At 42.6% G+C, this 70,738-nt stretch overlaps 7 protein-coding genes across 8 annotated transcripts; 3 read left to right on the top strand and 4 right to left on the bottom strand.

The window, feature by feature from the left end:
- Positions 1 to 3,376: 3,376 nt before the first annotated feature.
- LOC131288552 (uncharacterized) lies at positions 3,377 to 8,319 on the bottom strand. The gene is made up of 4 exons (XM_058317693.1): positions 8,280 to 8,319; positions 6,095 to 6,407; positions 5,798 to 6,008; positions 3,377 to 5,716 (listed from the first exon to the last, which is right to left on the bottom strand). The coding sequence occupies exons 1-4, from the start codon at positions 8,317 to 8,319 to the stop codon at positions 3,377 to 3,379; spliced, it is 2,904 nt and encodes a 967-aa protein (XP_058173676.1).
- A 20,747-nt stretch (positions 8,320 to 29,066) lies between these two features.
- On the top strand, positions 29,067 to 29,861 carry LOC131287703 (large ribosomal subunit protein bL21m). The gene is made up of 2 exons (XM_058316780.1): positions 29,067 to 29,200; positions 29,261 to 29,861. The coding sequence occupies exons 1-2, from the start codon at positions 29,143 to 29,145 to the stop codon at positions 29,791 to 29,793; spliced, it is 591 nt and encodes a 196-aa protein (XP_058172763.1). The 5' UTR covers positions 29,067 to 29,142; the 3' UTR covers positions 29,794 to 29,861.
- Positions 29,862 to 30,163: 302 nt separating this feature from the next.
- Positions 30,164 to 31,573, top strand: LOC131286128 (POC1 centriolar protein homolog). Its single transcript, XM_058315018.1, has 2 exons — positions 30,164 to 31,093; positions 31,170 to 31,573. The coding sequence occupies exons 1-2, from the start codon at positions 30,227 to 30,229 to the stop codon at positions 31,422 to 31,424; spliced, it is 1,122 nt and encodes a 373-aa protein (XP_058171001.1). The 5' UTR covers positions 30,164 to 30,226; the 3' UTR covers positions 31,425 to 31,573.
- A 526-nt stretch (positions 31,574 to 32,099) lies between these two features.
- LOC131286127 (copper transport protein ATOX1) lies at positions 32,100 to 32,882 on the bottom strand. The gene is made up of 3 exons (XM_058315017.1): positions 32,650 to 32,882; positions 32,364 to 32,442; positions 32,100 to 32,235 (listed from the first exon to the last, which is right to left on the bottom strand). The coding sequence occupies exons 1-3, from the start codon at positions 32,659 to 32,661 to the stop codon at positions 32,102 to 32,104; spliced, it is 225 nt and encodes a 74-aa protein (XP_058171000.1). The 5' UTR covers positions 32,662 to 32,882; the 3' UTR covers positions 32,100 to 32,101.
- A 345-nt stretch (positions 32,883 to 33,227) lies between these two features.
- LOC131289592 (protein DDI1 homolog 2) lies at positions 33,228 to 36,778 on the top strand. Its single transcript, XM_058318883.1, has 3 exons — positions 33,228 to 33,857; positions 34,803 to 35,756; positions 35,845 to 36,778. Exons 1-3 carry the CDS (start codon positions 33,542 to 33,544, stop codon positions 36,165 to 36,167), a joined length of 1,593 nt encoding a protein of 530 aa, XP_058174866.1. The 5' UTR covers positions 33,228 to 33,541; the 3' UTR covers positions 36,168 to 36,778.
- Positions 36,779 to 37,033: 255 nt separating this feature from the next.
- LOC131289591 (uncharacterized) lies at positions 37,034 to 38,804 on the bottom strand. 2 transcript variants are annotated; one of them, XM_058318881.1, is made up of 3 exons: positions 38,608 to 38,804; positions 37,926 to 38,530; positions 37,034 to 37,814 (listed from the first exon to the last, which is right to left on the bottom strand). In XM_058318881.1, the coding sequence occupies exons 1-3, from the start codon at positions 38,750 to 38,752 to the stop codon at positions 37,383 to 37,385; spliced, it is 1,182 nt and encodes a 393-aa protein (XP_058174864.1). In that variant the 5' UTR covers positions 38,753 to 38,804; the 3' UTR covers positions 37,034 to 37,382. The 2 variants fall into 2 exon arrangements, with proteins under 2 accessions (XP_058174864.1, XP_058174865.1); XM_058318882.1 differs by having other exon boundaries at positions 37,034 to 37,808.
- Positions 38,805 to 39,913: 1,109 nt separating this feature from the next.
- On the bottom strand, positions 39,914 to 41,931 carry LOC131286431 (zinc finger protein 771-like). The gene is made up of 4 exons (XM_058315378.1): positions 41,860 to 41,931; positions 40,871 to 41,736; positions 40,436 to 40,795; positions 39,914 to 40,355 (listed from the first exon to the last, which is right to left on the bottom strand). Exons 2-4 carry the CDS (start codon positions 41,706 to 41,708, stop codon positions 39,982 to 39,984), a joined length of 1,572 nt encoding a protein of 523 aa, XP_058171361.1. The 5' UTR covers positions 41,709 to 41,736; positions 41,860 to 41,931; the 3' UTR covers positions 39,914 to 39,981.
- Between the last annotated feature and the right edge of the window lie 28,807 nt (positions 41,932 to 70,738).

The following is a 70,738-nucleotide window of genomic DNA, read 5'->3' as shown; positions in this document are numbered from 1 at the left end:
ACATCGATTTTTGGACGGTGTTGAACGTTCGCCACCGTGCGCCAAGTTGAGTATTATGGAAATAAAAATGTACTAACCTTATCGATCGATGTTCGGTGCGACGACATTGCAAAAATGCAAATCAAACCGCGGTGCGAGATTATCGCACATCCATAGAGAAGGTTTACCATTCGAGAGTGTAGTGAAAGAAAGGCATACTACTAAAATCCGTTGATAGAACTTTGAGTCAAGTTTTGTAATAAAACAGATCAGGCATAATACAAACTGTAACTGTAACTCATTACCTCAAGAGTTTAAACAAATTTGAACGAACAAAAGAAAGAACGAAACTCTTTCAAATTGCTTCTTATACTCGACGGAAAATTTACTAAAAGCTAAAATGTTAAAGTACTTGTATCGCCATTTTGTTTGGTCTTTAGTTTTAGTATTGCGAGTTTTCATACTAAAACCCATAGACAATAGGTTCAGGGCTTATTCTAATCAATATAACTCAATCCTTTAACTCTTAAAGGCACAATATTCCTTCTTAAACAAACATCAGTTTCAGTCTACTAAAATTGAAGTTAAAAAAGTTGAAGTAGATTGCTAATTTTCCAATCTCATATTTTTACGGTTTCCAGCTTTGAAAAATCGAAATTTCAAAATCAACGAACCTTTAAAAGAAGCTTTTCTTGTTGTTCGGTTTCATTAATTGAAAAGATTCTAAATTTGATTAATCGAATTCTAACATTTTATTTAATGAATAAGCCCCTTCGAAGCCTCTGTTTTCTTCCAATTTCAAACGATTAAAAAGCTGCTCGAATGTCTCTTTGACTTGGGACATCATTAAAAATGAATTAGCTGTGGGGTTTACTGTATAACAGAGATTCCCCTATTTCACGTGAACTAAAAGTACAGATTCAAACTCTCTTCTTTTTAAGTTTCTGTTGTTTCTGGGATTTCGTAGAGAAGTTAAGAAATATCAGAAATGTACACCACCTGTGTTAGTAGAATAAGTGTCAACAATAATCCTTTGAACTTTGAAAAAGATTTTTAATGAAGATGATCAAAAACAAACTTAGTAAAACCCTTGTTTCACATGGATAATTAAACTGTTAATCAGGAAAAAATGAACCGTAAAATCCAAATTGCCACCCTCAACGTCGGTTCTCTGTTATTAGTGGGCATATGCAACTCATCGAAGATCGTCGATCAAACCCACCATCTTTAACCTGAAGCGGACAGTCATGCCTGACTCGCACTTCCCGATTGCACACTGTACGTGCTCATAACCGCGGGATGGCGGAAAATCCATCCCATCCATTACTCATCGCAATATGATGATTGCCGGTGACTGTTCACTTATCTGATACAGTGACGATGGAGCCGATGCGTTCGGAAAAGGGGTTATATTTGTTGTACGCTACAAAATCTGAAGAAGGTGTTTATAAATTTTTAATGTAATTTTATTGAAAACAAACTAAGATCAAACGTTTAAAAATACGCCAATCGACTTAAAAATCACTCGCAAAGGTGTATTTTAAATCTAAAAACCCATGTGAAGTTTCAGAGTAAAAAATGATGGACCTCCGTCAGGCAATAAATAACCACATCTCCTCCGTAACCGTCCATTATGTATCCACCGGCGTTCATTTAACCCATTCCGGCGTGTCATCGCAAGCCTTTTTTCCAACTCTTCATCCCACGACCATCGACGACGATGACGAGCATGGATGATCGCTTCCCCAACCGGTCAGCTTCATCTTCTGAGCGACTTCACCGCCACACTGCTTCCGCGTGTCCAGCGCTCTGCCGTTCGGCCCGGTATAGCGGTCGAGAAAAGAAAACAAAATGGCGTCCCGCCAAGGTGGAAGATTGATGGAGCAACGATGGTCTCAGTCGCGCACGCGGCTCATTTCTCCCACCCCACTGTCGTGGGGATCGTGGTTCGGACGGTTCGAGCTATCGAATCAAATCGATGGTGGTGTTCGTCCAGCGAACCCCAGATCTCCCGGAGAAGCTAATTGGAGCCCGAATGGAGAAATCGCAAAAGGCAAGAAATCCAAAACACCTACTTTCTGCCGGTAAGCGTGGTGTAGCGAAGCCAAAGTTGGCCTTCTTTTTCTCGAACGGTGCTCAACAACTTCCCTTTTTCTTCCAACAATGTCGGTTCTCTTCAACAACGCCACTTGTGTGACTCACTCAATCAAACGTCAATTCGTCGATCGCGAGCTGCTGACGTGACAATCACACTTATCGCACCCCTTGACACATTACAGCGAGTAAAACACGGGAAACGATGTGTCGTATGATGCCTGATAATAATGTGATTATACATCATGTAATTTATTCTCAAAAAAATATAAACAAACAGAAGAATTAATTGCAGTCTCATTAGACTTCTCATTAGAACGACAATATCGAACAATCGTAATGCCTCGTTTAATTGGATTTACTCACAATAAAACGATGCTTTTATTCTGTTGTCTTTTCATGTTCCTATACTTATTTAGTAACCGCTTTCCGAAATTGTGAAGTGCAATAACGTTGCATAACATTAGGGATAACATAGACACATGTGAAATAGAGGCAATTTTACCGTTCATATATTATTGAACCCCTCAATGTAGGCAATATATCATGCACCTACCGAACCAGGGATGCACCTACCAAACCTTCACGAGTTGATCGTGATTTTGAATTATATTCCATTTCTTTCCCCTTAAATTGTGAAACTATAGAATGCGCAATATTTCTGCTTGATTAATTGGTTATCATTCCGGTTTTAATTTCGTTACTTCGCTCCCGTACAAGCACACCGAACCGGTGTTATGGTTTGCACGGGCAGGTATCAAAACGGTGTATTACAAAACGGAAACAAAATTCGATGAAATAATGATGAACATAATTGAACTACACTGGAGACGAACAACAGGGTCGTAGAATCGAAACTAAAAACAGCCACACATAACCTCTCAACGACTCACAGTCAAAATGCGTCTAATGCCTAAAACCTAAAGAGTGTGTTGGTTCTTTACTCGTCAATAACAATTTGTTAAATAAATGTTGCCAAATAATCGGTTAAGCGTATATCCGTCGATTGATTGACTAAATTGGGAAAAAATGGGAAAAGACTAGATTTTATTCGCTGGATTGAAGAAAGAAAGCGCCGCACGTTAATAACGATTAATTGGATGCTGCAAGCGTGGCAAAATGGAGAGAGAGTGATTTCAAAAGGTTTTTAAACGTCGTCGATCCCTATGCATGAACCTTGTTTAGCATTCTTACGTCTATCGCAAATCGCATTTTATGATAATCTTTGGCATTAACGAGCACTGCTGTGGTACGAATGAAATAAATTAATTATGGCAGGGCGCAGCAATATCCTTAGTCGGAGTTAGTCGACAACAGGCGATAAACTACCGCTTCGCTTGTGATAGGACGCATCGATCACTAACGTTTCGGAATGGACGTGCTGTGAGGTGGCACTTGCCGTCGATGTACGCCGGCTTCGCCTCAACCGATGGTGCGTCGTTACGATCGGCGGAGTGCTTCGGTGATGGGGCGACTCGCAGATGTCGACCGTTTCCATTTGCATGCTGCTGCGCGTGGATGAAGTGCGCAACAGAGATGATCCCTCGTCCACGCAGTGCACCTGAGGCGGTGTGTCACGTGTCGACGTGACGATCGGTGGCAGTATCATACCGGGCAGTTCCCCATCCTGTAGTGGAGCGTGCTGCTGCTCCTGCTGTAGCTCGCCCGGGAGATAGTCTTTCCAGCTTCGGAAGAGATAGCGGGTAAATTTGCGTAATTGTCGGAATTTACAGTAGGTCGCACCTTCGGCCGATTGTAGCTGCTGCGTCTGGATGAGAAAGCCCTTCTCTTTGAAAGTTTTCTCCAGCGATTCGCGCTGCGTCGCCCGGCGGCTCTTCCGTCGACGCCGCTCGGAGGCCGCAGTGTTCGGGTGCAGTCGAATCGAGGGGCTGCCGGTGGAGGGTGACGGTGACGTCGGATCGCCCGCGAGCGATCCTGCCGGACCTGGCGGTTGCGGTGACGTTGGAAATTCCGGAATTTGCAACAAATCGTTGCTCAGTCCAAGCGACGGTGGTGGCAGATCGCACGAAATGCGCTCACCGGACGCATTAAGGAACGCACCGGTCGTGCTGGTGGCGTTGATGCTGCTCTGCTGAAGGCTTTCTCGTGGGAAGAACTCATAGCCACGCATCGATTTGTCACCCGTGCCAGAGTAGTACCGAAAGTTGCCGCCCGAATCGACGCTCAGTATTTTCTTCTCCTGCAGGCACGGTTTGGCTCCACCGGTGAATTTGAACTTGCAGATGCTCACCTCCGTGGCCGGATTGGAGCTGTTCTCTGCCGGGACCGGTGGTATGAAAATGGCCGATCGCTTACGTTTCTGCGCCGGAGGAGACCGTTGATTGCCGCTGCTTGGGCCGGATTGCTTGTCGTTTTTCATCAACTGCGAAATATGCTTCGGAACCAGCATCGGATGTTGTTGTTCAGCTTTCAACCCACTCGGAGATATCGGTGGAGACGAGGCGGTCGATGAAGGTGCTCCCACACGGCCACTTCGCCCAGGACGAACTTGCTCGTCGGAAGTTTTGCTTGAATCTTCTCCAGATGCCGCTGCTACTGGATAGTACATTGAGATGGGATGGGCAAAGAGACTACTGCTTGCCGGGTTCGTTGACCAGTACATACACCCCGGGGGAGTATCGGCTGTGGACGGAGTCTCTGTTGTGCTTCCCGACGAAGATTGTAACGTCGGGAGAGACAACTTCATATTTGCCGCCAGTGCCTGGTCGGTGCAGATATCCGATGCGGTAATAATTGGTGTTGGGCAGGACGAGGCAAACACCTCGTCCGGATCCTCTTCCGAACTCGAAAGACTAAACGATTCACCTCCGAGAACGCCATTGCTCACACTCCCACCCGAATCGCGCACACACAGATTCAACGGTTCCTCCTTTCGCCGACCTTTGACCGGGCTATCGTCCTTCGGTTCGGATGGTTCCGATTCTCCGCTCGGTTTGCTTTTCCTCTCATCGCACGACGTCAGGCGTCGTTCGAGTAGGCTTGCGACGGATTTGGAGCACCCCTTCGTGATCGCACCCGACTTTTCCGGCCCCAGCTCTCGGTTAGGAGTGCCGGGGAGGATCGTTCCGTAGTTCTTGTAGATCAAATGGCATATATCGGCTTTCTTCGGTTTGCGGCCGCGCCGTGGTTTGGAGTTATCCAACGTAATCTCGCCCATGTACGGCAGATCGGTGTAGTTGACCACACGTTTCGGTGGAGATCCGCTCTGATTGGTGACACCGCTGTCGGCCACACCCGGAGGAGTAGCTTGTGAAGGCGATTGCACCATTTGGGCCGGTTCGTCCTTGAGTGGAGCCAGCGAAACGCCCTCCTTCTGCAGCTCCAGGATCTTCTGCAGCCAGCTGCGCACAGATTCGTTCGCTCGCTCCTCTCGTTCCTGGGCAGCCTGACGCTCCATCATGGCCTTCCTTGTTTGCTGGGCCGTCTGCTGCTTATTCTGTCGGGCCGGACGACTCGATTGACTGTGCTGGGCTGATTCTTTGCGCTGCAGACTGTTCTGCGTTGCCTCATAGTGGTCGAGGTACTCCTGCGGCAGTGCCTGGTGATGGAAGCGCAGCTTGAGCGGTCCCTTTCGGCGCGCCCTAGGTGCCGCCCCACCGTTCGTACGTTTCTGCTGCTGTTGCTGCTGCGGCTGCTGCTGCTGCTGTGGCACCACTCGCTGCCCCCTTTGCTGCGGAGGCTGATGCCCGTTGAGGTGCTGCACGATGGTGGCGTTAGCCTTCGGTGGCGTCGGCAAGGGCGACAGTGTCGTTTCACGTAGCTCCGGTGACAGGACGACGCTCGGGTGACGGTGCTTCGGTGGTGGTGTTGTTGGCGACGGACACATGGACTGGCTGACCGTGGGCACACTAAGTTCATTATCGTGCGGATTGTCGTTGGTACCACCGGAGATCAGCGGATCATCAGAGCTGCGCCTACAAGTAACCAAACAAACCCTCACAATGAACATCTACAAGGAATAAACAACCTATTGATAAACTGTTAATGCGATGATACCTACAGAAATCTACTCCCGATGTTGGTTCCGGTGTGCCAAGGGTAGAGATCACGTTCCGAGTCTTCCAACTTGCTGCCATCCGCCGGCTCCAGAAGGTCCGGTATGTGGGTTAATTTTATTTCATCGATACCACTCACGAGTCCCACACTTCCACTTCCGGACGGATGGAGATGAATAGGCTGGCTTCCAGTGTGGTGATGCTGATCGTGTGACTGCTGTGAATGCGGATGCCCAAGAAGGTCCTTGTCGCCGCTTACAACACCCGAGCCTAGTAGTCCTAGATCATCCTTGGAGAAGTCTTGCATACCTCCTCCAACTATGTAGAAAGGAAAGGAAAGGACGGAGAAGCACTCAATTAACAACTTACACTCCTCCAAAAATAAATCTGAGCATTTTCTTCTTCACAATCGATTTGTTACAGCCCCAACCTCTCCCTCCCGCCTCCCGCCTTGCACCATCTGAAGTTCTTCCTGTCTGCCCATTTTGGAACTGCGAATGGCAAAACGCGCGAACCAACCAACCACCAAGAGTCGGACCAATTCTTACCACATACGAAAATAGGACCGCGGGAGCGCTCGCAATCGGGAAAACGTTTTCTCACGATGCACACACATTTTCCATGCGTTTGCCGCCCGTCTATGGAGCACGCCGGGCTGATTCATCGGGACAAAAATAACTGCACCGCCGAATGAATGCCTGCTGGCCTGCCGGCCGCTGGTGGGAGCACCAAATTCATATTTCCATATCGCGATAAATATCGCCAGCGCTCTCCCGACCGGAGGAACAGTACGGTGTATGGAACAGGGGAGCCGTTTGGAAGTTCTCGACCTAGTTGAACGAACACGTGTTGATTTTGAAGGAAAATCGTTCACACTCTCTTTGGAGTACGGTGTGTTTTCAACGGACACGTTAAATTTCCTATAACTTCATTTCTACAAACAAACCACTAAAACGCTTGCCAGTAAATCCAATATTATATGAACCGATAATTATCCAGATATCTGTTAATTTACAGAAGACCTCTTGATGAAATATAATTGTGAACAATTTACCATCACCAAACACTCAAGCATCTATCCAGTTTGTATATCGTTCGAACCAAGTTAAAATTTGTGAACTCTTCAATTCTTTATTTGGAATGGAAAGGAAATGTGTCTGCTATAGCTTTGTCTAAGGTATTCAGGCAAAATTTTATTTGACCCCTAAATTATTGACACACAAAAGTTCCATAACAAAGGATTAATAATGACAGAGAAAAATTGTCATGTTTATTATCGTGTCCTTTGACTATCATAAAATTTGACCCAATATAGAGATAAATAAGTTTAAAACTTTCGTTACAGTAAAAACTAAAATATTTGGTAGAGTGTGATCTAGCCTGAAGCAATGTTTATAGCTGCACATTTATGTTTTGCACTATTTCAAATCTCACACTGCACTTGCCGAAACATCGGTCCGCCGGTGGCCGTTTTTCGGACCAAGCTCACACAAATTCACCACCACTAACACACCGGCACGGAAGCAGCGGCGCATTGAACAGAGCATTGGCATCTCACGGCAGGTCCGCAAATCTTGGCAACCGTACGCACCACCGAATCGGCTCGGCCAAAACACACCCTCTTCTCCCCTCCCCTGGTGGTCAACTCCCACAGGTTCTTCCCTCGGGCCGCACAGGCACTGGTCTCGGCCTGGGGTCCGGAAATTCTATATTCAGCGATTTTTGTAACGCCCCAAAAAAATGTAGCAACTCGCGGAGTGCTTGCATATATCGCTCGGGCCGAGCATAACGAAGTCCGCGGGACACAATCGGCCAGTGCAGTGGGTTTGGGACGTGACAAGGCGTGTTTTTATGGACGTCCCACCGCCTGGCACTTCCACCACCAGGAACCAAAGCACGCCAGCTTGGAAAACTGAACACAACTCATTATTTTCGGCCACGGGCGGCAGAAGCAGCAGCTCCACATTCGGGTTTTTAATGGCTACCATTTTCCCATGTTCTCGGTGGTTTCAGCATTGGCAGCCTCGTCCCTCCCTGTATACCACACTTCACCCGTGATCGTGAGGCTGGTCAGTCGAGAAGTTTTCGAGTTCGCCTAAAGCGAAAGCTAAATATAGCGAATATGTGGACACGAAGGTAGGCGAAACAAGGGCATGGGTGTGGAAGGCATAGAACCACACCGTTTTTTACCCGAAAACAGCAATTCTGGGAGCATTTCCGAAACGATCATGTAGTGGCCGTGGTTCCGGTGCGGATCATAACACCTTTCTTATTTAATCCTTTTCCACTCTCTTTGTTTCACTCTATTTTTTCTATCTTTCTGATCGTTTTTCGTTTTCATTCACTTTTCCATTTCTTTTTTATTAGACCAAACACACACAAAGGACGTCGATCCTTGATCGTCTTTAAAGAGAAAACTTTTCCATCCAAATATGGCACTGCTTGGGGTTTTCTTTCGCCACGGATTCGGTCGCGTGGCCCGCGGCTCAAACTGACAGTTTCACGCACGACCGCACGAGCGCACAGACGAGCGTCGCACGATAAACGTCTCAAAACGGTCGCGTTCGGAGCATGACTAGATTGAGCTGAAAAATCACCGCCAGACCGCGGCCAGTCCGCCCGGCGATAGGCCGGAAAGGGATCAAAATAATAATAGTATAGAAGATTTGGTACGGCACACACAAGAACCACTTGCACACACACGCACACCTGTAAACCCGGGTGTGATTTGGTCGGGTGGCCGGTTTGGTCCTGTTTATGGGTCGATATGGTCCCAGCATGCGTACGAACACGAACGAATATTTGTTTTCAACACACATAAAAACTAGGGAAAAAAAACATTCACACCAAACACTGCGCAAATCGACCTGCGCACGCCGGTTTTCCCGACCCATTTTCCGACTTCTCGCCCGTTTTGCGCCATCGTTTCGCCGGTTCATTCATTCCACAAACCGAGTGCACCGCACGGCAAGGCCCTTTTCCACCGGGAGGTGCCCTTTTCCAACGGGGCGGGGGTATGAAATTTACACCGGGAAAAACAGACAAACCACCCACCCAAACGGGGACGGTTTTTCCCTTTCGACCTAGTTCTCCGCGTAACTCTCTCACATACACAAACTCTCTCTCTCTCTCCCTATTTCTTGCTACGTTCAACTACGCTACCGCCGTAAAAGGAAATTTTCCGACGGACGGATCGGGCCGTTGATCGGATTTTCCACCGAGTTTCCTTCACTCGCCACTTGAGCCGAGCGTTGGCAACAATGTTGATCGATCCTTTGACCCGACGACGGAGCAACGGGGGACGGAAAATGAGAGTACGACTAGCGAAGACACTTTATCGCTTCCGTGCGAAGGAAAACGGTTACATGAGTTTTCCTTTTAATTTCCCTCCCCTCCCCCCCAACGCACTGACGGTGGCGCCGAAACGGTTGCTTAAGACATGCATTAAGATTTCATCTCTGTTTTGGGTGTGTATAGTGTTTCGGGTTGCGAGTGGTGGATTTTATGTTCTCTCCTTCATGTCGTCTTTACACATCGGAACGCTCGGGTCTTTTCTGTTATGCTCCGTTCACAACGAAAATAAAATTACCTCCACCGGACCGCGAAGGCGATCGGGTCGGCGCCGTATGTGGGCTTTGCTATTTTTACTTATCTGTTTTCCCGATAGAATATGCCTCTTGCGGTTCATATCTGAACCGGCCTTAGGTGCAGATAAATTATGGGCATTCCTAGTAAATACTACCTATTGGTTTTCTTTGGCAACCTTTTAAGCCAGGGCTAATCAGAAATTATGGTCATACCTTCTACTGTCTCCTTTGATGCGCGCTCCTCAGTTTATTTTCATTCGATAAATTAATTAAATAAATTATTAAATAAGACCTTTAAGAAAAGTTTCATTTGCAGTTTAACCAAACTTACTCTAGCTTTTATGATACAATAAATTACTTGACTTTGCCTTCGACATTCGTATTGGTTAAAATTATACTTCTTACAACTCAGCCCTTATTTAGCTCAGCGTCCTTATTTTTACATAAGAACATGATCTTGTTTTTTTTTTAACTTTGTACAGTCAAACGATTTTGTAGACAGAGATTCAAAACAATCAGCAAATAGTTCTACAGAGCTCGTAAATTTCAAACCATACAAAAACATAACCATAAAAGGGTTATTCGATTGTGTGAAAAACCATCCACCAACCCGGGATTCACAGAGAATGTTAAAATAAATCCACTCGTTGAGAGTCAGCAACACTACAACGACATCCGATCTCCGATGCGCACCGGTTTGACCATTTATGGTATTCGTAGGGACGTAAACGAAGATTGTTTTCTCCCCGAGCGTTCGGTTTGCTTTTCCCATACTTCTTGCCCTCGCCCTCGCTGGCGTCTTCACGGAAGCAAATCGATCCGAATGAAGAGCAAGAACCCGCGGCGGCGCTTTCTCTCAACGGAGAACCCGTCCGTCGCCGACACGTCGTGGGGTGTCAATTCTCGCGTACTAAAATTAGTCCATTAGAGAGCATGTTGTGCGAGCACGGGTCGGTTGCCAAAACGGTTGATGGATGTGATTCATCTTGTAAACACAAGCTAGTCCTCCAACCTCCGCCAACGCAGTGTTGTTTCGTGCGTTTTCAGGCGGCAGATAGAGGCCGATGAACGAAGCGATCGCGCCCTGTTGAGCCGTTGGGTAGGGGGCGCTTCGTGGTTTTTGGGGGAGGTTTGGGGCGCGCGGAAGTGCTCGAAGCCTATCACCAAAGGCGAGTTTTCTGACGGATTGACATGTTTTACCATGTTGACAATACCACGGCTGGGAGCTTTTTAGTGTTACGGTAGAAATGAACATAGGACGGTTGTACTTAGCAAATGTTTTGATTTGAAACAAAAAAGTTATACTTTTTTTTGTTGAGAAAATTTGCAAATGCTCACTCAACTAACGAAACATTTCTTTTCCGGTAAATCCACGTTTTGGCTGATGAATAAAGATGAATTGAAAAAGTTATGGGTAAAAGTAACTGTTCTGAAAAGTATTTTGTTAGATTTCTTGAAAAGAACTCAAAGAATTTGTATATTCTGTCTTAGAGTAACTTGGCCAAGTATCATTTATTTAATAAAACAATCGTTTTGAATTTGATATAAATTCAGAAATTGGAACACATCAAACTTAGAAACTAATAAAAGTTATCCCCAAGATACAAAAAGAAGTGTTATACACAATGTGTTATGTACAAAAAGAAATACGGCAACTTTCAAACAAAACTAAAACAACTTCAAATAATTTTCAAAACTTCACAATAAAATCAAAATCAACCACACTTTTATGAAAAAAGATGTATAATTAATTTTGTCATTTTTTAGTACAACCCCTCAAAAAAAACAAAAAAAAATTAGCTTCGATTTATAAAGTGGCTGTTGACTTTGTTTTGTATCGCAATAAAATTAAAATATCACATCAAAAGAGGTTGGCGCCACTCGAAACAATCGACCCCATTGACCCCCTTCTGGGAGTCCAATTGCGCCAACGTTGTAGAAACCTGCGCAAGAATGAGATCAGAAATCTCAATCACACTCAGCCCACCTAATGCACGCCGTGGCGGTACGTGTGTCACCTCTTCCGGCCCCGATGGTGTTGGGTGTCGCTCTTTTTTTTTTCTTTCTTCCATTTGCTGCCATTTTAACTAGCGGTGGTTCGAGATAAACCCTTTTATGACACACTTTTACGACGCTCTCCCACGAGTCCTTGCGCCAACGGCGTGCCAACTATTGGCCCCCTTTGAAGCAACACACCTAAGCGCCACCGCTGAGGACTTGCTGCTCTTCGACAGGTACACAACGGCGGACGCTCGGTCCACGGATCTGCAGGAACGTCCCGGGTTGTGGGAGTTCGCGCCGCTCGAAATCCGGTGTTCCCGAGCAGTAAATGTCACAACAAGTCACAATTTTGGCCGGCCGTGTGAAACACTGACGCCGCCGTTTCCGGCTGTCGCTGTCAATATCGGTCGCACTATTGATGAGCGTTAATAGAGGAGAAAACAAAATATGGGGGAAAATATAGCTCCAACGCTAGGCAGAAAAAAGGAGGCCCGGTAATGAACCCAATCGAGCGGCGTTTCCTCCGCAGGACAAGCCATTCTTTGGCTCTCTTTATGTCCGACGGCCAATAAAACCACACCTTTTGTGGGGTGGGTTTTGGGCAGCGGACCCACGTGTGTCGGTAGGACATGTCCATCGAATCATCCGATCAACAATGATCCGCCTGATCGACAAAACAGCATCTGCTCGCTCCGCGCCGTGTCGTTGCGTCGCGGGATCCATTAAACATCAAACCTCCTCGTTGCTGCCCATAGATAAGCCCAAAGACGATGACGACGTCTGGCCATCAGGTCCGTCGATGGACGAAATAACCGAACCGAACCCCGTCCCGCCGAACAGAAATTTGAAAGTGCTTCAAACGCCTTGTCAGCCACGGTGGGGAAGGCAGGTGAGGCCAATTCAACATCCAAGCCACCCACACACGGCCCGGGACGCGCATAAAAACTGCTCACCTCTCTAATGTTTATTACGACGGTTGTGTGACTGCGCGGCCCGAAAAGGCATTAAATGGTTTCGGCTCTCTATGAATATTGAACGACACTCTTCGCGTGCGCCTTTCGAACAACCGCTCCACCGTAAAACCCGTAGGACGTTCCAAGTGCTGGCGAAGTGAAGTGACAAAAAATTAGGCGACGGCTCCCGCCTCCCCAGCAGCTCGAGCCCGGTCTCCCTCCCCGCCAAACCGGTGGCTTGCAGGTGACTTGGAGTAGTTGTTTATTTTTGTAAGGCGATTCGACCTCATGCTGGCCCACATCCACTTGTTGCGCCCCTGGCGTTGCCGATGACCGATTGTAGAGCACTTGCTGTTGGGGAAGAGTTTGTTTGCAAGTAACACCTACCGACGTACCAGGCGTCTGCTTTTCTGTTCAGTAATGGGTCATCCATTGGTTGCACGCGCATTAGCCCCTAACCCTCTTCCGGAGCGATGAAGATACAACCAGTTGAAAGCCGAGGGTAACAAACGGTTGGCTAAGCGGATAAGCGGTCGAGTCCTGCGCACCCCTTTAGAGACCCGGTTCGGCTTTTGGTTATTGATTTTCGACCGATTTGGGGTGACGGAGGACAGGGAGAAGGAGGGCGGAAAGGTGTTCAAAGTGAGTGCTTCTCCATTCTGATGTTCGTCAATTTTTCAGGCTTAAGCCGATGGTAAAGCCGTGCTCTGGGGCGCAATAATGGACGATTTGTGCGATCAAATGCGCGAGCGCGCACCGGAATCGATTCCGTGTGATTCGACAGCGCCAACTAAACTGTTTTTTGCCTTTTTTTCTCGAGCGGTTTGGAGAGGACGATTCATAAATATGGCTAAACATTTCCATAAGCTTATGGGGGAGAGCAGAGGAGAACTAGTCGCGAATAAGATGTCCGCTGAGGATGTGTAGACATGGAACAAGAAACATCAGAATTAGCATGTTTTTTTTATAATTTATCTACGTTTTTGGCTCATTGATGAATACGGGGTTTTTCGTTTGCTCGTTTTGTAAAATGTTTGCACCGACACCAACACCTCCCTCGCAGAGTTCGAAAAACGAAAGGAAGAGCGACGCCGCCGAACCGACGGCGAACCGATGCAAAATGCCGAATTTGTAAACGATTTTACGATTCAATATTGCCAATCAAACGTAACGTATTTTGGTAGGAAATCCTACACAAGTTATTAAATCGATGACGCATTGCGCAACGCCCCAAAGTGGCAGCGCTAGTTTATCTGTTTTCGAGGTTTCGGTTTTTTTTTTCATTGCAAAATCCATTGATAGTTTGGAAATAGTTTACAGAATAAATTTATTCCAACCCAGTATCCGTTTATGGTGGAGAAGAAATATTCGCCCGTGGCATAGTCGAAGCTTTTAACATATTGATGAAATCACTTTCTACGCTTCGTGTGGAGAAAAACGAGCAAGGAACGAAAGGTGGAAAAAGGTGTGTTTTAGGAAAAAGATTTTTAACATAATCACAAACTACTAGCATATAAAATATAAAAACTTCTTGTTCAGTGAATTGCTATTTAAAGTTTCGAAAATAAATTAACATTGTTAGGATCAACACTATGGAAAATCACATAAATCAAATAACTTAGCAGAAGAAAAGACTTAGGCACAAGCGAAAAGCAATCACAGAGGATACATTTTGATTTTGTATTGGAACATGAACATGTAGGTGTTGTAGGAGGTTGGAGTTTTGTTAAAAGCAGAGATTGAGAAACTTACCAACTCCAGTTAGCATGAATTATTTATCATTTTGTTGCATATGATAATGATTTGAGAATGGCAGAATTTTCTTAAGACATTTATGAGCAATATCAAAGTGAGCCTTCACGAAAAAGATCAGTCAACTCTCTTTTCCTTGTGCACAGTGGTTAGCACAATTTTCAACAGTAAGAAATCGTGAAACCACTCTCGGGAGTGCAGCCGGAATCTCCCTTATCCTACATATGGAGGGAAGTTACCACTTTGAACGATTGGAAAATAAGCAAACCTTATCCATGAAACAGTTGGTCGCGTCGAACAAATCATCAATGGATGAATTTGAGGCGCCTTCCACGTGATTGCTCAATAACGACTGATGCACCTCCTACAGAACGGTCATCTTCAAATTTTCACTTTTATGCGCGCGTAGCTCAAAGCTATGTTCTCTCATTCGTTTTTAAAATTTACATTTACTTTTGCTACACAAAAATTTGATCATCATCATCTGTGAAATCTACAACAAACATTAAATGTTGACAATACACAACTACAAAACATTTCACATTCTACTTCTACTTTTACTGTTCTACTTAACAACCTGCTTAACGTACATGACACACAAGCGCTTGGACTCGCGATCGTTTGCAGCCTCGACAATTTCTTCTCGCATGCTGTTATACCATTGTATCCCTTTAGTAAACAACGATTTTTTTAGCAAATATTATCGAAAAGTTTGACTTTCTAGGATCATGAGCCCCTCGAGTGTTGTACCGGTGAACGTCAGAATCCCAAACTACTTTTCCTGACCTCAAAAAAGTGTGCACTAAATATAATCCCGTCGTCCAGAATAACTCCACGATATTTATCCCGGGAGACTCGGACAATTGGCCCCGTGTTAATAGATATGGAAAGGTGGCCGACGCACTCCCTCCTCGACATTACCGTATAGTGTGTTTTACTAATGTTTAATGCGAGTTCCTTGTATTTCAACCAATCATCCAGAGCCACCAAGTCTGTATTTAAAAGAGATTCTGCCTGTTTCACGTCCTTTCGCGATATTAATATTACTGTGTCATCAGCAAACAGATTTATCTCGCAGTGACGTAAGATCTGTTTTATGTCATTAATGTACATGATGCACAAACACTAGCTTGTGAAACCCCAAGGATGTTTTCAGTAGGATCTGAGATAGATTTTTTTTAAATTGTCCTCTTCTACCTGATACCGACTGCTCCCAGGCGAGCAGGTCGTTCTGGTTCTGATATTGCACCAATTGGTCCTTGATAACAACCTGCAGGAAGTTCTTGACAGTGTGAATGAGACTTGTTGATGGGGCAAAATTCTTCCGCTTTGATAGCTGCAGTCAACTTGCAATATTCATCAAAATCAGTTACAAACTTGTTATCGTATTGATCAAGTTGTTTGTGATTCGATGGGTAAACACAATAAACACATTATGTGCAGCATTTTATCAAGCTTATGTAATATTACACACACATAATTATCAAAACAAGTGAAGGTAAACTAGGAACATTTCATAGCAAGACCCCATTTATCACACTATCATTTGTACTAACCTTGACGGCTGCCATGATTGTCATTTGAAATTAGAAATCCAAATCAAGTTTCAGCTCGCTGCTGAATTACGATTCCAGAGCAGGAATGCACCAGCACGATGACTCGATGGCGTGTATATCCGCCCTGTCACCACTAGTTTCGCAGATCACATAACATCCGAGGTCGGTGTTGCTCCGGTTTGAATCATATCAACAGCCGGTCCACAGCTGACTCACACCCTCACGTATTTCATCGGCTTCCGCTATGCGGAAACGTTTCGTTTTCTTCGCGTTTGCCTTCCTCAACGCACAGACACTTGGAACACTTGTCACCACCGTCGGATTCTGTATCATCCACTTAAATACGATCATTCACAAATAAAATTCTCCATCCAGTGGCGCACAAAGTTTTCATCATACCACCAACGTTAGCACTTTTCATTCACTTCGCGGCAAATACCCGGGATGGAAATATGCTGATGAAGCTTGTACATTAAGCAGTCGTTCCCGCCGTATGCGATGAAGGCGGTTCTTGAACGAAATTAAAAGTCGTTTAGCTCCATTAGATCACCATCGACTCATCGAGAGTTGCTGTGCCACCGCCGGACAATTGTCAGCCTATTGATGATAATTAATTTAAATTTAAATTTGTATTCTTTTCCGGATGAGCACCGTTGTTCATCTGTACGTAATCACTCGCTAACCAGTTCGATAGGTCAGGATCGGGTACAAGTCGTCGACCGCGGAATGAATCATCACTTGCACAGATAACGAATGGAACACGATGACAACGACACGGAGAGTAGTATCACGTAAGCGGCACAGCACTTATCAACGGCCGTCGTCCGGTAGTGACCTGCAGCAACCTGCGAGAGATTAGCTGGCCGTTCGTCGACAAGTCCAACACACGACCGTTCGCGAGCAGCGCTTCTAAACAAATGAAGATATTACCAGTTCCGCCCAGCGCTCGAAGTTGCCAAGGCTTCGTTCAGTGCTTGTTGCCGCGCAGCACGATCACTCTCGCGACCGCACGGAGATCGAACATCGAAGCCACTCGACACACGCTTCCAGAACACACAAAACGACCGCACGAAGCTGGTATACATACACACGGTTGGCGCTCGATGACAACCACTACTGGTACGACCGGTCCACAACGTCCCCGGGAACGCTGCTAGACGGTCCGGTCGAAAGGTTGCGTTGGCGGTAAAATTACCCTCAAGCGCGTTCCGCAAGGCAACCCTGCGTGCGGGGCTCCAACCGAACGAGTCCGAACTGAATCCACAAACTCGAGATCTCGAGTGTCGCGTATTATGTCCATTTTCATCGGTACTTTTTACCCATTATTTGTAGCCCTCTCCCCAACCTTCCGGCGGGTTGTGTGTGCGCACGCAGGAGGCCACCTCCTCAGGGAGTCTGGCAGACCGTTGGATACCGGGACTTCTGCGTGCCTCCTACAGGTACTACAGAACAGCCTCCGTGGTGGGTTAAGATAACTCTCGCACAAAGCCACAGTTACACCACTGCGAAACGCTATGGACATTAAAGGAGTCACGCTCAAATCAAACCAAACAAATCCTCCAGCGTTGGAATCAATATTTGTACTCGAGCTTCTTAGGTGAGCTTCGCAGAAGGAGGGTGTCGTGTTGTCACACGATTTTTGTACCTATTTTAGGAAGACCCTATTGTTTGCCTTTCAGCCAGGTCACGTTGTATAATGAGCATCGTTTAAAGTGGAGTAACCAACGGCAACGTCTATCATTGTCCGGAGAGCTTTCGTTTCAAAGAGCCAACGAAAAACACGAAAGCGCATCCGGTTGGCCTGGTAGGGCACAAAATGATCTCATATCGCTAAATAGTGAGATTTTTCAAGAGGTTGTAGCGTGCATTACACTGGAGTGTTGTCCACTTGTTTCGGTGAGCCAATCCTCTTTAATTGTTATTTCGAATGTTACAGCCCCCAAAAGCACGGCTGACTCACTGCCTGGTTTAACGATCCCAAAACGGACGCAGAATGGTATTTAATAAAAAAAGGAAAACAGACAAGCGTAGGATAAGTTCGTGGATGTAAGTCCACCGTGTCCCACTTCTAACCACCGGTCAAGTGATTTCTGCTGTATCGCTGACGAAGACGTATAGGGCGACTTTTATGGTGCATGTTTTACCTCCAAAAAGGAAGCGCGACTATCACAAATATTATCGGATTAATATCTCCAATCGATCATTCGCAGCAAATGGTTCAGTTTAACCGAATCCACGGCTGGGCGAAACAAACCAACCGGTGGGAAGAAGAATGAGGCGCGTTTAAAAGCGACTTAAGGATGGGACCCATCTAGTCGTCCGTAAGCCTTCTGCAAGCAAATACCACACTTGATGCGATTTTCGGCGACACACTTTTCCTAGCAGGTCTGCGCGGTTTTACCTTAACAAAAAAACAAGTCAACCAACCTGTTCGCTCGGGTCCAATTCCGCAGTGACAAAACCGTCCTGACCATGTGCGACTCCTCCGCAGAACGACCAACGACAACGACGCCTAACGCGGGGCCTCACTGTGGTGTTGGCGCACCGTATCCGTTACGATTTAGTTTACTAGATAATTAATTACTTGACGGTGACAATTGCCACGCACGGTGCCCGCGGTGCCATCAAATCCGACAGGTGAAACCAACGGCCACAGATCCCAGATGAGTCGAGAGCGCCCGCCTGCCGATCGCCACCTCAAACGATGGGATCCGTGGGTTTTTTTTTCTCCCGATTATGACGATGAATCTCACGGCGCGATTAGGTGGACCTCAATCCCACCGGTCGTCGCCTGCTGAGCGAAATGATCTGATTATACGCAGTATAAGGCTTAACGATGGCCATCGACGAGCGCCTGGAGATGGGAGAAATGTCGTGCCTGTCCAGCGTCGGGCTATACGGGAACCCCCCAGCAATAGCCCCGGAAATGTACCATAAATGGTAATCGGAACCACTCCGAGGGTTCATCGGCTGCGGACCCGGTCAATCGGAAGAGGTCAAATGCAGAACCACTTCACAACCAACACTCCTGGCTGGCCTTGGCTGAAGCCACTCGGCGTCGTAAACTGCGTCGCCGTTGACAAACGCACCGATTTCTTTTTGGACCCACCAGAGGGGTCGTCATTTAAGGTGATAATGGATGCGGTATAGTGCGCGGATACCGTACACAGCCGCGCTTTGTTGACCCGTGCCCGATTGTATGTTTTGTGTACTGCTTCGCCCGCCAACACTTCCGAAAGGTGCGTTTGTTTGCTCGTTCTGTAAAAATGGCCATGTACGATCCTTATGGTGCGTGGACTGTAAAGACGTACGCTGCATGGACGGGCAGATGAGTGTAATATTTTATAGCTCAATCACCAGCAATGGACGTGTATGTTAAGGTACGTCTTGTAAGGATGATGAGATTTTAAACCATAGTAATTTGATGTGGTATATGCCGAAGTTAACAAAACTTCGATATTGGAGAGCTTGGTTAGGATACCATGAAGAAGGTGAAGCTCTTGGATGTTCGATCGAAATAAAATACTACTAATTTAAATTCTGAACACGATTGACAACAAACGTTTTAAGATATCCCTAAATCAGCCTATAGTCCCCATCGTGTTCGACACTAATAGCGTTTAGTATGGAACAATCTGAGACCGATTGTCGAACGCACTGTTTGATGACAGTAAAACGCCTCGCATCATCCATAAACCGTGGCTCACGGTGGATTGGACTTGCAGCCCTTCAAGAGACTTTACCTCCCTATAGTGACGCCTCCGACAAGCTCTTCCTCCCCCTTTGCCACGTCCCGAATCAACCCGCTGATCCGAGCTCCCCATCATCGATATCTTAGCGCCCACTCGTAGACAGACTGGCTGCTTCAACGATGCCGTCCCGTACCTCACGCGAAACCACGTCCACGCTCCTTCCGCCCCGCCGAAGCAACCACCAGCCCACACCACCACGGTGATTGGAATGAATGAGTTGTATCCCCGCGCGCTGGTACCGTTTCGTTTCGCTCATTTTCGATATACCTGTACACGCGAGATGGGCTTTCAGTTTGCTCCTACTTCTCTCTTTTGATGGCATATATGGAAATAACGAGTCTATACAAACAAAACTACACAACTGGGCGGATGAAGAGAGCACACCACCTTCCCTCGGGTCTTGTGGATAGCATTTTACCTACCCTTCCCCGGGGGGGTGGTTTGGTGTCGTGATCTTTGATGGAGTCGGTGGAGGCTCAGGGCCTCGCTGCTGGCTATACGGTACGCGGCATACCTCCGTTGGTGGTGGTAAGGCAGGACGCATGGACACCAACTTGAAAAACCAGATAGACACCCACGTGTATTTATTATTGTTGCTATTTCGTTCCCTCAAGCGCCCCGGGCATAGGTAAGAAGAAGCTGTACTTCTTCTGCAAGATCTCCGCACCGGTCCGGCAGAATCCGTCCGGCAGTGTTACGCGGGGTTCGGTGCAGCTGCATGCATTGCGGTCATGAGTGCGGACCTACCACCGAACGCAATTAAACCGGTCCCCGTACCTTCCACTTCCACCGGAGGAAGTGTTGCGAATTTGTACCGAGGGTCTTTCGTAGCTGACCATTAGTTGCAGGACTTTTGTGTGCAAGAAACGGATGCTTGTGGGAGAAGCGACGGGAAATGGAATACATTATCCTGAAGCCGACGACTTACCCTGACTCTGATGACACTTAATGACATACTTGCCAATTCAAGAGCTGAACAATTTGATTGTATCCAACAACTGATCACTTTTAATCAATAATTTAATTCGATTTCTATATCCTACTTCCGTCACCACACACACACACGCTTTTAAACCTGATCAGTGAGCGTTTTGTAGATTAATTCTCACTATCAACTTCTACTAAAAATAACCGGTATCTCTTTGCGGTACGAGTTGTTAAGTGCAATAGCCTGTTTGAAAAGGGTGTGGAAGCTGGTTTTAAAATCGAAAACAGACAACGGTAGAAGTAAAGCAATGATTCATAACTGGATAAGCAAGAACTTTGCAGAATTCTACGACCACACTTTGTCTCTAACGGCCAAAGGCGCAAACTTACGAACCTGGTCATCGCCGCAACAAAGGTTGGTATTGAAATCCAATTTGGGCACATTTCATCCCCGAACCGAGCTCCCGCAACACCGAACGCGGTCCATAGTTGGACATCAGCATCCTCCGCCCCGCGGTCGGAAGGTACCTTTTGTTTCCTGACGGCGGACGATACGAGCCCACTGTCAACCGGAAGATTGGTTCCCTTTTTCGGGATTCTATAATTAATCAGACAAACGCGCGTAGACCCATTCGTTCGTTCTTGCATCTCCTAATTGTGAGCCTATCGGGAAGGAGTAAAAAAAAACAAAAAGTAACAATCCACCTCACCATCGCCAGTTTTGGGTGTCCCGTCAAACTCGATACCTTTGTGACCGTATCCCGACCGAATGTGTCCAGGACGGAGGGCGAGCTAGTTGGCGACGCTGCAAAAGTGTATAAAATGTAGGAATATAAATTATGAATTCTCGATGGTGAAATTTTATTCTACCCTACATGGGCAAACATGCGTAGGTGAAGGTAAAACGGGGCCCCACATGCGCCCGAAACGGTCGTTCGGTTTAAGCTGTTTTAGGTTTTTGTTCTGCGTTAGTTCGTTGGCCAGGTACGATCGTTTGGACGGTCCCTACTCTGGGGTATTCGAGGTATGCGTACTCCACGACATCTGGTTGGCTTAAGGACCGGCGGCTATCCGGGTGTACCATGAACACAACGCATTCCGCGGCACACGGCAGGCATGCTCCAGTTTAGAGCTGTCCTCGCATGCTGGACACCATGCCGCTACGTGACTTTGGAATGCTGAAATTATTCGCTGTTAGGAGTTGGAATTGATCGCTGGATATTGTTGTTGTTTTTTTTTTGTTTCGCCGATTGCTACAAATATGTAACAACACCCGCATATGTATCAACGACTAGGCTAACAGAACGAAATCACTTTACTGACTTTTATGTATGTTAAGTTGCTTTGTTTTAAAAATCGTTGTTTCGATAAAAAAGAAAACACAAACTTTACATGAAACGGTAAAAGAAAGCAATTGCTCATTCCGAAACTTCTCCTCATCCGGATAAGAAAAGTATCGTTAGCCCGTGACTAAGTCGTCCCTATATCTGCGCGACGATAGCCTTCAAGGGGAGTTTACTGTTTCACGTCCGCGTCGCCCATTTTTGGGATCATCCAAAGCTCCATTCATCGGTGCGCCTGATTTGGGTGTAATACCAAATTTATCCTTCTACGAGACCATATTTTAGGCCAACCAGTTGCTAGCTCAGTCCCGGTGAGATGACGCTTTCGCCCATCGGAGCGTCGGTACCCGAGTTCGGCTCTACACCCCTTCGTATGGGTAAATGGCCAACGAACAGCATGGCTACTGCTAACAATATTCACCAGTAATGAATACATACCGGTGAGTCTTAATCCGATAATAATGACCATCTTGGAATGGAAAAGTCCCTGGATCGGTATGGCAAAAGCTACGCGTTGGCCGCTCGCACAACCAAACACATACACATACCTACACGTACAGCATCCAGATTCACCTCAGTGGATCTTAATTGTGCAACCAAGAACAAACGAGCGAATGAAGCCATAAATGCACGGGTTCGGGGTGGTCCAAGCAATCCGAAGTGTTTACCGCTGTGATCGCTCCCAGGTTCCCGCGGGATTCTGCGCTGCCTTTCCGCTGCGATCGCACTCCTATATGAGACGCAGGATTAAGTTAATAAATCATTTTCCGAACTGCGGCAATCGATTTTTGCTTGCCCCCGAGAGCAACTCCAAAACTACAGCACGAAGCGCACGGATCGCCAGCTCGGCGCTGTTTTGACATCATCCTGCTGGCATTGGAGCTTGTTAAGAACAAACCAGTGTCCACCCGTGTCCACCTCTCACCGCCCCTCGAACCAAAGGGGACGTGCATCTGCAAATGTGGACAATTCCATTTACGCAGTTGCATATCATTACGCGAGCAGGAGGAGGGTTCTGTACTGGAACACTGGTTTTCACTGAACCCTACTCTAGTGAAATCCAATTGACAAGATGAAGGTTTATAAAATGTTAGACGCTGCTTAATGCACTACGTAGGAATTCACAAGATCTTCACGATTTGACTTTTGACGCAAAATGTCTATTCCACAGTCTTTTTTAAAGTCCAGATAAGGCTACAAATTACGCCAGTAAATGTCATATGTGCTAGATTGCCAATGCTGCTAGCCTACCGATAATCAGAGTTCCAGTATCTATATAGCCCGAACACTACTAGATACGTTTGATCAACCCCAGATTGGATAGATGCATCCATGCAAAGCAATACCGATCACTATACAAATCCACGGAAAAACCGGCTTGCGAGAATCGGACCAAAACCGAGCGATACAAGAGTTGAAAAACTGTACCGAACGGGCCGCGCCATAATCAGGACCGGTGTTAATTTATGCGTCGGGTCTAATCTAAATTAGCATTAAAATTAATTGAAATAAATTACAATCTACTTCTTCGCCCCGAGCGCTGGAAGGGTGACGTTAGCCGGAAAAAGCCGTCGTCCCGTTTTTCCTCCTCGTTTCTCTTTTTCTCTTACACGTTATTCTTTCTATTACCTTTTCCACTGCGGTGTGCTTCACTGGCGGGTGAGTATGCATCGAGATCATATGCATAAGTGACATAATCAGGTGGCGTGCAGCAGGTCCCCACAGCGACTCGTTTTGCTGCCCACTGCATTTCGTGTGCTTGTACCAACTAAACCATCGACTTTAATTGCAGTACACTCAATCTGGCTACTCATTTTTCGAATCCAAAGGCACGACTGTGCATGTATTTCTGGTGGCTTGTCCATTAATTTCCACTCCAAAACTGCATCAACGCGGTCAACGGGTAATTAACCTATCGCATGATTTTTTAAACAAATTAGATTAAGCAAGTTCATGTGGTGTTGTGTAACTAACCTTTCAGATTGTGTAACTTTATTGAACCATAGTTAAAAGGTAGTACAGTACATGAGTGTACACAAAGTTCATGTGGTGTTGTGTAACTTTATTAAACCATAATCAAAAGGCAATATTATCACATGAGTGTACACACATGTGTTTAAAACAAACAAAAAAACAGGTTCTGTAACTTAAGACAAAATTTTACAATCCTTAAAGACAAAACAAAATCGTCACCCCATTCATTCCAAATTTGTCAGTCGCAAAATTAATAATCAAAAGCAAATGACACATAAAAGAGTGCTTGTAAAAATTAAGGACAGTAAAAAAAGTCAATCCTTTTCGATTCACCATAACTAAGACCCACGGCAAGAGAAATGAGATTATTTTGTAGGTCAGGTACAGTACATGACAGAAAAATAGCATGTTTAAGTAGAACCCTTGTTTTGATTTGTTAGCAAATCAAGTTGATTTTATTCAAAACATACTCCATTTCTGCAGAAAGAAAATCTTAGCTATTTGCAAAGGTATAAAATGAATAAATGTAGCGAAATGTATGTTGCATCCGTTTTGGAGCGTTGTTTTATTTCCCATTTTAGTGTATGCCTTACTATAAACATTCGATTTTTAACGGCCAGACGACTCCCGATGCACCAAATGCATCTTGGCTTTTGGTTTTCTTTAATATCGTAACGTGAACGTTGCCTTCATCGTGCTCCAAAAAAACCTCCAACGATATACCAACCCGAACCGGCCCGGACTGTCCGCAAGGACGCGTACGCATCTCAAGACGTCCGTAAAGCCCCAAAGGGCAAAAAGGACGTAGGAAGCGTATTGGGGAGCACAGGGAGAGAGATTAACTACCATGTACGGAATTGGTAGTGGCCGATACAAGCTACCCAAACACAACGGCAGTCAAGTCAAGTCACAAGCGCCGGCAAACGTCCCACACGGATTCGCACGCAGCTCTCGTCGTCGGGATTGAAGAACACACTTTATACCACTTGTTTATTTATGGCACGAGCGGGTGAGCGTCGAGAAATTATCGCCGGTCGACCGATGCAGAATGGCGGGAAAGCAAAGGCAGAGCGCGTCACGACGGAACCGAAGCGAAAATTGTTTAACTGTGCCGAGTGGCCTGTCAGCCACCGGAGATGACTTCTCTGTCTCCCATTCATGGCGTGAGGTAGGTTTAGTTGTTTGATTTTGGTCTTCTGCGTGCCGCTATAAGGCTAGGGCCCGTGCATTTCGTTTGGAGGTAATTAGTATAAACCACCCTTCGCACACGTCCCGTCGTTCTTCTTTTAGGCTCAGTCCCACCACCCGGTCACCATTCTAACGACCAATAACGACTACAAGCCCGATGAAACCCCGGAGCATGACTACGCGCAATATTTATGATGGAGGCGCCCACTCGCGCACGGCCTCATGCTAAAGAGCCTAGTGCTTTGCCTCGGATGGTAAACTGTGGTGAAGGCGAGAATTAGCAAATCGCGAAACTGGTCGCCCGCATACCGGTGAGAACGGTGGCTCCCGCCAGTAGCGCTCCTTGCTTCCTTTGGTCGCTTGTAAATAAATCTTCATTAGCACCAGGCTGATCCTCGGCCCGTTTGTCAAATTAAAGCTGATGAAGTGAACAAATCATAATCTCAATAGCACCGGGCTCATAAACCGTGAAGTATTAAGATTTTACGTCTTTCTTCCGCGACAATTATTAGGATGAACGGGCACGCTAGGTCAACTTGGTACACATCTGCAGTCGTCAAGATTACCCACCATAAATCACCCAAGACGTTCTGCCTTTCAAAGCTGCTCTCCCACTTTTAAAGGGCACCAAATCACAGGCAATAATTTACAAAAAATATACAAGCACGCCTTAAGTAAATTGCCTAAGAAAAATCAAAAAAAGTGATCTACCATTCATTCGCTTACTCACTTCAGGTATAAACTCATCATCGCAGACAGATAAAATTCAAATTTGACAGTATTAACTCTCATAATAAAATGGCGTTTTATGGTTTTCGCTGATATCACGTTGGTGCGAATTACACTCCACTCTGCAAAGAAGCGGTTGGTCAAAGTTATACAAACGGTGTATATTAAATTTGTTTTTAAATCATAGTCTTTGGGTAAAATAAACTGAAAATGAATGAAGTAAAACTAAATAAAGAAAACGGTTAGAATACTGTTGTCCGTAATGCTTAGAACCATACCGAAGCTCTTAATCATGCCCAAAATTTACTCCCTAAACACGTTGAAAGCTGCAAACAAAGTAACGTGCCTCCGGTTGCCACAATGGGTAATTTACGATGAAGATTGTAGAGCAATGCAAATAAAGATCGCAAAACGGGGCTTGTTCCGCCCGCGCAAACTGACCATTGAACTTGAGCTGCGTATGAGCTTTGAATTGTCTGGTTAAGTATGGCGCGTTCGGAACAAGCTGTTACTCCGGCGTGTGGTTGGGTGGACAGTTTTGTCTAACAGTAACCATTTCAGAATCCGAAACCCAAATTGGCGTTTGTACGCCCCGTTTCTATCTGTCTTTCCTTTGCGCTTGGGATCAACGACAAGGAAGATTTTTTTGTTGTTCCATTTAGCTACTGCTTTGCCCCTAAAATAACGTTGTTATTTTGTTGTACACATAGTTCCGCGCAAAGCTCAAATTTCCTCTTGGTGTAACAGTGTAACCACCACACACCTTAGCAGCCAAGAAATATACACCCGGTTGACAGAAATTGACATTGTTGCTGGTACTATGTAGTTCCAGCAAGAGTCCCAGCAATCTGCCATGGAAAAACTTGCTGGTACTACATGACAGCTGCAAAAAATTTGAATTTTTGTCAACCGGGACATCAAACGAAAGAAATAACGTGCATTCTATGCCTTCAACATTCTTGATGCGGGTTGGTTCTTTAAAACGGTTTCTTCATTCATTTTAACTTCGAATGCTCGAAAAAGCACTCCTCAATCCCAACGGTGGATTAACACTTTTTGCTGATCATGTGCGTAAAACGAATTTCTATTCCATGAGTAACATGTTCAAATCGATTCACCTTCAGCGTGTAATGAACCGAACCATTGGCGTGATATGTATGAAAATATTTAACTTAACGTTCACTTGTTCAACCAAAGTTACCTACGTTAACGTTCAACCGGACTACCGGGGTCGATTTGAAATTTTCATTGAAGATACTTGGGGTTTTTTCCAAAATATGGTATAATTTTTAAATTTTAAAAATTTGAGGTTCCAAAAACATTCGCCCTACACATCTACAATCCAAACCTGGACGGTTAACTTGATCGGTTTAATTCGATCAAAGTCCGTGCTGATGCTGTTATCTTAAATTGTTACCAAAGTTTTTGAAGTTAATTGATGCCAGGCGATGCTGACTAGAACGAAGCTTCTAGGGATGGGGAAATCGAATATGCCTAGGACGGCACTCCTCGAATCTCCAAATCCGAATCCTAATCCATTAAACAGTCGCCAGACATTGCCCAGCCAGCAATATCTGTCAAAAACATAGGCGAGGGCGAGTAGAAGGAAAATCCCCGCCGCAAGCGGACTGTCGATGTTTGAATGTGTGCATGGGACGGCGATGAATTCAGTACAAGAGGAGCTTTCGATATGGGTATTACACGGGACGCCATATTTGCCCACCTTTGCGTTGTGAATTGTGATCGACTAAACATGTTTCTGAGTAATTTCAATTTTAAATATGTGATTTAGTGTTCTTTTCGTGATCAGTAGTGTTATATATGTGAAACAGATGAAATAATGATATAACAGCCGCGTTTGCTGTTTGTGTTTTGGAAGGCTGCTGCCGGTAGCTGTTCTTTGGCGCTGTGCTGTCCCGGATGACTCTCAACCGCTGCAGCCGATAGAGAATGCATCGTCCGTACCATCCCTAGTGGAACAAGGTCTCTCTCCGAAGAGAGTTTCTTCCGAACTCCGATGGAGTTTTTTCTTGAACCTAATTAGGTTAACGGGTTCGAATCCCAACCGAGACCGGACGCTCCCCTGTACGAGAGGACTGACTATCCACGTACAACAGGGAAACAAGTCTCGTAAGCCCTTAACGGGCAGGCATGACCAAGAGGTCGTTACGCCAAGAAGAAGAAGAAGAAGAAGAAGAAGAATTTGGTTAACACTTTGTTTACGGGAGACGAAAATCTGTTTTTGACTCAACGTTGTCGATGAAAAGACGGACATGTTCGTCCGATGCACGCATACCATTTCATAATAGAGGATTTGTTTATTTCGTTCGATTCATCGTTTCCGTTTCGATCGTTCGTTCGTTACCGATTTATTAAAAAAAACAACAGTTAGCGAAAACGATGAGTACAAGCATAGAGTAAAACGATACACGCGGCGGCTGATCTCGGTGATCGCAGCTAGTTTTGGGCAAAAAACGCCCGTAACAAAATGTTAAATCGCGCGAAAAATTCAATCCATGCCCAATCCGATCTATCCAGCGTTGGATTCAATCACATTGCATTACATCGACCCGTGTGACTAACTCGAATGTCACCTCGTGTCTGAATTGAGTCGCATCAATTGCTAATAGATTCCGATCAAGTCTGAATCAAATCAAGTCGGAATCGAATCAAATCGAGCATCAAACAAATAAATTTGATTCAAATGCCAAGCGAATCAAATCTGACACGAATCCTTTAACTGGGATCCAATTAGAGCTGTATAATTCTGATTCAGATTCATTTCAGACCTCCTTTTTTTGGTCGCATGATCCAAGCCAATGAAAGAACCGTGGAGATTCGAGACATATTCATGAAAAATTCATGAAGATTCATTAAGGGTTCAAGAGTCGAATCCCTAAAGATTCATGAATCCATTCGAATGAATCTTACACGCTTTCTAGACTGCACCGTCGCGTAACGCGACGTCGCCTGACAGGCGCTGAACTCCATGCAAAAAAAACATATCGCGATTCGCGCGACATCACGCAAGGTTTTTTTATATGGAGTTCAGCTCCTGTCAGGCGACGTCGCGCTGTAGTGTGGACCCCGAGTTAGGTGAATGATTCATATGAATGAATCTTTCAAAAGAGTCATTAGGCACAACACTAGATCCAATCCTTTAGAATCCGTCAAGGGATCAAATCTTTGAATCTTCCGAAGCCAGATTCTGCCAACACTAGTATGACCCATTCGATGGTCTACCAAATGTTGGATAAGCGGTGCAAACAGTGAAGAAGTAAATAAAGGAAAATGTTTCTCAGACACCTCACCCGTTTCTTAAAACCCTCATCATTAGCCATAGTCACAGGTAAAAACCACCTCCATGCGAAAAGCTCTGCTACATTTTAACTCATTGTTTTGGTCCTAGATCCTGTCAACAAGATCCCCTTCAATACATCATGGTGCAGTCCGGTCGCATTTCTAAATTTTAGTAGGAACAGCTCGAGTGCGGTTCCCGCTCCGCTAGTCGACAAGCAAACGATTGAATCCGTGAACAAGCAACTGGCCACGAGATCGGAGGGAAGATTGTTCGCCGTCGTGCAGCTTGCGGGCAAACAGTTCAAAATCACTGCCGGCGACATCATTGTGGTAGAAGGTTATTGGCCGCCGGAGAACGGTGACCGTCTACGTCTGGATAAGGTGCTGCTTGCTGGAAGCACAGACTTTTCCCTCATCGGTCGACCATTGCTTGCCCCAGGGCTAGTGGATGTACAAGCTACTATTATCGAGAAAAGCCTTTCCCACACCCGCACCCACTTCCGCAAGAAGCGGCGAAAGCAGTACGTTCGAATCAACTTCTACCGAACACAGCAAACGATGATTCGTATCAATTCCATCGACATTACGAGAAAATTAGGTGAAGCTGGTCCACAAGAATCTAGTGAAGAAAGGTTCTTTTAGTAGTGCAATCAATTCTTGGATATGTTCATAGTTACTGAAAATAAATAAAAAATATACGAATGAATTTTATTCACATCTAGATTCATAAGCACTTTCACTTTTGATCTATAAATAATTTTCTCGAGTTCACTCCTTTTGCTTTTTCGTATTTAAAGTATTATCTCAAATTATTTTAAAATTACCAGATTTAGTAAAGGTTATTAAAAGTATTTTCTTTCGTAAAAATTAATCTAATCTAAAAACTGCAAAATAACTTTCTTGGCAGCACTGGTTTACCACAGTTGACTTCGCATTTAGAATCAAATTAACGTCAAACTGAATAACACTTTGAACTTCACTTTCGAACGCTGTTCGGCGAAGAGGCGACGATTCTATTTTGTACTCCTTGTTGTAATAACCCATTTTGCTAGTGATTTTTATCCTGTACCGAACAATGTTGGATCCAACTCTACAACGGCATCTGAAGGGTCATCGCGGAAAGCTGACAGGATTGTCGTTCAACCCGGAAGGCTCCCGTTTCGTGACCAGTTCTGTCGACAACTCCGCAATCGTTTGGACCATTAACGAACAAGTTCGCTGCATGCGCTTCGAGGCGCATACGGATGTAATAAACGACGTCTGCTGGTCACCGGATGGTAGGATCATTGCATCCGTTTCAAAGGATCGAACCGTCAAGATATGGGTCCCGTCCTTGCTGGGCAACTGCGACGAGTTCCGGGGACATACGTCCAACATCAGGTCGGTGGATTTCGACCCGAGCGGAAAGAAGCTGCTTACGAGTTCGGATGATAAAACTATCAAACTATGGAAGGTGTCCCGCAAACATTTCCTATCCTCCTTCGTTGGCCACACAAATTGGGTGCGATGTGCCCGGTTTTCACCGGATGGGAAGCTTATCGCGTCCTGTGCCGATGATCGCACACTAAAGCTGTTCGATCCGGCCTCCGGGCAGTGCATTCATACATTCGAGGACCAGAAGGGGGCTGGGTGTAAAATTGCCTGGCATCCTAGCGGCACACTGGTGGCTATAGCTCTTGATAACAATCGGGTCAAAATTTTTGATATACATATAAGAAAGTTGATCCAGTATTACCGAATCTTCGATGGACCTGTCGTATCGCTGGATTTCCATCCGTCCGGAAACTACCTTATAACGGGAAGTGAGGATGGTGTCACAAAAATCATCGATCTCCTGGAAGGTCGTCAGATATTCACGCTCACCGGGCACAAGGGGCCGGTAACGACGGTAAAGTTTTCGAGGGATGGCCAACTGTTTGCAACGGGTAGCGAAGATCGTCATGTAAGTCGAAATGAGTACGTTAAACATTCGAATTAGTGTATCAAATGCTTTCTTCTGTGTCACCTTCATTCCCTAGGTCATGCTGTGGAAGGCTAATCTCGATAATGAGTTGGAGTCAAACTCACTCTATTCATCGACCAGCAGCTTGGAAAATCCAACGGGAGGCGAACGGAAGCTTAGCTACAACCATGATGTCAGCGAAACTCTCGCTGATGACGATGAATTGAGCTACAACTGCAACAAAGAAAATCTTCCAGATACCAGCATTTACGTCGATGCGACAAAAACCGAGAATTTCAAAATATCGGACGCCGTAGAGGTTAGCGAGTAAAAGCATTTTCATTCCTTGTTGCATATATCGTTTCATATTTAACTTTCATTTCATATATCTAACCATTGAATTGTACTAACATCTTCCAATGTCGTTGTTTCGAAAGGAAATCATAATAAAACTGAATAAACCTGCGCTGGGCACAACATCAAACGAAGAACACGCATTAAGTGTTAGTTTTACCGGGAAACCAAAACCGATACAACCAACGGGAAGAATTAAGAGCACTCAACTTTCAGTTGATGAGCGGACGAATTTTGAGAAACTGGTCCTTCAACGATTGGGAACGATCGACCGACGGATAGATAGCTTTCATAGACGTATATCCCTCCTGGAAGATATCATACTTGATCGAAACTAATGAAAATTGCACGTGAATTTATTCGTTTCTGGAAGGGATGGTTCGATACATAATTTATTTTAATACAATCACTTTATCAACCCGCTATTGAACTTAAAGGTATATGTTTGTCCTGGTTTGTGCATAACAGAAACTATACTGTTTCACCTCGTACGAGGCAAAAAAACGAACATTAAACATAATCCTACACAAACATAAAATGTTGTTGCTCACATATCTTCTATTAAACCTTTTCCGTTGCACGTCCCAGCCACATTCATATTTTGGGCCATCGTCGACAAATAATCTATATCCCTGGAGTCAAAAAGTATGTGCATCAGTTCCTAACCCCAACGTAGCTCGTTTCCTTGCCGGTTTTCTTGATCGTCTCCAGAAGTTCATCGGCCGATAATGCAGATGTTACGAACACTTTTTTGTTGTCCAAATCGATTTCGACCTTATCGACTTTTTCTGCAACAAAATTGATGGGGGTAAAGTATAGTCGGTTCGCGAGATTTTCTAGTTGCAACAAAGAAATACACATTTTGCGGCATGGGTATCCAAGGGCAACCGATGCCAACTGTTGGCTATTTGCTTACCTTTCAACTTTCCAAGCACACGTTCTACCGCTCCCGAACAGCCGGTGCAGGTCATTTCCACTTTGAATTCATGGACAGCCTACGAAGAACATCAGATGAATTATTAACACGTATAAATATTCGTAAATGTATGTAATCTATGATGTAGAAGATGAAGATTCTTTTCTTATCGCACATTGGCCTGGATCGTTCATCGCAATTGTGAAGCATTGTTCCGATGGTGATAGAGAAGTGGCACGTTTAATCTAATCATAGCAGAGTGCACAGCCACCGGTTAGCCACTTACCGTTGATGCCATTGTGTTGCGATAAAAGTAACAATTCCTTCGCCAAGAGTTAAAGCTGTTTCCAGGTGGCTTCCTTTAAAAATGTTTTGTAGTTGTGTGTAGATGGAAATAAGATTTTGCTACAGTTCCCGCGGACGGTCGAAAGGTCACAGAATGTAAAGGCCGAAAATAAGATTGACGCTGCAGTTAAAATGTTCTCGTAGCAGACGTGTCGCGTTTGATGGTGTGTTTTGGTTTGGCTTTGCAAACAATCTAGGAATCGAGGATGCCAGATCTGCTGTTTTGTTTGCTTTCCAACTCCGTTTATAAGCGCAGTTAGAATGCTTCAGATTTGATCATTCAGATTTCACAGGAAAGCAAGGGTAAATGTAATCATCAAAATGTAAAATTCGGATTAAAGTATTTTTTGTATTTTTCATTAGATATATACAAAACGGGGGATTAAAACTGATGAATTGATCCTTTAAGCAAGTAGATTTAAGCAGTCGCCGTCGTGTTTATCTTTCAGATGTGCGATGACATTTCGAAGCATCACCGCGTCGTCGGTTGTCACATTCAGTCGTGGATCTTGCAACAAACAAAGATATTCCGTAGTGTTTTTCAGTCCTGAAAAAATCGCCCCATCATCGGTCTCCCTTTCAAAATTACAAGACACTTTCGAACCAAACCAGTGCTACATTTGTGTCTAATAATTTGCGTCGGAAACAGTTAGACTTCCTTGCATTTACTTACACCCCACATTTAACAAAACAGTATCGATCATTTGACAACAATCATATTGTAAAGCGGTGATTATTTTCGTGGCATCCTTTCAAGCGCCAGTAGTGTTTTCGCTGATCTCAACCTCGACAGTCAATTCGTTCACTTGCTCCAGCTTATCCACTCCGGCACAATGCGCATCACAGTGATGGACGCCAACAGCTCGGACCTGTCCACTTTCGAGGTTGCCGACGATATGGAGCTGGAGAATCTGATAGCACTTTGCCGGATGGAGTTCAATATACCGGCCAACATGCGGCTGGTACTCTCAGCAAAACAGCAAATGTTGGTCGATCATAAGCAAACGCTCACGCACTACGACGTCAAGGATGGGGATGTGCTGCTGTTGCACAAGGAACCAATCGGACAACCCGCACCCCCCGTAGCAGCACCAGCTGCAACAGCCTCGGCCGCCCGTGCCCGTCCAATGATGCCTCCGACTGGAACTGGTAAGCGGCACATGGAAGACTAATTTTCGTCAGCAATATTCGTACCAAACGGATAACGAATGACCCTTTGTTGAAGAAAAGCAGATGGTGAGCTCGGCCGCCGATTTAATGAAATTTAAATTCTTCCATTCGCCTTCTAAATCGAACGGTATTTAAATATGTTTCACCAGTGTTCTAGCATGATTAATTTTCTATAATCGATGGACTACTCCCACGCTGATAGAACATTTAAAAAGCATCCTTAGTAATGGTTTCGGTCTCTGTTGCAAAACAAAAAAATAATAAAATTACGCGCGTCAACAACTCTTTCGCCTGCAGTACGATTGCGCGAGACTCGCCAGCTGTAGGGAAAGGTGGATGACAAATGGCAGAGGTCGGGAGCAACGCAGCACGACAAGTGCAATGAACTGCATCGGCATTCCTTACACACGGTGCATGGTCTTTTCGCGCGCCACTTTCGCCGTTTTTTCACGCGTAGGATGACCGCAAACAATTGCGCGCGATTTTCTTCCCACCGGTGCCACGAACCATTTCGAACCGAATCAACACACGCTCTTGCTTCTACTTTTGGCTTTAACACCCTCCGGGGGTTTTATATTTTGTTTACGGTTGTAATTCGATTTTCACATAGAGATCGCAGAAGGCCAGGATGTCGACCGAGCGACCAGGTGGCAAACATTTCTTTTTGGATCTGGTTACATATGGGGTTTTTCCCATTTGACAGAAATTGTGCGAAATGTTGTTCGAACAATGAACCAACTCTTCCCAAAGAGTGGGAAATCATATGGATGTTTGTTAAATAGTTGATGATATTTACTTACGATTTCATCCAAGAGAGCTACGAAAAACCTTAGAATATGATAATGACGGTTAACACTCTCGAGTTGATAATATGTTAATTCTACACTGTACGAGACTAATGATGGTTTTTCCTTTTTTTATTAGAACCGGCGGCATTGGCTAGCCTGGATTTTAGCTCCATTCAAGTACCTACCTCGATCTTGTCCTCTGCCGGTGCCGGTGTGCAGCCTCCGGGTGGCTCCGCTGGCAGCAGTGCTGCCCTTCCCAGCCACCTCAATCGTCCCTCGCCGTCCGTCGGTCTCGAGGATGATCCGGCCGTCGTACGTGATATGTTCCTCTCGAAACCGGACCAGCTGGCACTGCTGAAGCAGAATAACCCACGGCTGGCCGAGGCTCTCCTGTCCGGCAATCTCGAAACTTTCGCAACCGTCCTGCGCAAGCAGATTGCCGAGCGAATGGAGAAACAACAGCAACGGCTGCGGATACTGGCCAGCCCGCTCGACGCAGAGGCCCAGCGATTGATCGCCGAGGAGATCAAGCAAAACAACATCGAGGCGAACATGCAGGCTGCGATGGAATACAATCCGGAAACGTTTGGTACGGTCGTTATGCTTTACATCAACTGCAAGGTCAACGGGCATCCGGTGAAGGCGTTCATCGATTCTGGCGCCCAAGCTACGATCATGAGCACCGCCGCAGCCGAGCGCTGCAATATCATGCGTCTGATCGACACACGGTGGGCCGGCATTGCCAAAGGCGTCGGTGTTCAACGCATCATCGGGCGCGTCCACATGGTGCAGATACAGATCGAGAACGATTTCCTTACCTCGAGTTGCTCGGTGCTGGAGCAACCAATGGACATGCTGCTTGGGCTGGACATGCTCAAGCGCCACCAGTGCAATATCGATCTGAAGAACAACGTGCTACGCATTGGTACCACTGGCACGGAAACACCGTTCCTGGCTGAGGGCGATCTGCCTGAGTGCGCTCGACTGACCGGCAGCCCGGAGGAGGAGAAACGTGCACTGGCCGAGTCAGCCAAACTGGCGGAGGAGCTTGCAATTAAGGAAGCGCTTGCCAAAAGCCAGACCGACCAGGGTAAGATGGAAACGAAATTTGAACAGTGGCTCGATGTGATGTTTGTTTTGTGCTTTGTGAAATATACTTTTCTGTGTCCTATCCATAGCATCGACAAGCGGTAGCACCAGTGGCACCAGCAGTGGCAACAACAACACCACAACGACCTCAACATCAACTCCGGCCAGCAGCAGCAGCCCGCCAGCAGTGCAACAGCAGCCTCCACCAGCGACCACGGAGCAACCCCCACCGGAGCCAATGCAGCAGGACGAACCGATGTTGACACTCTTGCCAACCGATCGGTTCACCGAGATGGACGTCGTCGAGTTGGAATCGATGGGCTTCAAGCGCCAGATGGTGATCGACGAGTTGCGAGCTGCAAACGGTGATAAAACGAAGGCTACCTCGGGCCTGTTTTCGAGACTAGGATAAGCAAAGAGGAACAATGCGAAAACAGGGAACAGGGAATAGATAGAAGACACCAGACGAACGAGGCATTTTTGGATTCGGTTTAAGTTGGAACTGACTGATTTCGCTTTCCCTTTCCAGATCACAATGCTTTCCCCAATTACACCATAAGCACCCATGTTTACCCCGTATCCCTTTTCTATCGTGTCAAGTTTATTCCTCAATTATATTCCTTGGATAGAGAAATGTAGGGGCACACTACCTGCATTTAAGCACCTCTTTTTAATTATTACGATTTCACTTAAACTCGTTTCGATCAACATGAAACATATCGCAGGGCGTCGTGGTTTATTCTTATCTCAGTTCGTTTCAATTCTAAACCCCGGATAACATGCAAATGAGCGGTAGAAATGGTGCGCCAGATGACAGCAAAGTTAGATTCATGATTGAACAACTCATGATTCATTTTCAGTACTACTGCCATTAATGGAATTTCGAATTTTCGCTCCAGATTCCCCGCAGTCTTGATTATTGATGCATGCAACAGTCACTCTGTATATTTCTCAATTAAGCTCAAACTATTCTATAGTGCTTTGCCAGTAATATGCTGTAAGAGCTGGATACAGTTGTTTATATCGAGGGCTTTTGGAGGCCTGTAAAAACATTTTAAACTTTTCGTACACCCTACACATTACCGTTGGGTCAAACAGTAATCTCATGTGTCAGAATTTAACAAATATTCTTTGGACCATATTTTTTACCATTTTGTTTTTCAACTTTGCAAGCTATAATACTCCCCTTTTTATGTTGGCCAGCGTGGTTTTGAAACAATTGAAAAAATAAGTAAGACGAGTAAAACTATTGGAACACTACTATAATTGGGAGGGCGATCTGTGCATACAACATAATCGAGAGAGAACTTTATTTCAAATTTCAGCTTAGGGGTTTTTGTGCTTTTTGTGGGTTGAGGGTTTAACGAATTTTTCTAATAGACAAACAAATTAAGATGAATAAAATTTTAGGATATTACGATCGGATGTCGCAGAAATGAGATAACAGTTTTATTATTAAATTAACTAAAGTTTTGGTGTTAGCGTGAAAGAAACGGAACAGAAAGGGAAATGTAAGTAAAGGTGTTAAACATTCTTCGTTTAAATAATGCCACATTGATCAGCGGCACCAATCGTAGCTTGATAAAAGTATCGACGTGATTCCTCGAGCTGCACCATCGAGTTTTGGTTAAGAATTTGTAAGACAGTTTTCCTCAGCAGCCAACAGACCCGGTGGGTCAGTAACTTCGTACAACTCGCCATCAACTTCCCGGAACTCGATACGGGAAACATTTGAGGGTACCGGGAACACTTCATCCAGCAGCGTCGAATCACCGATGCTTTGTACGAACATGGAACGTAGAAATGTACCCTGCCGCAGTATATGGCGATCGACCGAAAGTAGCTGCTGTATTGCTGCGAGGTATTGAGAATCATTGTCATGATCCTGAGACGCAACAGCAACATCATTCATACGACGACGGCACTCGGCGGCAAGCCTGAGTTTGGTTATGCGGTTGAGTATGGCTTTTTTTTCGTCCGACCATTTTTCCAGAACCAGTATTTGTTGGAACAATTTGTACTCAATAGCTACCGTGTCTTGCAAGACATTTTCCTGATCCTTTGCACAGAAGAATAGACACCGAGAATTTTTTAAAATAATTCATAAGTTCAAATAATCATTTGATTAGAACGTAATTCCTTTCAGTTTCGAAGGCAGCCAATTACTCACCTTAACAATTGCCAGCCGGTAGTCTTCAACGTATTGATCAAACTTGCCATGAAATTGCTTGTCAAAGCTAACAAAATACAAATTTTGATTTTTTTCGTCAACCCCCACAACAGTGCCAACGAAGATGCCATACTGCGGCTTGTAGAGCAGAGCCCGTACCTTGCATCCGACGGTGATCGGTGGAGGAAGAACCCCACGTTTCTTATCCATAAGGTATTCGATGGTTGGATTTCTTTGCAGATACCGAAGAACCGCCTGGCGTTTCCGCTCCGTGTAGAAAAACGCGTCTGAACAGCGGCGAGATTTTTGCACTCGACCAAATTTGATTAGATTCCGTCGAACATGTTGCCATTCGATGCGGTTCAATTTACAGTTCAGTAGGCTCGGAGAATAACGAGCAATAAGCTCCAAAATATGGCAATCCTTGTCGTCGCCCCCGGTCAGTAGGGAACGATCAGTGTCGCTAGAGAATCGTTCGAGGACAGCGATACGGTGAAACCGATCCAACATTCGTGTTCGTTCGCCAGCACTAGGTGACGGTGTATCCATGGCTTGCTTGATGCTTCGTGATGCAGGGGCTCCGTCGAACAGTGTAGAACTTTGTCCTAAAATTGATGCAAATATCATTACATAGAAACAGTCTTCGTTCCGGTCCATGTTCGAGTGCGATGGGAAACGTTACCAAACCATTCCGGCGTGTTAGAAATTGGACTGTGCTTTCCAGCTGGTTCTGTGCACACATCCGCTGGTTTTTGCAGTACTCCATTACGAACAGGTGGTTTAGGCAATGTATTAGCCTTTCTGGGGGTTTTCGACCTAGTTTTCATTTCAGAATTATGATTTGATTACGGGAAAACCGTCCAACTTTAACAGCGGTACACAAATAATTCAGACTACTAGTGGGACACTCACGGAGTAACGGTAACGTTTTGAATAGTGTTGGCAGAATCGAGATTTGGAAGACTTGAAGATTCGATCTCTAGACGGATTCCAAAGATTCGAATCCTATCGACGGATTCTATTCTCAATATGAGCATTTTGGCTCACTTTTACATCGAAATTAAAATTATTTCTCGTACTCAAAAAATTCAAGTAATGTTTTAATAATTCCTAAAAACACTAACTTCCGATTTTTTACGCTGGATAAAATGATAGTTGAGGACCCAGCGTGGATCCAGGTCTTTCTGCTGGTTTACATTTGCGCCTGAAGCTATGCAAAGTGCGATTCATTCTTTCAAGCGCATGCATTTTTTCCGAATATTTGAACGCTAACGGTTCGCTTAAAAGCACGTAACGGTAACACATCATGCACTGGAGGTTGAATGCAGGTTATTATACTTTTCATAATAGTTAACCTATAAATTATTCCACATAGGATGAACAGCACGAAACAATGAGATTAGCTGAAGAAATGAATTGGAAACGTAGTCGCGCCTACAGCGAGCGGACTGCGCTAGATCTACCAAAAAAGGGAGTTTGTTATAAATTTGTGAAATAAGGGGGCTCGTGGACCCAGTATAACCATAATCTTTAATTTAACGAGGCATTCAATTCAAACGGTTCACACAATGGGGGTTTTTACCGCCCATGCAATTTCAATTCTATCGGTATATGTGGAAACGTAAATGGTCGTTTGAATCAAATGCCTCGCAAAAAAGATTCACATATCGAACACGTGCCTCATTGATTAATTTAATTCGAATAATTAGTATTTTTACCGTTCATTACGGGATCCCTAATCCTTCACAACCAACGCACAGTTTTTTCTTTCTTCAGTACTTCCTAATTAGAACAAAAAGTGCGTTGTGATATTTTGCTATCTTTTTCTCCATTTATTCACAATGATTTTTATATGATTTTCCAATGTATTTAGGTGTATGAATATCCTTAAACGCAAAGCGCGTTCGATTTAGCGTTCGATTAGTACCAAACCAACATAATAAATATGTTTCTACATGATCATTAACTTTCCCGCCGTTGATGTAATATCTAGTGTAATAAATGTTTTCACAACAGTTTCGTAGCATGGACGATTCTTATTCGATGCATAAACTGTCTACTGTTCAATGTCCGAATCTTCTTCTTCCGGATTCATAATCTGAATGTCCAACAGTGACCCGTGCCGAATGTCTGAACTAGCCGCGTATTGATCGTCCGGTTCGTCAGGATGTTCTAAAACCTCCGGCTCTCCGTCCCCGTTGAACATTACGTGCACAACTTCTTCGTCCCGGCTATGTTGACCAGCACTTTCTTCTTCCTCTTCCTCGTCCAATATCCCGACACAAGCGATCTCAATATCTTCTCCGTCTTCATTTTCATCTCCCACGCTCAGCTCATCGTATTCGCTTTCCTCTGGCTGTGACCGAGGCTTGGAGTTTCGTCTCTGGATGTTCTTCCGTCGCATGCGGTTGGATTCGTCCACTCCGTAGTCTGTAAGGAGGAAACAAAAATAAACCAAACAGACAATTACAACAAATCTATCTTTCCTATGCCAAAGAGAATTTCGTCACCTTCAGCGCGACACGGAACATTCGGATGTTTCGCCTTGATATGAGCCACCAGCTTGACCGCGCTCATGTACCTTGACTCGCAGTATTGGCACGCGTGCGGACTCTCAAGCAAATGATTTCGCCGGTGCGTACGGAGACATTTTTTGTATCGGAACGATTTCTTGCAGTAGGTGCACCAATATGGCCTGTTTGAACAGGGTGTCCGCTGGTGCTTCATCATAGCATTACGCGAGATGAAACGTGCCGAACAGTTAAGACACTCGTACGGTTTTTCTTGCGTGTGTATTCGCTTATGGATGATAAGGTAGCTTTTCTGGGTGAAACTGTTGCCGCACACGTCGCAACCGTAAGGTTTTACACCTACACAACAAATGCAACAAGAATGAATAAGCATTACTATCGCACTGCAGGACATGGCCGAGCAGAAAAACTTACCGCTATGTGTCCGTTCGTGACGCTCGAGATTTACTCTCTGGGCGAAGCATTTGTCGCAGCTAGGACATGCAAACGGACGCTCGTTTGTGTGCGTTCGCATGTGCATATCCAGTGTCTGCTGCTCGACGTACGCCTTAGAGCAGATGTGGCAGGTGAACAGATTGCGATTGGCATGGAGCCTCCGGTGGCGCGACAGCGATGTGCCGTATTTGAACGCCTTGCCACACTCCGAGCAAAGGTGGGGTTTCCCGGTTGAGTTCCGCAGCTCACCTGTATGTTTACGCATATGCTTCGACAGGTTGGATTTCTCCACAAACGTCATGTCACACTCTGGACAGGCGTGTGGTCGCTCAGACGTGTGAATTCGCATGTGGCGCTTCAGTTTTCGCTCCATCTCGAAAGATTTTGAGCACTGCGGACAGTGATATAGTTTCTCCACTTTGACCTTAACACCATTCGGTTCAGCGTCAATCTCGTCACTTGCAGCTGTATCGGGTTCGTCCAGTAATTCCTCCTTCACGCTAACTTTTTCCTCAAGCTTCGGGCTGAGCTGTTGCTCTTCCGTTTCCGAAAACTTTGATTCAATCACGTAATTACGAAGCGCACTGTCGGTTTGTTCGCACTGCACCTTGAAGAAGTGGGCCCGACGAACCTGCAACACACAGGGTACGCATAGTTGTGATGGTAGACCATCGTTTTTGCTTAACTGCAGCCCAGTAACAGCGCTCAACATGGCATGCAGGTTGTTGTCGAACAGCGGCTTCATCCTCGGTTTACTAGCCATGCAGCAACGGCATATTTCACCAAAGATTAAATCCTCTATTTCTGCAGACGCCATCCTGATGAGGGATGAGAAGAACACGCACCTATTCTCGCCCGACAATGGAGTAATGAGCGCAGTAGAGTAAGTGTGTAAATATAGATTAATGTTTTGTGTCCCACTGCCACCAATTTACACTATTCTTTTCTAGAAATATATGTCCACATACCAAAGGAATTTACTATCTTTTTCCAAACGAACCAGCAAATTGTTGTTCTGCGAAAAGTCTCGAGCGTTTCCTGAAGTCTTGTAGGAAATCTGTAAACAACAATCAGTATGAAACTGACAGCAGTGTTGCCTGAAAGACAAAACATTTAACTTGATTACCAAGGTTATTTATACAATCTGCAAGAACCTTGATCACATTTTGAACAAAATGCTTAACCGTCACCCGTTCAACCAAACCTACATACGTAGACGTTCAACCGGACTACCCGGGTAGTCCATACATTTTGTATGGGAGACTCCGATTTCCTGTACTTAAGACTTAATAACTTTTTATCTAAACGTCGGATCGATTTGAAATTTTCAGTGAAGTTACTTGAGAGTGTTTCCCAAGATATTGTATAACTTTTATAATTTTAAAAATTCATTAAGTATGTTAATTTCAGGTTCCAAAATATTTCACCCTTCACATCTATGACCCAAACCTGTGTAGCTTCAACATTTTAGATAGGAGTTTGCATTTTCTGTATTTCAGTACATGAATCTTTGATCATTGAATCTTCATTACTTGAAATTTCCAGAAATTTATTCATTTTTTTTCCAAACATGTTTTAGAAATGTTAAATGTTCAAGTAGGATTGTTTCATTTGAAAACACGAATTTGATAATTTAAACATTTATGCCTTACGTTTAGGGGTATAATCCCAAATGAAGCCCCCCCGTCGCCGCATCGTCGTCATTTTTTACACATGTGCGCCTGAAAGTATGCAATAGGTGGCACATCAATTCAGTTTGAATATTTGAACAGTTGAATTTCCGTTAGAAACTGTAATGACTTGAACTAATCGATAAAACTGAGCAAGATGGAGATCATAAACCAATGAGTTGGACTGAAGAAATGAGTTTGAAACGGCGGCGCGCCCGCAGCGAGCGCAGCGAGCGGACTGCGCTAGGTCTACCGAAAAAGGGAGTTTGTTATAAATTTGTGAAATAAGGGGGGCCCGTGGGCCCCCCTCATACCGCACCCCTAGGTTGATGGCGTAGCCGAATTTTGATACACTCATGTAAGTAATGCATGAGGGAGTTTATGTTGTACATCCTTTCTAGTATAATCATCATCTTTAATTTAACGAGAATTCAATTCAAACGGTTCACACAACGGCACGTTTCACCAATTGCATACCTTTACGGTGCATCTGCTCACAAATGGTGTAGCCACAACAGCGATTTCGGCTGGGGGGGCTTCATTTGGGATTTTACCCGTTTAGGTATTAAAATCTTAAACTAATATTAAATGCAAGTATGCTACACATCATTTTGTTCTGAAAATGTGCGCCACAAACACGTTTATTAACCCGCGTCTAGTCGACTATGTGTGTGATTCAAAGTACAACAAAAGCTAAGTAAAAGTGAGCGTTATGGAAAAACTCAATCCTTAGAAAAGATAAAACCGAACAGACTTATAGAAGAATTACCAAGAACAGCATTTCTGACGAAAAAAGAATTAAAAAACGGACAAAACTCTGTTCCCAGTTGAAGCATGAAGATAGCATGAAGCGGCTGAGAGTTTATTAATGTTTACAATATTTTATGCAATTTTCCAAAACATTTCAAGTAGTTAAGTATCTACGAGCAAATATATCAGTACTGAAATACAGAAAAAGCAAACTTCTATGTAAAATATATGAACTACACAGAAAAAAGGTTGTAGATGTGAATGGTGAAATTTTTTGGAACCTCAAATTAACATACTTTATGATTTTTTAAAATTATAAAAGCTACACAATATTTTGGGAAACACCATCAAGTATCTTCACTGAAAATTTCAAATCGATCCGACGTCTAGATAAAAAGTTATTAAGTCTTAAGTACAGGAAAACGGAATCTCCCATACAAAATGTATGGACTACCCGGGTAGTCCGGTTGAACGTTTGAGGGGTATCAACCGAAAAACGCAAATAAAAATTATTTAAATTCCTAGGAAATTTTTTTTTCTTCAGCATAACGATAGACAATGAGTTTTTCTAGGCATTCTAAAAATTTCATGTCGGTACGTCAATCCAATCAAAAGTGAGAACAAAACAAAACTCCAAAAACTACCCGGGTAGGCGGTTGAACGGGTGACGGTTAAATTATCGTTTCAACATTTTATGTTTTATTACAGCAGCTGCCACCCAACTCGGTTGATCCAATGACAGTTTATTCAGCTAGGTCTAACTTTGTGCTTACGGATCCTTCGCCATTCGTGTGCTATATGCATTTTTTTAAGCTATGCACATTGAAATGCCTCCAAAGCTGAAACCGTAGAAAGCAACACGCGGTTCATCGGTACCCACGGTACGGTTCCAAGCCTAGCAAACTTAGCTGAATGCGAGGCCTGACCGTTCACAATGCTGCGCTCGATGACCCAGATGGATATGTAGCGGCTGCGGACATCGGAGACAACGGACAGCGGCAAGTCCGCACAATACAGCCGCAAACTTACCGTGCGTTCGTCGCCGTCAAACTTATCGTACACGATGGCAAGAACGGCTTGCCGCGCAACCCACGCGGGTTGCTCAGTGAACGATATAAAAAGCGCATGCAACGAGCACGCGTTCTCTTCTTCTCTTCTGGCTTTTCTACGCGCGAACCTACGTGATCGATTCTTAAAACCGAAAACAAGTGTGATAGATACTTTTTGGCAATCATTTAAATAAAAAAGGTGGCTAACGGGTAGAACATATAGTGAACAATTTCTCGTGTTTCCGTTCCCACAGATAGCACGAATCCACATCAACTGCTAACGGTTCCCCACAACAATGTTCATATGCTTAGAAAAGTTTGGAGGAAGCTGTATAAATTTTCACGGTCAGTTGCAATCATTTTTCTTTAAATTCTACTCATCATATATGACATACAAACCAGACTTTTTATAAGTGAACTGGTACCAGTAGGCGACCGTGGAGACTATCGAATGTGACCAGATGTGACCAGTACCAGATCTCAGTACTGTGTTTTTCATTAAATCGCTGGGGAAACAGAAGTTCTTTCCATATCGTGTTGCGAGGAGAATTGTACCTTTAAAATATGGCGCAAATGAAAAGAGGAAATACGGTGAAACTTATAAACACTTTTAGCTACGAAATGTGACTGATATATTATCATTAAACTTCTTCATTTCCTTTCCAATATAAGAAACTTTACAGAAGAACGCCCTCACTGTTAGGGGTACGAATAAAGTCCCAAGAGAGGATAGCCACTTTTGACGATTGATGGGAAAGTGGGAAGGCGTTTGATGTTTTCCTGGCAAATTCCAAAAAGCAGTATGGGGGTTACGTGTTCGACGAAAACTTTCTGTCGTCCGTCGGGCGCAAAAGAAACAAAAATTCTTACAACAGATTCTCTGTGCCCCTCTATACTTTGCATCCTTCTATGCATACATATCTATATTGATAATAATGTTTATTCCTTTTTTCTATAAGTTAGCAAATCATATTTCATTAGCAGTGTACGTTTCTCGACTTGCTCGATTGTGGATAAGATGGTTATCTATCTAGAGGTGGTTTATCTGTTTCTATTGCTACAATTGTACACCCACCCAAACAACTAGGAGCTCAAGCGGAAGTGTAAATGTTTAACCGGTGTGTAGCTTTGTGCTTAATTAAAAAAATGCCTCAAATAACGCCGGCACCCAATCTATCCGTACCTGCTGCCATATACACTGTGCCAATCGGTAAGTGGGACGGTCATAAAAAGAACACTTGTCTGACTTTGCGATCAATTTTAGGGTACTTAGAATTGACAACAATGAATTTCGCTTATCACATCTTCTTTGTCTATCTTTCTACGAAGCATCTGCAAAAAACAGAGTAAAAATCGGTCACCAAGCGGCGCAATGATCGAAAAAGTGCAAAAAGTCAAAATTTTGTCAGCCAAACGTAAAGTTGGACACTTATGATTCCTAAGAATGTCTGCGGCTTAAGTGTTATGGAAGCTAGCTTAGGCACGTAAAATCATTTTCTGATGATCTATGATATACTAAATTATTGTTATATGTATAAAAAAGATGAGTTTTGATAAATTATTCACACTTTGTGGTTGAAATATGTTACACCACTGCAAGGAATGAAACATTATCTTTTTTATCATATAAATCGATTAAAAATGCCGAAAGTTATCGAGTTTTATCAATTTAACCAAAGTTACTGTTTTGCGATACACTAACAATCGATAAAAAAGCCCATATTGTCAAAAATATAACTTGAAATGGGTCATCTTACAATAAACTTAAAGGACGATGATGTGAGATTCATCAAAAAACCAACTGAATTGAAGACTTTTCCTCAATTATAGATGTCTAAGAATTTAATAAAATAATGAAAGCATTTAGAAGGTTCCAAACTATTTCCAGAACATACCCGCAGAACCCGCAAACAACGCCTTTACTTTTCAAAACCTTATATAGACGATGATTTTAGATTATGTTGAAAGGTACTCTTAGTATCTCGTTCAAATGCATTAATTTAATGTAGTAATTGTCGTCACAGTAAGTATGACTTACATATAAAGCAAACATATACACTTTTGGTTAGAAAGGCAGGCAGTTTTCGAACGTAAAACGGAGCTGACGAGTTTTAAAAAAATGGTTGTTTTAACTTCTATTACTTGGAGGTCATTTGTTAATGTTGTAGGTATTTATGTGATCAGAATGAACTGGAAAACTTGTTTTTAATTAAAGTACGATAAGTACACATCACAACGTTCATATGATGAAGAAAATTATGACAGATGTTGTTGATATAGTTTGACTATTCCAAGATTAAGCTACGAATAACACAAAAGTTACTACTCTAAATCAGCCTCAAAGTTCAGAAGAATCTTTCTGAGTCTTTAGTATGAAATCCAATAGCCAATTTGAGTAAAATTGTACAGTATACTATGTTACAAACACTGTATAGTATAAGTTGGTAACAAAACAGCAATAGGAAGAAATTTAAGCAGAAATGTCCATTAAAGTTAGAAAAAACTGTTGTCAAGCATCAACAAACAGTCATAGACTATAACAGAAATAACATTAAATACCAAAAACTTCTGGAAATAGTTCAACAAACCACGTATTAAACCTGAAAAGCAAGTGTCCAACTTTACGTTTGGCTGGCAAAATTATTACTTTTTGCACTTTTTCGATCATTGCGCCGCTTGGTGACCGATTTTTACTCTCTCTTTTTGCACATGCTTCGTAGAAAGATAGACAAAGAAGATGTGATAAGCGAAATTCATTATTATCAATTCTAAGTACCCTAAAATTGATCGCAAAGTCAGACAAGTGTTCTTTTTTTGACCGTCCCACTTACCGATTGGCACAGTGTATCTTAATTCCATCTGCTTCACATAAATAACACTACTGATCACGAAAAGAACACTAAATCACACATTTAACATTGAAATTACGCAGAAACAAGTTTAGTTGATCACAATTCACAACGCAGTAGGTGAGCAAATATGGCGTCTCGTGTAATGCCCATATCCGAAGGCTCCTCTTGCACTGAATTCATCGCCGTCCCATGCACACATTCAAACATTGACAGTCCGCTTGGGGCGGGGATTTTCCTTCTACTCATCCTCGCCTATGTTTTTGACAGATATTCCTGGTTGGGTTGCTTCTCATTAAATCATATGTCATTCTATGTTTCAAAAACACGTTGTAACTACGACACGGTTTCATCAACATGCGGTAAACATATTTTCTATAAAAAAAATTCATATTTTCATTGGAACACAGCTTAAAATTTTCTAATGGCGTTTTCATTCAATTAATAGCTTGTTCCGAGGAATAACGTTAGAATTAAACAAAATAGACAAATTTTAACGACTTTCCATGCAAAACCGGAATACGCTAGCAACTTTCTGTTGAAAGCTAAATAAAGAGTAGCATTTCTTTTAAATTCAGAACAAGTATGACAACTGTATGATTTAAGTTGAATCCGCCGTGGACAAAACAGTAAACCAACTACATTTGATTATATGTTTGACCAAATATTATTTAAAGCCAGTCGACGACAAGTGGGAAAAAATCCCTGGTACTTTATGTTTCTTTTGAAGCTTTTTCCAGTATATTTTGAATGTTTTAGGGCCCGTTAAGTCCCATAGAACGCCATATCGTGGCTGAAAACCAGCGAGCACAAAGTCGTTGTTTTTCCTGGCAAGACTTGCGGCGTCTGGAGAAGTGTATAGTGTGCAGTTCATTTCGTAATTAAGAAACTTTATCAGAAAACAATAAAAAATAGTATGATTCAGTGGTTTGGACGTACCCCGCCACAGTAAATCATGCGCAAATAGCATCGGAGGAATTAAACGGGTCAAAAATAATTTAAATACCCCACATTTCTAACCCTCCGCATGCATCTCAACTACAACCAATCGAAAACCCATGAACAGCACCCTAAGGTAGGACCTATTCCAACATTCTAAAGTCCAAACGGAGAAGCATTTGATCGTGAATGCCACACAACAGCTGAAAAAACTCCTACATGAATGATTTTGTCGGCTATGGCTAAAGTTTCAGCCAAGGACCGTAAGGCTTTCTTAGTGGGCGTCGAAATATTTTTTGAAAGTACAAAAAAGATGAAACTTTACAACAAAATTTACTTCATTCAATTAGCTAAGTTAACTTTTTTCTTTTCGCAAATGAAAATTTGTCTATTTTTTTTAATGCAAACGTTACATCAGTTCCGTGTTCTTTAATTATAGTACAATATGATCCCAACAGTAAACTGGTGAAGATAAAACATCATCAAACTAATAGTGAAAAGCTGTGTGAAAATTTGTTTAGTTTCTTGCATATAGGTCAAAAAGCCATGTCAAAATAGATGATGGCTTTTCACGAGTAGCAGCTATTTCAAGTTCAACTGTATTTGACCTGCTGATCAGTCATGGCAAGAATTTGCGAGATCTACATATTGATATTCAATAAATCTTAGGAGTAAATAAGGAGTTATGCAAACACCATGCTACACTTTTCTGATCTATGTTCATCACAAACGTTTGGAAGGATCCAACTGAAAACTTTGAGATAGGCGTAAATGAATTATTGATACCATTGCCGAAAACATTTGACGAAAACAAAATATTTTACTTGCGTAAAATGGCCAATGAACTTCATATCTGCAAATAGTTCATATACAAGGAACCTGAACAATAACTGGGCTGTGCGTTTTTGTTTTTTTCTCGATTTAATAGATTGGTCCTGCACAAGTTTCACAAAGTTCACAATATGAAGATTTTGAGCCTTAAAGTCCAAACACTTTCCAGATAGTTGAGATCATATTTCAAATCTTAAATGACAATAAGTTTTTTGCGACATTTTCCGTTCAAGTTTTACCAGATGAAAGTCATAGGCCCGCGCGGCGCACAAGCACGACTCATACATTCGTCGACCTCAATTCTTAGGGAATGTCAGATTGATAAATACTGGCTGAAAGGAAATGCTAAGCTGATAGCAGCTATACCAACGAATCCTTGTAAATCAGATTATAAATACTTTTGAGTTTGGGTAATGAGTTTCATTGTATAATATAAAGAATTTAAATATATTCATGTTGGCTTTGAGTAACATTAAAATTACAAAAACATTTATGGAATACAATCTCATCGATAATTTATGACAAAAATTGAAACATTCATGGATTGATTGTATTCATTTTTAATTTGCACACTAATAACACACACATGTAACCACTCTAAGGCATTTATGAAAAGGATTGAGAGTTAAAAAAAGAACATCAAAATTTATTTGATTTAAATTCATACCATATTAATACAACTTAAAATAAATAAAATATGTTAGTCAAGCTAGGTTAAAATACGTTTTAACCAACAAGGCCAATTTGAAAATCTATGTCACTGCCATCTAGTGGCGTGCGCAGTGAATGCGCGGCTAATTTAGAAATAACCGATTCAGCAAAGACACAGATTTGCATACAATGCGGCTATTTAATAATGTCGCTCACTTCCAGCTCGAATTCTGCTCGAAGTTGCTCAGCGCCGCACTCGTGAGAGGGGGGGGGGGGGGGGGGGGGGGGGGGGCATCATACGGTAAAAACAAAGTATGATTCATCGTTATCATCGTTCGATCGTCATCAAAGTTATCATCGTTCCGTTATCACCGTTTAGAATTTACGAGAGCACCTCCATTTACGGTACCATTCAATCACACGACCAAATTGCGCAAAGACGAATTCATGCTCCATACTTTTAAACTCGAGTACGGTTGGTATTTCTGTGACTGTGATCATTTTATTTGATGTCCTGACTTTTTAGCATGAGGAAACGGACGACTTCATTACTCAGCTTCTTTTCGGGGACGGGTTTCTGTTGACCTTGTGTGTCGACAGAGAACCCCTCGAGGGCACAGCAAACTGTTCCGTTGGCTTGGACCAAGACGAATAGGCCCTACACATCGTCTTCACATGCCTTCGTTTTTACCACACCTGTCATGTGATGTAGCGCTCCCGACCAAACCCTGGTCCAGCAGATTTGCACCAGTCGAAAGCCCGGGTAGGTCGTTTGCCTTCCTGTTCGAAGCATTATGAAATGAAGAGCGGCCATAACCACCACGAAGCCGACGACGGATCGGACGGAGGACAACACCGTCCAATACCGTCTGGTATCGTTGTGGCCACTGATGGGGATACAGGACGAGCAGGAAGAGATGAAAAGGGGGGATGGGAGGGAGGTGTCGAGATCCCGAGGCCGGGCGGGGCCTTGTGCCTTCAAAAAAGAAGAAGCAACACTATCCATGCTACCTTGGGGCGGCGTTTCCACGGAAGGTCTCAAGGGAGCCCAGGAGTTTCAAAGTTTGGCCAAATGGACCGGGGAATCAAGTTTCAACGACGGGGACCAGGAATACGGCAATCCTACTCAGCTGACACGGCCGCTTAAGCCAGTTGTTGAGTGCACTTCAAGGTTGTGTCCGAATTCCGGTTAGAGATCGAACTTTACACCCTTTGGGATCTGGTAATCAGCGTAAACAGCGCACGCAGCTTAGGAAGGGCTTGGCTTTTAATGTGTAACAAGTGGTGGATCGCTCCACAGCTTCATGCTATTTTTTTAAATTTTCATTGACCAGAAAACTGATCTTCTCCTCTTTCTTCAGGTGCTACCGTAAACATTTGCTACGCAATCAAAAATTGCGATTCATGGGAATTTAACGTAACACATTGTATTTGAGCATTACACACACATTTCATAATGTTCTTAAAAACATACACAATGACGTAGCGTTCCATTTAAAGCACGGCAAACGCCACAATTTTCTATGGCAATATTTTACAAATTTACACCCTGGACATATCACCTGTAAAGTTGTTGGGCTGAAAAGCGGGAATGATATGGGCAAGGAACGCAAATAGAACGTATGGGCCATCACTTTATAACGCATGTGAAATATGAAATCTTCGGCGGGAAATCAATGAAATATTCACTTACCTTCTTAATTTATGTTCGGCTGTACACCCTACATGGAAAGTATGAAATTGGCAATACGTAGCTGTAAATATTGAGTTGCTGTGCTGAAAAATAGGTAAGCAATTGAACGTATACCGCCACAACGATACAATATGTCTGCAATAATTTGGACAGCATATCACGTGTAAAGTTGTTGAAACACCGTATATTTAATCTAAAAATGATCGATGGCAAAACACAGAAACATACTGCGCAGACTTTTGAATAAAAATTGAAATGATAACATGCACGAGAACGCTGCGCACGCGGCTGTCATAGCCGGTTTGGCTGGTGAATATAGGCCAGAGGGGCGCGAAGGACGGGAGAGAGGGGGTGAGACGAGTGGATGGGGAAAGCTCCACAGTGGAAATTCAAATAGTCATGTAGTTCAAACCAGTCGAGCAGCACGCAGCCATTGGCTGAGTACTGAGAGAGAGCGAGCCGACCCGGGCTCTCTCGCCGCAGCCAACCGCCCCTCTCTCAAATCGCCTGCGACCACCATTTGAGGTTTAGCCAAATCAGCTTAACATAGCAGATGAAAACATTTATTTCAATGCCGATTGTACTTGTATCTACTTTATTATCTCCGGTTATTTGGAGTAAAAAACAAAATTTCTCTTCATTGGCAATCAATCATAATTGGTCGTGGGAACAAAATGGCAGTGGTACGAAGCGATAAGCCAATTACAGCGCTAGAAACATGACAAAAAGGAAGTGCGATAAGTATATTTTTAAAATTAAACTTTCAACGTTAAAAGTTCAACCGGTTGGTATTAGCGCCATCTATAGGTAGCCTTTTGTGTATCGACTAGATGATAAGTTGGCCGCTTGATGTGTCGAAGCGCTCACGCACGCGCCCCTTTTTTCCACGTGTGTGAGGGAGAAATGAAGAGCATCTCCATTGACATAGCCGCCGCACTGGCGGCTATAAATGTTTGTTTACTTTTGAACGGCGGCTAGATGCGCTACATGTTTATGCACAATTTCCATTTCTTTTTTAATTTTTTATGCATCAGTTGTTTTTATGCCGAATAAAGGTTATCAAAATTCATCAACGTTTAGTGTACGACCGGCAGGTCAGCACTTGTTACATCCTTTCTTTAAAAAGTCGGGAGTTCTGAGCTACAATGTTCTGGAATGTTCTGCTAAAGAAAACCAGAAGCTGCACCGCAAAATGAAATGAAATATAGAAGATTGTACGGTTGCGATTAACCAATCTCGATCCGATGTCGTCGCTTCACACTGAATTTACGTGTGGCAAAAAATATGCTGCTTTGGAATTTGTAACAACAACTGTTGTGGGAAATCGTATCTTGATGAATGAAAATTGTAAATTTTGCATTCAGCACTGCTTTCATGCCTTGTGACAAATGAAGATCAAATAAAAAAACATGTTTTATGTGTGCTCTGGATCTTAGTGCTAAAATATAGGGTTGGAACAGGATTTGTTGCACAAAACTCTCTATGTTTAAACTGTTCGTTTTGCTTTTTTTTTTTGTCTCAGTATTACTATTTAGATCGAAGCAAACTTAACCGCAATCTATCATTCTTGCAAGTAAGTGGGTGAAAAGAATCCAATGCGCAATGCTCATCCGAACACAGTATGGCATGGCATAAATGTTGTTTCAAGTTTGGATCACCTACATTTGAAACCCAACTGGAATAGCCTATCATAATTTTGAAGCTATCAAACATTATTTTAATCTTATTCTTCTAAGCTACCGACAATGTAGATACATAAACATAAATGTATAATATGTATGTTCGATTTTTAAACAAAATAAGTTTACTTGCAAAAGATCTTTACAATGTTTAACAACATTAAAAACTACTTATTATTATTATTATTATTATTATGTAATTATCAAATTGTTCGCCATCTGGCTATACAAAGTCCCAACTTAAAAACTAACAGAAGGATAAACACAGACTAGTGGGGTTACAACAGGAACGGGATAGGGGTAACGAAAAAAGATTAGGAAACGGTGGACAGGAGACGAGAACGGAAGCTGACCAAGGACGTGTGGTGGTCAAACAGGTGACCGACGGCGTTAAAGTCGGACAATGCACGTAGCCAAGGGTCATTCTGGGCAAACAGAATCCGGCGTGTAGGAATGTGAAAAGGAGGACGGATTCGCAACCTGCAGGACGGGACGTAGAGAGGAATGGCTGCGAGAAGGCCAGGAGAGTCAATATGGCCATGCAGGATGTTAGCGATCAGCAACGAGCGAGCGTGGCTGTGACGATCCTTGACGCTAACCAGCCCCAGCAAACGGCACCGGACCGGGTAAGGAGGCAAGGTAGCAGAGGGGTCATTCAGGAATCGCCTGACGGCAAGACGCGTGAATTTCCTGTGCACACTCTCCAACCTATCCTTCGCTGTGACGCCCGCGGGTGATCAGACAACGCAAGCGTAGTCGATGATGGGTCGAACCCAGCAGCAGTACAACGCCTTCAGGCATAGGGGGTCGCGAATTTCTGATGACATGCGGGCGATGAGTCCCAGCAGCCTGTTGGCCCGTTCGACGACTGAGTCCAGGTGCGACCTGAAAGTCAGCCTATCGTCCAGCCACACCCCCAGATCCTTGACTACGGTCACACGGGGGAGGGGCAGGCCACTGAGATGGTAGTTGTGCACCAATTTGTCGGGAGAGCGACCAAAAGAGATGACACAACACTTCGCCACGCATAGCACCAGACCGTTGGCGATGCACCAAGCTGAGAAGGAATCTGCAAAGGTTTGCAGAGACAGGGGATCATTGGACGAGGACACTGGAAGATAGAACTTGACATCGTCGGCGTACATCAAACAGCCCTCTGGTGGGAGGGCGCAGACACAATCCGAGATGAAAAGAGTGAAAAGGAGAGGACTCAAGACGCTCCCCTGGGGTACACCGGATAGGCCGATGAACGGATCGGAGAGGGACCTCCCGACCCTGACCCTGTACGTCCGATCCGATAGGAAGGACTGGAGCCAGCTCAGGAGTGCCCCCCCAAAACCCATCCGCTCGAGTTTGGCCAACAGCAACTGGTGGGGCAAGCAGTCAAATGCCGCCTTAAAGACGGTGTAGATGACATCGACCTGCCCCCCAGAAACCAGGCACGGGTACAGGTCTTGCAACAAAGACATGAGGTTAGTGACAGTGGAGCGTCTAGGCATGAAACCATGCTGGGCGGATGGGATGATAGGCAGAACACAAGGAAGGATGGCTGAGTGGATAATAGACTCGAGGACTTTAGAGACAGCACAAAGGAGGGAAATGCCTCGGTAGTTAGGGATGGCCGTACGACAAGTACTTCCTTTAAGAACTTTTTAAGCAAACCTAAACTAAGCATATTTAGTCTGCTTCCATGTTTTATGATTGATCCAAATCAAATCAAACATCAACGTGATGTTTTGTCGAATAAATGTCACAATAAGTCTGCACATCTTTTAATATTCAATTCGTATTTGTTAATACATTCAGTTATTATTGGAAAAGCGATTGGAAACGCACAGTATGGAAATATGTTTGTTCAGCTATCGACAATTTTTATTAGATATAACCAAATCTCGAGTCTGGCACGCTCCGGTATTACGAACGGATGACCAGCAATCTATAATATACCTTCTTTTGATCACAGTAACTCTCTTCATCCCCACTAAAGTAGGAGTCTGCATAGTACGGTCAAATCCGGACAACCAACTGATCTGGCAAGTAAGAAAATTTTCGGAGAAAAATTGAAATGAAACTATTGTATGAGGTGTTCAATCCCAGGCGACATATTCATAGATTGTTATTAGACTTTCTCGATCACATTTTACTCTTGATCGTTTTAAAAATTCCCAGCTGCGTGAAACTCGTAAACAATCCGGCGGAAAAAGAATATGTTTACTTTGCATCCACAATGAGTACCTTCAAATTATACAATTCATATTTTCCTAAGATCCGTTTTTTGTACGACTTTGTGTTTGTGTTAGAAACGCAATTTGGATGTATAGGTTAATCGTTGAATCTGAACGTAGACCAGACCCTATGAACCCTAAACGTGACTAAAATATTGTGATAGTTATCGCACGTAAAAAAGGGGTTAAAGTGCAAACCGTGGACAGGGGACAAAAAGGGGGTTTCCGTACCATATGGAGCAACAAAGCTGGTAACCTCCAGGAGTACAATCGATCACGCAAAGGCATAGTGGCACAACATAGTCAAATTTGATAATAAGACCCTTCCGGGTGATCTGTATTACACGATTTGTTCTTGACAAATTGTTTAAGTTACCAATACATTATATTTTTTTTATTCTGAGTCAGTCGGACAACTGTCTATTGAATCGGAAGCCTAATTCAGCAGCTATAATCGATCGCGTAATTTTGACCGAAAAACGGTAGAAAAAGAAATTGTTTGACAAGCATGTTGCGACTGTGGTATACTTTTATATCCGTTTGTGAAAACCGTTACAATCTTTAGATAAGGGAATGCTTGCAACGACATCTTCTTCCTGTAATTAGAAAACAAGATCATCGAGTACTGTTTTGGTCGAATTTGGCATCATAACATGAAGCGAATCATACAATAGCGTGTTACTAAGCCGAAGGACTGAAATTCAAACCCATAGAGCTGAATCCGCTAAACAATTCCAGGACCCGACTCATAGTAACTATTTGAGCCTTGAGTTATTTGTGAAAACATGTCAAAGCAGCACATTCCATGAATAAATATCAAAAGGTTGGAGAAAAGTATCCAAAAACCTCGGAATTAAATGGAAATAAAATCACCTCTAAATGTAGTAGAAGATATAGGAGGATCGAACAATTAAAAGGAAACTAGGTTTGCTCTCAAAACAGGGAGACACCTAGTTTAACTATATATTAATAATACCTGGTTTAATTTTTTTGAAATTGTACTGCTTATTGCATTTAGTTAAACAAAATTGTTAAACAAATGAACCAACCTCGAACAAATTTAGCCGATCGTGCTGACTATTTCAAACAACCAATTATTTTCTATTTGAAAACTATTATACTATCATAAATAAAATTCGTGAAAAAATTTGTACACTTCACTATGATTTGATACACTACAAGTGCTTATTTTGCAATTCACAAAAGTAATGAATAAATTAATTTCAATTAGCTGTAACTGTGAAACTATTTCAGCTACATACAATAATTGATATTGACCGATGAACATTCATAGAACGATAATATTATTCAATACCAAATGCGCTGGATAAACTTATGTATCATATTTATGATGTGTTAATGGCAAACAAATTGGATATGTACTGTCTGCTGGCTGATTATGATGATCAAATAAATCCGGCAAATTGTTCGGGCCTCCAAAACCCTTAATTCATTACAGCTTGAAAAAGAATTGAAACAAAATAACTAGCTTGACATTGACCAAACATTCACATATTTTGGTTGTAAAAAATATATTAGTTAAATAGTTAGGACATATTCATTCAACAAGGTAACTATATATCAAGCAATCGTTTCAAATTTTATAAGCGAATTGTAGGATTTATCAGTGTCACTCAACATGCTGTACATCAATAATCATGTAATCCCAAACAATTATGACACACAATCATCACTCGAAATTTCTTGCGCATGTATCCATCAGAGATTTGGAATTAATTATGCTGTATTTAAACAGTAACAAAAGAAAATGAAAGTAAAAAAGTAGCTACAAATAATAAATAAACATTGCCCCGCCCAACGAATAAGGCTTTTCCGTAAGTTTCTTAGTCACGCGCTTGCGCAAAGTGCCATCTGTTGGGCCAACCGATTGATACTGGCGGCTTAAAATATATAACCGATTCGTGTTGCGCGCAATATGACGGCTATTTTAGCCCCGAGAGCCTTTGCGTACAAGATCGAGCAGAATCGAGCAGAATTGACCAGTGCTCGACTTTCGTGAGAGGGGGGGGACATCATACTTTGTTTTTACCCTTTGTTTTTACCAAATATTTTATGTAGCTTTTCCGAAAATTGTAAAAAAAAAATTTGCATCTAGGACTGAACTAAACTGCACAAAAAGCAAACTACCATTTATAATATACCATGGCATGGTCTAAACTGGTAGGTGGTTGTAGATGTGAAGGGTGAATTTTTAAGGGTAAAAACAAAGTATGATGTCCCCCCCCCTCTCACGAAAGTCGAGCACTGGTCGATTCTGCTCGATTCTGCTCGATCTTGTATGCAAAGGCTCTCGGGGCTAAAAGAGCCGTCATATTGCGCCCAACACGAATCGGTTATATATTTTGAGCCGCCAGTATCAATCGGTTGACCCAACAGATGGCACTTTGCGCAAGCGCGTGACGAAGAAGCTTACGAAAAAGCCTTATTCGTTGGGCGGGGCAATGTTTATTTATTGTTTGAAGCTACTTTTTTACTTTCATTTTCTTTTGTTACTGTTTAAATACAGCATAATTAATTCCAAATCTCTGATGGATACACGCGCAAGAAATTTAGAGTGATTATTGTGTGTCATAATTCTTTGGGATTACATGATTATTTATGTACAGTATGTTAAGTGACACTGATGCCCCCCACAAATGCCTGTGACACTGATAAATTTGCTTATAAAATTTAAAACGATTGCTTGATATATAATTACTTTTTGTTGAATGGATATGTCCTAACTATTTTACTGATATATTTTACAATCAAAATATGTGAATGTTTGGTTCTCAAACTAGTTTTTTTTGTTTCAACTCTTTTCAATCTGTAATGAATTAAGGGTTATGGAGGCCCGAACAATTTGCTCATCATCAGCCAGCAGTCAGTAAATCTCCAATTTGTTTGCCATTAACACATTTATGATACATAAGTTTAGCCAGCGCATTTGGTATTGAATAATTGAGGGTATCACGATTGGGAGCGCGGAAACGACAAACTTCTCGACGCTGGCCCATACAAAAGGTAAACAACTCTTTGAAAAAAGCGAAAAAATGGCTGGCCGTCTCGACGATCCAAAACGACGCCACCTACGTGTCGAGACGATGCGCGGATACGAAACGATGCGAGTCGTTATCGTCGAGCAGTTTCAAGCACCTCCTGGTCGATGGATCTCTATAGACCGTATGTTTCCGCGGCATATGTGGCTTCTATAGATCTTGGTATTTACCAAGAACATGATAATTCAGGATGCACTTTTCATATCAACGTTGCAACGTTTTGACAAGTCACTTTGATTTATTTAGCCATTTAGCCATAGTATAAAACACACCAATAACTCAATCGTTGTGAAAATTGATTAAAAATCAAAGTGCTCGAAAATTGTTGAAAACTATATATTTATATACCTTGGAATACTTGTATAAATACCCAGGTTGCTATTCGAGCAAATATTTGAGGGTATTATGATCCAGTTCCGCGTTATTGCTCGAAAGTTTCCGCATATTTGCTCGAAAAGCAACCTGGGTATTTATACAAGTATTCCAAGGTATATAAATATATAGTTTTTAACAATTTTCGAGCACTTTGATTTTTAATCAATTTTCAAAACGATCGAGTTATTGGTGTGTTTTATACTATGGCTAAATGGCTAAATAAATCAAAGTGACTTGTCAAAACACAACGTTGATATGAAAAGTGCATCCTGAATTATCATGTTCTTGGTAAATACCAAGATCTATAGAACCCACATATGCTCCGGACACATACGGTCTATAGAGATCCATCGACCAGGAGGTGCTTGAAACTGCTCGACGATAACGACGCGCGTCGTTTCGTATCCGCGCATCGTCTCGACACGTAGGTGGCGTCGTTTTGGATCGTCGAGACGCCCAGCCATTTTTTCGCTTTTTTCAAAGTGTTGTTTACCTTTTGTATGGGCCAGTGTCGAGAAGTTTATCGTTTCCGCGCTCCCAATCATAATACCCTCAATTATCGTTCTATGAATGTTCATCGGTTGATATCAATTATTACATGTAGCTGAAATAGTTTCGCAGTTACAGCTAATTGAAATTAAGTTATTCATTACTTTTGTGAATTGCTTTATTGCAAAATAAGCACTTATAGTGTATCAAATCATTTGTTCAAATCATAATTTGTTCAGTTCAAAAGCTTGGATCATTTGTTTAACGATTTTGTTTAACTAAATTCAATAAGCAGTACAATTTAAAAAAATTCAAACCATGTATTATTGATATATAGTTAAGCAATTTGTTGCTCTCCTTGTTTTGAGAGTAACCCTAGTTTCCTTTTAATTGTTCGATCCTCCTGTATTTTCTACTACATGTCGAGATGATTTTATTTCCATTTAATTCCGAGTATTTTGGATACTTTTCTCCAGCCTTTTGATATTTCTTCATGGATTGTGCTGCTTTGACATTGTTTCACAAATAACTCAAGGCTCAAATAGTTACTATGTGTCGAGTCCTGGAATTGTTTAGCGGATTCAGCTCTTTAGGTTTGAATTTCAGTTCTTCGGCTTGGTAACACGCTATTGTATGATTCGCTTAATGTTATGATGGCAAGTTCGGCCAAAACAGTACTCGATTATCTTGTTTTTTAATTCTAGGAAGAAGATGTCGTTGCAAGCATTCCCTTATCTAAAGATTGTAACGGTTTTCACAAACGGATATTAAAGTATACCACACCCCCAAATTGCATGTCAAACCATTTCTTTTTCTACCGTTTTTCAGCCAAAATTACGCGATCGATTGTAGCTGCTGAATTAGGCTTCCGATTCAATAGACAGTTGTCAGACTGACTCAGAACCAAAAAAAAAAATTATTGGTAACTTAAACAATTTGTCATGTATACAAATCGTGTAGTTCAGATCACCCGGAAGGGTCTTATGATCAAATTTGACTATGTTGTGCCATTATGCCTTTGCGTGATCGATTGTACTCCTGGAGGTTACCAGCTTTGTTGCTCCATATGGTACGGAAACGCTCTTTTTGTCACCTGTCCACCTGTCCACGGTTTGTACTTTAACCTCTTTTTTACATGCGATAACTATCATAATGTTTTAGTCACGTCTAGGGTTCACAGGGTCTGGTCTACGTTCAGATTCAACGATAAAACTACACTTCCAAATTGCGTTTCTAACTGTTCCGACACTTACACCTTTCTAATCCCGGCACCGGCACTAAAGGCTGACTGATTTATTTTATATTTATCATGATATTACAGACGTTGCCGTATTGTTAAACTGACTGATATCCTTAAAAGTAAACTATCATATACAATAATCATCAGCTACAAATAATGAAAACCGAGTAAACACAAAGTCGTACAAAAAACGTATCTTAGGAAAATATGAATTGCATAATTTGAAGGTACTTATTGTGGATTCAAAGTAAACATATTCTTTTGCCGCCGGATTGTTTACGAGTTTCACGCAGCTGGGAATTTTTAAAACGATCAAGAGTAAAATGTGATCGAGAAAGTCGAATAACAATCTATGAATATGTCGCCTGGTATTGAACACCACATACAATAGTTTCAACGCCAACTCGATCGAATTGTTCTTTTACATGTTCTTTTTGAATTTTTTCCGAAAATTTTCTTACTTGCCAGATCAGTTGGTTGTCCGGATTTGACCGTACTATGCAGACTCCTACTTTAGTGGGGATGAAGAGAGTTACTGTGATCGAAAGAAGGTATATTACAGATTGCTGGTCATCCGTTCGTAATACCGGAGGGTGCCAGACTCGAGATTTGGTTAGACCTAATAAAAATTGTCGATAGCTGAGCAAACATATTTCCATACTGAGCGTTTCCAATCGCTTTTCCAACAATAAGTGAATGTATTAACGAATACGAATTGAATATTAAAAGATGTGCAGACTTGTTGTGACATTTATTCGACAAAACATCGCGTTGATGTAGTGTTTCAATTCTGATTTGATTTGGATCAATCATAAAACATTGAAGCAGACTAAATCTGCTTAGTTTAGGTTTGCTTAAAAAGTTCTTAAATGGAGTAGTTTTTAATGTTGTTAAACAGTGTGAAGATCTTTTGCAAGTAAATTTATTTGGTTTAAAAATCGAACATAAATATTATACATTTATGATTATGTATCTACATTGTCGGTATCGTAGAAGAATACGATGAAAAGCAGAATGTTTGATGGCTTCAAAATTATGATAGGCTATCCCAGTGGGGTTTCAAATGTAGGTGATCCAAACTTGAAACAACATTTATGCCATGCCATACTGTGTTTGGATGAGTACTGCGCATTGGATTCTTTTCACCCTCTTACTTGCAAGGATCATAGATTGCGGTTAAGTTTGCTTCAATCTAAATAGTAATACTGAGACAAAAAAAAATGCAAAATGAACAGTTTAAACATAAAGAGTTTTGTCCAACAAATCCTGTTCCAACCCCATATTGAAGCACTTAAGATCCAGAGCACACATAAAACATGTTTTTTTTTATATGATCTTAATTTGTCACAATACATGAAAGCAGTGCTGAATGCAAAATTTACAATTTTCATTCATCAAGGAACGATTTCCCACAACAGTTGTTGATACAAATACCAAAGCAGCATATTTTTTACCACACGTAAATTCAGTGTATAGCGACGACATCGGATCGAGATTGATGAATCGCAACCGTACAATCTTCTATATTTCATTTCATTTTTCGGTGCAGCTTCTGGTTTTCTTTAGCAGAACATTAGAACATTTTTGCTCAGAACTCCCGATTTTTAAAAGAAAGGAGGTAACAAATGCTGACCTGCCTGTCGTACACTAAACGTTGATATATTTTAGTTACCTTTATTCGGCATAAAAACAACTAATGCGTAAATAATTAAAAAAGAAATGGAATTTGTGCATAAACATGTAGCGCATCTAGCCGCCGTACAAAAGTAAACAATGATTTTTAGCCTCCAGTGCGGCGGCTATGTCAACGAAGATGCTCTTCATTTCTCCCTCACACCCGTGGAAAAAGGGGCGCATGCGTGAGCGCTTCGACACATCAAGCGGCCAACTTATCATCTAGCCGACACACAAAAGGCTACCTATAGATGGCGCTGATACCAACTGGTTGAACTTTTAACGTTGAAAGTTTAATTTTAAAATTAAGCTTATCGCACTTCCTTTTTGTCATGTTTCTAGCGCTGTAATTGGCTTATCGCTTGGTAGCACTGCCATTTTGTTCCCACGACCAATTATTGAGGGTATTATGATCCAGTTCCGCGTTATTGCTCGAAAGTTTCCGCATATTTGCTCGAATAGCAACCTGGGTATGTATACAAGTATTTCAAGGTATATAAATATATAGTTTTTAACAAGTTTCGAGCACTTTGATTTTTAATCAATTTTCAAAACGATCGAGTTATTGGTATGTTTTATACTATGGCTAAATGGCTAAATAAATCAAAGTGACTTGTCAAAACACAACGTTGATATGAAAACTGCATCCTGAATTATCATGTTCTTGGTAACTACCAAGATCTATAGAACCCACATATGCTTCGGACACATACGGTCTATAGAGATCCATCGACCAGGAGGTGCTTGAAACTGCTCGACGATAACGACGCGCGTCGTTTCGTATCCGCGCATCGTCTCGACACGCAGGTGGCGTCGTTTTGGATCGTCGAGACGCCCAGCCATTTTTTCGCTTTTTTCAAAGTGTTGTTTACCTTTTGTATGGGCCAGCGTCGAGAAGTTTATCGTTTCCGCGCTCCCAATCGTAATACCCTCATATGATTGATTGCCAATGAAGAGAAATTTTGTTTTTTACTCCAAATAACCGGAGATAATAAAGTAGATACAAGTACAATCGACATTGAAATAAATGTTTTCATCTGCTATGTTAAGCTGATTTGAATAAGGAGGCAGTATGAGTTTCAATTCGTCAATAATTTAGTTTTCATTTCACTCCACTGCCAAAGTTTGTCGCTTTTCTACTGCAATATGTCTTTTAATGCATATACAGGGTCCGCAGTCATACAATGGCAGGCCCCAACCGGTACAGGGATTCATGAACGTGCTAGGGGGATTGCCTGTACCAGTAGAGGGATATCCGCGGGCATATAATTGCAAACCGCGGTGGCTGAGGGGAATCAAGCTGGCGTATTGTTGCGATTGTCAACCGGTCGCAAAATAGTAGGTATCTGGCAACCGTGCATGATTCAAATGTGTCGCACAAATGACCGTTAGATGGCGTGCTAAACAACTAATCGAACACGTTGAAAGGAAATATCAAATTTAGTTTTTGATATAATATTTTTTCCGTGAATACTAAATACGAAACTTCATTTAAACGTAGTTTTTCGTCGTTTTTACTTGAAATCTAACGGTTACTCATGCGATACATTTGAGTGTGCGGTGCACAGCACCGCTCATGCACGGTTGCCAGATACCTACTATTTTGCGACCGGTTGACAACCGCAACAATACGCTCGCTTGATTCCCCTCAGTCACCGCAGTTTGCAATTATATGCCCGCGGATATCCCTCTACCGGTACAGGCAATCCCCCTAGCACGTTCATGAATCCCTGTACCGGTTGGGGCCTGCCATTGTATGACTGCGGACCCTGTATTGGAAAAAATGCATGCGGTAAAATCCCGTGGGACCGACAGCGTTCTTTCCCGCATGTCGGTGTCGGTTCGCTCGGACCGACAGAGCCGGTTTGGTAGGCCGGCGTTTCAACGAATCACGTGATACAATTCGTTTCCATTGACGTGAGATGAATTAAAATTGATAGCTCGGATTAATTCGATTGAAGTCCATACTGAGGCTGAAAGACTTTCTCCGCGCAGAATCGAGGAAGAATTCACTTGTATCATTTTATCATTCTCTATATTTTAAAGTAGTAATAAAATCAGTCGGGTCAACCTATGCCGACCGAAAATCTACCGATCGATCATCTCTTGGTCTCCTTACGATAGCAACGGTAGATATAAGTACCGTCATGTCTGGTGAGCGGATATGCTGCCACGCCCAACCTTGCCAACTAGCTACCCTTTACTAGGTATACACTTATGATTAACATTCTTCGATATTGCTACATATATCTCTATTTTAATCTCGTTTTTGAGCTAACTGTCTTTGTTCATACTTGATCTAAAACTGGTGATTACATTATTTGATCTAACAATTGAAAAAAAGAAATACATATTTTATTTTTTTTTAAAAGACCAATGAGGCGTCACCTTTTTCAATGAATGTCCAACTTCAAAACGATAATTTTCTCATTATCACTAGTATAAAAAAAACTGCCTCCATACGAAAAGCATGGAATAAAAGGCACTGCTTGAAGTTCAACAGGAACGGTTCAAATCGAAGAAGAAAAGCAACATACGCAATTCAAACTAAAACTGTGTTAGCACTGTGTTATTCTTTGTTTCTTCTGGTAACCCAAATTGTACATTCTTATCATGGTAAGTTTCTGCAGTTCAATTCTTGGATAGTTTTGCACACTTTTGTTATGCGCATACTTTTTTTTTGTGCGCAGAGTAACATGTATGTGATGATGTGATGAAAATCACACCCTTGTTGAATCGAACACATTGCACACACTATTTAATTGAAAAGGTGTTGCTGAATAAATAAAGATGTTGTATGATACCTACAAGCATCATATGCTACCACAAATGCACAGCACAATAAACTGTGTGAGGTACCACAGTACGGCACACAGAAACGGCACAAGAATGTTACTTGAACAAAGGGCACAAAAACATGCAACACATTTATCATGAAATTTATAAAATTTCAATGTAGAATAAACCAAACATTTGCAATACGGAATCAAAATTAAATAGAACTTTAAATTTTCTTAATGTTATTCCATTGAAAAGTTTTTATTCTCAGTTTTCAGCTTTATTCCATGACAAACCATCAGTAACTTTCCAACCGAATTATTTTCCACGAAATTAATGTTCTATTAACCAAATTGACAAATAATTTAATTTTTTGCTTTTTTATTAAATATTGTTTTAGTACATTGAATTTGACAATCGTGAAATGTTTGAAAAATAAAAAAGTAAAAGTAATGTCAAGAAAACTTATTATTTTTTAAAAAGTGCTGGACATTTCTTTTGCTAATTCATTTCCAACATCCTCAAACTGTTCTGAGAATTTTCCTCTTGTTTAACAAACAACACACAAACATATCTTTACAATGATCTTTTAATTTACGTTAAGGCGTGAATCATATATTTTCATCCAAAAACCACTGTACCTTTTAGTGATGTGCAAAGTGAGTCAGAATGAGTGAGTGAGCCAATTCATAGCAATGAATGAAACGATTCAATTCACCAAGACGATTTATTTTGGCTCATTAATGATTCGGCTCAGTGAGAAACGATTGGCTCAGTGAGAAAGGATTGGCTCAGTGAGAAAGGATTGGCTCAGTGAGAATGTTTCGACTCAGTGAAACGAATTGGCTCAGGGAGAGTGAATTGGCTCAGGAAGACTGAATTGGATCAGGAAGAGTGAATTGGCTCAGGAAGAGAGAATTGGCTCAGGAAGAGGGAATTGGCTCGGGAATAGGGAATTGGCTCAGGAAGAGGGAATTGGCTCGGTAAAAGTGATTTGGCTCCCTCCGAATGATTTGACTATTTCGCGAGCTGAAAAATTGCGCTTTTTTCGATGGCCAATCAATCATCACTACGTTTTAAAGTTTTCGGTAATCTATTGCATTTGATACTATTTAACACGTTAACACGTTAACCGCCATGTCAGTCCCTGGGGACTGACGATTAGGTTTCCGTTCACGCCACGTCGGTTCCTTGGGACTGACAAATCTATGAGTCGTGTCGGCCGATCGGTGTCGGTCCGCCAGCGTCGGTCTTAGGCAAAGTTGAAGGGTACGATTTTCCCCTTCGTGTCCTCCTTCTTGTCTCGTCCTTAGTTTTTGCAGGCTGTTTGCTCTGAGCGAGGCGCGGATATCGCGGCGCGTTTGGGTTATGTTCTTTTTTTTGTTTTTATTCTCTTTGTCGCACTTGTATGGATTGCATGCGCGTATGTGTGATTGTGCAGGGGTCTATTGGACCCGTTAGTTTTTGCAGGCAGTTTGCTCTGCGCGATATCGCGGCGGTTTTGGGTTATGTTTTCTTTGGTTTTATACTCTTCGTCGTACTCGTACGCATTGCGTGCGCGTATGTGTGATTGTGTAGGGGTTTATTGGAACGTTTGTACCAGCTTTGTTTCTACAAACGGTGCGGTTACTTTTTCGTCTCGTTTGCGTTTGAACCTTCTTCGTGTTATTGCTACTTTTTTATATATTTGTGCAGCAGAAGCATGTAGCGGAAAGCATGACAGTAAAGATAAGGATGTTTTATATTAATGCTTTGGTTCTAATTAACGTCGCTACACATCTGTACGGATTTTTACAAAAAATAATCAATAAGGTCCGAGGCATGAAAAATTACACTGAGCCCAAAGTTAATCCGGACGCTCAAAAATGAGCATGCGTCCGATTTCGTCTCCGTTTGCAGATGTTGGGAAATTCTTTACTTTATCGAATTTCAATTCGTCAGGAAAAATACCTTTATCTGTTATCTTATGCCCTAAATAAGTCACGACTGATTTGAAAAATTTGCATTTACTGGGGTTAAGTTTAAGATTATATTTTCTGAAACTACAAAATACTTTAACTAGGTTACTGATATGATGCTGTGCACTGCATTCAATAAAAATTATATCGTCTATATCTACAAATGCGAGTTCAGGTGTCAACCCGGCCATGGGTATTGCCATCATTCTTTGGAAGCTGTTGGGGGTAATGTTTAGTCCAAATGGCATTCTTGTGAATTGGTAATGGCCTGAAGGGGTTGAGAACGCTGTATATCTTCGCGAGTCCTTGTCGAGAGAGATCTGATGGAAGCCTGACATAAAGTCTAAAGTACTAAAGTACTTGGCTCTTCCTAATTGATCTAAAATTCTGTTAAGCCTTGATAATGGAAATTTGTCAGTCATGATTTTCTTGTTTAACTGTCGAAAATCTACAACTTATCTCCATTTTTTGTTTCCTTCTTCTGATTTCTTCGGTACCTTAAGAATTGGTGAGTTGTATGCTGAGACAGAATGTTCTACAATGTTGTCTTTCAGCATTTTGTCGGCTTGCTTGTTGATTTCATCTGTTGTGTGAATGGATTTGTTTGTAATTCGGAATGTACACACTTAAAAATTTTTGACGGCCTCGGTTAATTTTATTGCCGAGACCGCTCGGCTGGAGCATACTTTGCTGATATCTCGGCTTAAAATCCGCCTTTACCGAGAATCGGCATTGTAGTGAACCGAAAAATCAGCTAACCTTAGCAATTAACCGATTTTCGGCTGCAGTGTATGCCGAGCACCTCCGTTAAGAACCTTCTTACCGATTTCGGTTATCAAAGTAACCGAGATGTCGGCATTGTCACCTGTCATCTGTCATCCGCCTTCCGTCATACTTTATTTACGTCGTGGAAGTATGTTTATCAAGTACAAGCGTGAAACATTTTCTAAAACCGTGACCAACAAAAGTGATAAAATGGATAACATCCTGGACATCCTTAAGCAGGAGGATGTAAGATTATTCGACATTTGCTGTAAGTATGGTTTAATCATAGATATTTGTCTTTTTAGGTTGTGACTCCCAGTCTCAAACGCTTTTTTTGCCAGGAAAAAGTGTGTGTATACGTAGAAAAGCTGCAACGGCGTATAAATATTCATATCCGGCAAGGACACTTCCACCCGGATAGTATTTTTTATGATTGGACTGTTGGAAAATGTTGCTGCTGTTATAAACATTTTATGTCTTTGAAAAGACATATAATTCAACAACATCCATCCCCAACACCAGACAGTTTAACTCCAGGCGATAAAGATGAATATTTACTGAAAAATGAATATATGGCCTGCATTATTATTCTAAAGATACTAACAAAAAACGTTTTGAAAAATTCCGACGAACGAATTTGTTTTCGTTATGTGCAGTAAACTGCACAAATGATTGTTTTTAAAAATTACTGATATCTCGGTTATTCGTTACCGACAGACTCAGTTAAACACTCGAGCTGTCATTTTTTGTAACTAACCGAGGTGCTCGGTTAGAAAAGTTTAACCGAGCGCATTGCCGAGCGCTCAGCAGTGCGGATCTCGGCAACCAATAGCCGAGACTCGGCAAAAAATTTTAAGTGTGTAGGTATGTTATCCTTTAAATGAGTTTGTTGTGTTTAAAAGTTGTTGGTTTTGATTAGATCATCCTTAACACATAAGAAAAGCACAAAAAAAGAGCAGTTCTTCGGAGATTTTGCGATACTTTTTGAAGTTTTATACTATTTAATGATCTCTAAAACTGGTAGTTTGCTAATGTAAGTCTAATTTCATATGTTTTGAAAACTTTTTCCATGATAGTTATGATAGATTCGTTATGATAGATAAATGATGATTTTTCGTTCCATCAAAGTAGTGTGACGCATATTTCAACGAAAACTTCAATAATATAATTAATCGAATCATCCGGATGCTTCTAACGATGCGCAAGAGTTGTCTGCATCGATGATAACAAATATCATGAATCGAACCTAACTTAAATACCACTTTAGCTAACAAAATACGATGAAATCTAACTATCCGACTTTGCGTTTGGCCGTCAACATTCTGACCTTTTCCACTCTATTGTTTATTGCGCCGCTTTTAGAGGATTTTTTTTGCATTTTTTTGCACGTACTTCGTAGGAAGGTGCACCAAGAAGATGCAATGAACAAACATTATTGTTATCAATTCTAAGTACTCTAAAATCGACCACAAAGTCGGACGCATGCTCATTTTTGAGCGTCCGGATTAACTTTGGGCTCAGTGTAATTTTTCATGCCTCGGACCTTATTGATTATTTTTTGTAAAAATCCGTACAGATGTGTAGCGACGTTAATTAGAACCAAAGCATTAATATAAAACATCCTTATCTTTACTGTCATGCTTTCCGCTACATGCTTCTGCTGCACAAATATATAAAAAAGTAGCAATAACACGAAGAAGGTTCAAACGCAAACGAGACGAAAAAGTAACCGCACCGTTTGTAGAAACAAAGCTGGTACAAACGTTCCAATAAACCCCTACACAATCACACATACGCGCACGCAATGCGTACGAGTACGACGAAGAGTATAAAACCAAAGAAAACATAACCCAAAACCACCGTGATATCGCGCAAAGCAAACTGCCTGCAAAACTAACGGGTGCAATATCCCGTGCACAATCACACATACGCGCATGCAATCCATACAAGTGCGACAAAAAGAATAAAAACAAAAGAAAGAACATAACCCAAACGCGCCGCGATATCCGCGTCTCGCTCAGAGCAAACAGCCTGCAAAAACTAAGAACGAGACAAGAAGGAGGACACGAAGGGGAAAATCGTACCCTTCAGCTTTGCCTAAGACCGACACTGGTGGACCGACACCGATCGACCGACACGACTCATAGATTTGTCAGTCCCAAGGAACCGACGTGGCGTGAACGGAAACCTAATCGTCAGTCCCCAGGGACTGACATGGCGGTTAACGTGTTAACGTGTTAAATAGTATCAAATGCAATAGATTACCGAAAACTTTAAAACGTCGTGATGATTGATTGGCCATCGAAAAAAGCGCAATTTTTCAGCTCGCGAAATAGTCAAATCATTCGGAGGGAGCCAAATCACTTTTACCGAGCCAATTCCCTCTTCCTGAGCCAATTCCCTATTCCCGAGCCAATTCCCTCTTCCTGAGCCAATTCTCTCTTCCTGAGCCAATTCACTCTTCCTGATCCAATTCAGTCTTCCTGAGCCAATTCACTCTCCCTGAGCCAATTCGTTTCACTGAGTCGAAACATTCTCACTGAGCCAATCCTTTCTCACTGAGCCAATCGTTTCTCACTGAGCCGAATCATTCTCACTGTGTCAATTCTTACTGAGTGATTTAAAGAATTGAATCACTATGCCAACTCACTCACTCTGAATTGAATCACTTTACTGAGTCGTTATTCTCATCACTAGTACCTTTTATACATCAAAGCACAATTAAGATAATTTGAATCATTTACGCATTTTCATATTTTTCATTTAATTTTATCCAAAAGTAAATTCACAAAGTTATTACGGAAACAGCTGCTTAGTTTGCTTACCCTATGATCCGCCTTTGGGTGAGTCATAAAGCCTTGTTGGTTCGGAGAAATGTACGAGCAAACGTACAGAAGGGTGGAGGAGTGGAGAATGGATTTGGAGATGGCACAAAGGAGGGAGCTGTCTCTATAATCAATGGAGAATGAAAAGTATCCCTTCGTTTCGATTGTAACAACCCTGGCCGTTTTCCACATCTTCTTCGCAAAGACTGCGAGATAAGAGATGCGCCAGGTTAGCAACGAGAGAAGCCCCGCATCCACATATGAATAACGGAATATAAAGGAATCATACCAGGTCCAGAGGAACCATATTTCATACATACACACCTAAAATTGCATTCTTCTTCATTT

Source organism: Anopheles ziemanni, chromosome 3 (assembly GCF_943734765.1).
Source record: "Anopheles ziemanni chromosome 3, idAnoZiCoDA_A2_x.2, whole genome shotgun sequence".
Classification (NCBI taxonomy): domain Eukaryota; kingdom Metazoa; phylum Arthropoda; class Insecta; order Diptera; family Culicidae; genus Anopheles; species Anopheles ziemanni.
This window is presented reverse-complemented; position numbering and strand designations above follow the sequence as displayed.

Excerpts from the sequence above, each read along its gene's own strand:
- LOC131286431 (XM_058315378.1), bottom strand. The coding sequence starts at position 41,708 with ATGGCGTCTGCAGAAATAGAGGATTTAATCTTTGGTGAAATATGCCGT. Across the intron at positions 40,796-40,870 it reads TCACGAACGGACACATAGCG|GTGTAAAACCTTACGGTTGC; the intron begins GTAAGTTTTTCT and ends TTTGTTGTGTAG. Across the intron at positions 40,356-40,435 it reads TGTTCCGTGTCGCGCTGAAG|ACTACGGAGTGGACGAATCC; the intron begins GTGACGAAATTC and ends TCCTCCTTACAG.
- LOC131287703 (XM_058316780.1), top strand. The coding sequence starts at position 29,143 with ATGTTTCTCAGACACCTCACCCGTTTCTTAAAACCCTCATCATTAGCC. Across the intron at positions 29,201-29,260 it reads ATCATTAGCCATAGTCACAG|ATCCTGTCAACAAGATCCCC; the intron begins GTAAAAACCACC and ends TTTTGGTCCTAG.
- LOC131286128 (XM_058315018.1), top strand. The coding sequence starts at position 30,227 with ATGTTGGATCCAACTCTACAACGGCATCTGAAGGGTCATCGCGGAAAG. Across the intron at positions 31,094-31,169 it reads CGGGTAGCGAAGATCGTCAT|GTCATGCTGTGGAAGGCTAA; the intron begins GTAAGTCGAAAT and ends TTCATTCCCTAG.
- LOC131289591 (XM_058318881.1), bottom strand. The coding sequence starts at position 38,752 with ATGAAAACTAGGTCGAAAACCCCCAGAAAGGCTAATACATTGCCTAAA. Across the intron at positions 38,531-38,607 it reads TAACACGCCGGAATGGTTTG|GACAAAGTTCTACACTGTTC; the intron begins GTAACGTTTCCC and ends CATCAATTTTAG. Across the intron at positions 37,815-37,925 it reads ACCGGCTGGCAATTGTTAAG|GATCAGGAAAATGTCTTGCA; the intron begins GTGAGTAATTGG and ends TTCTGTGCAAAG.
- LOC131289592 (XM_058318883.1), top strand. The coding sequence starts at position 33,542 with ATGCGCATCACAGTGATGGACGCCAACAGCTCGGACCTGTCCACTTTC. Across the intron at positions 33,858-34,802 it reads GATGCCTCCGACTGGAACTG|AACCGGCGGCATTGGCTAGC; the intron begins GTAAGCGGCACA and ends TTTTTTTATTAG. Across the intron at positions 35,757-35,844 it reads CAAAAGCCAGACCGACCAGG|CATCGACAAGCGGTAGCACC; the intron begins GTAAGATGGAAA and ends TCCTATCCATAG.
- LOC131286127 (XM_058315017.1), bottom strand. Across the intron at positions 32,236-32,363 it reads TGTGCTTGGAAAGTTGAAAG|AAAAAGTCGATAAGGTCGAA; the intron begins GTAAGCAAATAG and ends ATTTTGTTGCAG.
- LOC131288552 (XM_058317693.1), bottom strand. The coding sequence starts at position 8,319 with ATGATCGTTTCGGAAATGCTCCCAGAATTGCTGTTTTCGG. Across the intron at positions 6,408-8,279 it reads CCCAGAATTGCTGTTTTCGG|TTGGAGGAGGTATGCAAGAC; the intron begins GTAAAAAACGGT and ends CTTTCTACATAG. Across the intron at positions 6,009-6,094 it reads AACATCGGGAGTAGATTTCT|GCGCAGCTCTGATGATCCGC; the intron begins GTAGGTATCATC and ends GGTTACTTGTAG.